This window comes from Malaya genurostris, chromosome 2, assembly GCF_030247185.1.
Source record: "Malaya genurostris strain Urasoe2022 chromosome 2, Malgen_1.1, whole genome shotgun sequence".
Classification (NCBI taxonomy): domain Eukaryota; kingdom Metazoa; phylum Arthropoda; class Insecta; order Diptera; family Culicidae; genus Malaya; species Malaya genurostris.
In genome coordinates this window covers 58,629,213-58,701,301 of record NC_080571.1, presented here as the reverse complement: position 1 = coordinate 58,701,301, position 72,089 = coordinate 58,629,213, and the positions used below count along the sequence as shown (strand labels likewise).

General features: G+C 35.9%; 4 non-coding genes across 4 annotated transcripts; all 4 read left to right on the top strand.

Moving 5' to 3' along the window:
• The first annotated feature begins 42,944 nt into the window (after positions 1–42,944).
• On the top strand, positions 42,945–43,017 carry Trnaa-agc (transfer RNA alanine (anticodon AGC)). Its single transcript has one exon. It is a non-coding gene; the product is annotated as a tRNA-Ala (tRNA).
• Positions 43,018–43,110: 93 nt separating this feature from the next.
• On the top strand, positions 43,111–43,182 carry Trnap-ugg (transfer RNA proline (anticodon UGG)). Its single transcript has one exon. It is a non-coding gene; the product is annotated as a tRNA-Pro (tRNA).
• A 1,133-nt stretch (positions 43,183–44,315) lies between these two features.
• Trnap-ugg (transfer RNA proline (anticodon UGG)) lies at positions 44,316–44,387 on the top strand. Its single transcript has one exon. It is a non-coding gene; the product is annotated as a tRNA-Pro (tRNA).
• A 1,928-nt stretch (positions 44,388–46,315) lies between these two features.
• On the top strand, positions 46,316–46,388 carry Trnaa-agc (transfer RNA alanine (anticodon AGC)). Its single transcript has one exon. It is a non-coding gene; the product is annotated as a tRNA-Ala (tRNA).
• The last annotated feature ends 25,701 nt before the right edge of the window (positions 46,389–72,089 follow it).

Here is a 72,089-nt window from a genome sequence, read left to right as displayed (position 1 = left end):
CTTCAAATCTGAGCTACCCATTTTGTTGGAAGCTGCAAACACTTTGAATTGATTGAAATATCAATTGAGTATCGAAAATTTAATATATTAATTAACAATTAAGGATGTAGAGCCACATGAATAAAACGAAGCAAACTTAACATTCGGTAGTAAATGCTGCATGTAAATTTGCTTTACTGTATAAAGAATTAACTTTACTACACAGACAAAAATATATTATGTTATGATTCCATAGGTGGATGCTCAATTTTAACCGGATCCGACTTCCGGTTCCGATGTTATGTAGTGATGAATATTAAAAAACTTCAAACCACCGATTAAAATGACGATGCCAAGAATGGGAAAATTTAGTTGAGAATATTCTGTGACATTTTTAAAATGATTCATTGAGTTTAGCGGTCGTGTTGTATTTTTTTCAGTCTGAAGAACTGCTGAAAATTGGAACGCTCGGAAATGCATACCTCTACTTGTTCATCGAATATCTCGGCTTTGAAGGCTTGTATCATAAATCTACCGTGACAAAGTCTAGATAATTTAGTTTAGATGCGATTAGTACATAAAAACGTATATGTTATCGCGATAAAAATAAAGTCTTATATTTTTCTGTGAAACAAAGTCAGTTTCAATGCATCCGCCATTTTTTTCGCTTTGGTTTCCTGATAGAATTCGGAAAAAGGAGAGAGAAATAAAATTGGCTCTACAAAGCTGCCAAACACACAGACATTCAATCTTTGTGAAAGTTGAATATTTTTTCATTGTTTATTGGAATCCATGTAATGTCCAACCTATACGATAGATTAATGCGATAAAACTTCTCATCAAAATAATAAACATTATGCTGGCAACCCGGTACAGTTTGCTCATATACGAGAGAGTACAAGCGAAATACGATGCGCAAAGGGAATTGAGCGAGCCACGTGGTCGATTTACAATTCAACACGCGACCCTCTGTCCTCAGACCTTAATGACAATTGAAACTTACATTGGCTGTACCCGTTCCGGAATTATCGGACGTAGTGGTCAAACATTGAAATAATGGAGCCTATACCATTGGACGAAATAAAAAAGATTTTTTAATCAATATTGACAGAATTGATCGTAACATCCTGAGGATGCAATATTCTTCTTACTAAAGATACGATAAGATCTTTCGAAGTTGTACCGTCGAGAGGAATATCGGAATCATACGAGCAATTCCAGAAATTATCAGCAAAGAAAGAGGAAAAAGCTAGGATCGACTTGCTCCGATTTGTACGAAACTTTGTACACGTCTTCAGTATGGCAAACCATCAGTTTTTTTCCCCGAATTGAGAGACCGGAGAACAGTCGAAAGAAATCAATCGGGCAGTCTGAAAAAATATATGATTTTATGATGTTTTGAACTAATTAACACCGTGTGTGGGCTTGGTTGACAAACAAATGATTCATTCTTTCAAGTTTAAGAGCAAAATCAGCAGCTAGAAATTCTATATGGAAGATCTATAATAGAACAGAAACTGGAACAATCGTATCCCCAGCAAGCCGTTCTAGTTTTATTTATTCGACCAGTTCTTCTGTCAAATTTAGAACTGCCGTTCTACTTTTTTGTATAATTGAAACACGAGTGAAACACTGCTGGGGCTGCCAGTTTTTCTTGTTATAAAATCCAGATTTAAATTTTGTAACTGACATAAATTATGCATCTAGAACTAGAACACTCCTGAACATGCCCTAAAGTTTTACATTATTACAAACATTCAAATAGTGTATTATCCAATTGCTACTTATCAGCAAAATAGTGATGAACTCAGTTAGCCATGAGAAAAAGTAAGACAAGATCATTAGAGCAAATTCAGCAGCTGCAAGATTCATATGAGTGGTCTATAATGTAAATGAAACTGAAACAAACATATCCCCAGCAATCCGTTTCAGTTTTATTTATTCGACCAGTTCTACTGTCAAATTTAAAACTGGTATACACTGCCGTTCTATTTTTTCTATATTTGAAACACAGATAAAACGCTGCTGGGTATGCCAGTTTATTTTGTTATAATTTCTAGATTTAAATTTTAAAACTGACATAAATTATGCATCTAGAACTAGAACACTCCTGAATATGCCCTTATTGTCTTGAAACAAACAGGGATCTTCAATTACCAATTATGAATTCAAGACCAATCTCTTCAAATGAACGTTGGTCCAGTGGTCCAACCACTCGTAGTTCGGTTTTTAGTTTTTGACAAACCATAGAAAATAGGATAACGAAACAAAAAGACGTAAATTGATATTCAATGTATGCAAAAAAGTGCTACTGCCTGAACGATTCTGGGTGCTGTCTTAACTTTGTTACTGCACACAACAGAACTTGATAAATCGTAAGGAAAAAAAAACTTCCAGAAAGTAAACTTGTCCTTCGAACTCTGTTAGATTTCTTCCCCTAGAGTACGTTTCGTACTGAAACAAACACAAATACACACACAAACACACAGACAGAGGAACCGGAACACCCGGCCCGGCAACCAATCCAGCCACCATCTGTCAGTGCGACGAACATGTGGACGAGGTTTCGAACTTGTTTGCCTGTTCGCCTGCCTGCCTGCCTTGGTTTGGTTTGGTTTGGTTGCCTGACTACCAAAGGACCCTACGCCAAGAGTTCATTCACACCACGGACGAATCAGCCAAAGACCTCGGCCGGCGGCCCTCTGCCTTGCCTGCTGTCTGTCAGTACATATTTTTGTTTCATGTGCAAGGGCTCTCCTGGATTTTTTTTGCCTTCTCCCGAAAACGGACTCACGCATGCATGGGTATTCCAGCTTGCCAGTTCTCCTTTTCTCCCCTCTTCGGAGCGGTGTCTCCTCTTCGGGAATTTAGTAAGTTCGTGATGGGACGACACTCAACCGTCTCACTCCGTGACACCGTCGCGCAAGCAAATGCACCGACGGAACAAATGAGAAATTATGCTGCGTTTATGCTGGGCTACGATCCCGGTACCGGAGTTTCCCCTTCTCTCGAGAGGAACGGGAATAATACGGCTTATGGGTAGATTTATTAGAGCGCTCTTGGTGGTCGTCGTCGTGTTTATTTGTTCATGTGGCTGTTTCTGACTCGGAAAAAGCCTCCGACACAGGTTTCGCAGACCGAAACGGTCTCGCGGACTAATTTGTTTGGTGCAGGCACAGGTTGCAGCTTCTGTATTTGAAGTTGATTTAGAACGTTAATTGGTGCTAGCGTCTGAATCATCACTGTCGGACAACCATGATTTTATCTCTGTGCTATCGCCGACGTTGTCGTTGTCGTCATCATTATCAGCGTCGTGTTTGCTGTTGAACTTCAACGACGATAAGCTTATCGCGTCATAGATTGTGGCACGTTGAGGCTATTCACCATGGTAATTCATGCAGGCGAACGTGAAAGAATGAGTGAAACAGAAAAAAAAACAGACGTTTGTTAGTTCACTTTGTCAAATTCTTCGGTGTAAGATTGAGGAAACTAAACTATACAAAGAAAAGAAAACTTTCGCCAAAATTCCAAACAATTGCCAAACCGTTTGATATTTGGGCAAACATAAATTCCTACTATGACTCTGCGTCAATTCAAACCCCTACCAGAATTTTATGTCACCGATAGAACCAAACCGACGACACGACCTGCCATTCGTCTATCAAAACTGTATCGTAAATTTAACTACCACTCAGTAACTGGTAATGTCAAAATGAAATCTCCTGAAAAAACTATTCAAACTGGCAACACAAGTTGATGAATTGTTGATTTTGAATAACAGTTACCAAAACCATGGTTACTGCATATTGAAGACTTGAGGAATGTAAACAAAATAAGCTGCCACGGGTGGAAGATCCTTATTTCGCCGCAAAGTTGTCGGTTTCACATAACATTTCAATATCCGTTGATACTTGTTAAGTAATTCAACGTAATCAGGCTTCAGATCAGATCTATGACATGAGTTTTAAAATGTTAGTAAACTGCAAGAGTAATTGAATCCGTCATAATAAATCTTATTATCAATCTGATAATTTAGTACCGAAATATGAATGACAAAGCTGAGTCAATCCGGTATATCAGTACTATTCTACGAGATGCAATCGCACTTCATATGCAGATGCGAATACACTTATAAATAGAATTCATGTTTGTTCTAAAGTATTCATCATATTTATGTATATTCGTCACTTCTGAATTTCTGCCAAGTCATGCAATCCAAGTTTCTAATCAGCGTATATGTAAAACAATACTCCGTCATATTTTGGACATTCGAGAAACTCCTTTACATCGCAAAGCGGGTGTAAAATCTGATGAACATGAAAGACTCTTGAAAAGCACGGGAAAACAGTTTAAGGGAGGGAGTGTAACGTTTAAACTGACGTCTCGAACGAAACAAGTTTCGGCTTACTGGACGTACAGATTGACGTCAGTTTAGACGTTACACTCCTTTGTGTAATAAAAAAGTGTCTTGCAAATAGCATTAACTTTACGTCTGCTCAGCGGATTATGTTGATCCGGGGGTTTGCGTCAGCATAATCTGCTGACGCACTGATAAGTCGAAGACGAAACGTAAACTTAAGAAAATGGCTATGTGCACCTAGCATAAATTTGGGGGTAAAAACAAGCTTTTTCCCTTCAAATTACCTATCTCGACTGGTTTGTTTATTTATTATGGGGCTCCTTGGTAACTAGTTCATAGCAACTTAAACAGTGTTGCTCAAGAAGATTATTTTGATCGTCATCAAGGGGCCGCTATATTTGTGGTAACTGGCGATAAATCGCTCACGAACACTTTTCATTCCGATTTTTCTCCGAAGTGCCTGGTCGTGTCATCGAACAAACCGACGACACGACCGGCCATTCGTCTATCAAAACTGTATCGTAAATTTAACTACCCCTCAGTAACTGGTAATGTCAAAACATAATCCCTTGAAAAAATGTTGAAACTGGCAACACAGATTGATTAATTGTTCATTTTGATTAACAGTTACCATAATCTCCCAAGTAGCATGTTAAGTTGCTGTCCTGTATTTTCTACTGATTGTGCAATTTATCCAGTTAGTTTATATTACTATTCTGATAACTGTTGTGTTATGGAAAAAGCGCAATTTTTCTGTGTTGTGCAACATACTTTCAAGTTCATCCGTTATTACGATTGTGCAACTGATACAAAAATTCATTCCTCTATCCCATCACAAAGGCAGTAATAAAATCAGCGAAAAAACAATTGTGAAACTCGTAAGAACTACTACGTAATGTAAACAAGAAATGGAATGACGTTTACAAAAACTTAATTTCTAATGAATAAGTTTCACGTTTGATTTTCGATACAACTGCTCTTAACGCAAACATGGATCTTGTAAAATAAGCTGCACATGAAAAATGATAATGCTACATATTCTAGAATTGATCTTTTGAGTTTTTGTAATTGAAAAATCGACAACGAACTGCATTTTTATGATGAAACATTTATTCGTACGGCCGAAATTTTCAAGCGCCTTTGAATTAACGTGTTTTAATGATTGTGCACCAATTACTGTGAAAATAACAGTCTATTATTTTTAATGAGAATAATCGGAATGGTGTTTAAAACACGTGTATTCAAACATTCCTTAAATTTTCAGACGATCTTGATCAAACTAATGTGTAATTAAACCTGAAAAATCTCAAAATGAATGTAGCTTGAATATTTTCCAATATGGCATCGATGGTAACAGTGAGTTGGATAGAAAAAGGTTCACCCAACGTAATGACATACATCATCTAAATAACAGGAAACATGTTAACATGTTAATATTTCGGAAAAAATGCTCTACGTTTTGTTTTTTCATCGGTAATATTCTAGTTTAATTAAACAACAATACAGTATAGTCATTCATCTTAGCGAGCCCGACTTTTGTGATACGCACTGTAGGTATTATATTGGTAAGTCCATGTACCGGAGTTGCAAAAACAAGTTCCACAATCGGTAATATATATAACTGTGAGAGTAACTTTGATGAATTAACTTTGCGTTCAATATCTTTAAAAAGTGATGTCAGGTCTGCTTTTTTTACGCGAGATGAATACCGAATACAATTTATCTGATTGATTTTTGTTTTGATTGCGTATGTAATGCTGTATTCCTGTAACTTTCATGATAATATTCTCATGTCGGCAAGTTTTGTGTTCATTTCAAGCAGATAAATCTTGCATAACTTATTTGCAAGTTTTGATTTTTATATCATTGTTTTTCTAAAATTGAAGAAAACTGCACACACTGACCTAAAAATTCAGGAGGCAGCCAAAACTATGCGGACTCAGCAGAAACATATTTTTTACAGCAAGATTATCAATTCTGCTAATCATTTTTGCCTTGCGGATAGCATCATTCATTTCACTAATTTTTTTTTATAAGAGATTTAAAGCAATTTCGACGTATATTGTGTCCGGTACAATTATGACAGCCGTTTGGAAAGTTTTTGATAAGTTAGCTCAATTGTTCTAGTTACTCCCATTTCACATGACGATGTGAAATTTTTTGCAGAACTTTAGTTAAACATAAACAAGTTGGTGATTTACTGCACAATTGTTTTAGATGTACTTAAAGTTGTTCTGCAGTGATTTTTTCGGTACACGGAAAGACCGAAATCAGCATTTTGGCGAAAAAATTAGTTGCTCTGTCACCGAAAAAACGTTAACACCGTAATGACTACTAGCCACTAGATGGCATACGACTACCGAAAAAAATTTCAGTCACGATTATCTTTTCTATATTGGCAGGCATAAATACGATGTTGTATTGGAGAAAAAGACATATGCAAAACATAAACTTCTTTTTGAAAATTTTTCTTCTCAATTGTTGTTTTGTTCATTCGACTTCGCGAAATTGACTATCTCACTGAAAACTTTGAGCATTCGGAAACAAAAACCGAATACGAGTAGTACACCGGACAGCGTAGCCGAGAAGGTTGGAAGATACAAAAAACATCATTTGACATATACAATTAGAGTGCAATATTCGAAACTCACTTCACTGTTCCCCGTAAAAACATTATTACGCACAATCGCTTTAAATGCGCACAAATTCTGAAGAAATACACTTTCCACTAACAGTTTACGTCATTTTTACATATCGGTTTAGAAATTTATATATGGATATATCGTAACACATGCGAAAAACATCTAACCAATTTGCAAGCAGTTTCAACAAGACAGTCCCTTTTAGCTTTTTAATGGATTGTTTTGCTTTGATACTTGTCATGAGCTTTTAGCTAATAAACTTGTTAATAAAACCAATTCCTTCAGTAATGATGGTGATAGATAAATATAAACAAATTTTCTGATTTTAATAACAAAATTTGTTGTCAATGAGAATTTCGTACTGGATTGAAATATTGCTGGTTTGTGTCCAGAATATTCGCCAACTAAACACATTCTCTAAAAATAAGAGTTTTGTTCAGCAAAGTAAATTTTCAATTTTAACTAATTTTATAGTTATTTTGGAAATTTTGTTGTTAAAATCAACTAATTCAAAAACAGTAATACGAATTGGGCGCAGAGCTAATTTCGGTCGTTCCGTGTAGTATTGTGAAACTTAATAGATCTATTTACGATTAAACGAAAACAGTTTTCTGCGGATTTAAAATTTTTAGTTTGAATTGTGGAAATATTTCTAATGATTTGAATTGATATATAGAAATTTACAGTCAGCCCATCGAAAAATTAATTGGGATGAAAATAATGTGAGCTACGAGTGTACTTTCTATTTACAAGGGATAATCGGTGATCGTAAGACGACGCAAAGAACTTTAGGAAACTTGAATGTCGAACAATTGCTGATGGAGAAGCGAAAAGAATTTCTAAAGTATACTTTTAAAACTTATGAGAATAATTCATTATTATTATAAAATCCGTGTATTGCTCTTATTGTCAGAAAAAAACCAAATGAGGGAGAAACATTTTCTTCAAGCAAAAATATGCATAACACAAAAAAAAATATCTGGTAACTTAAAAAAACTTTCTGTTTTCTTTTGTGCATCCGCATCAATATAATACTTTAAGAATTTTATTGAATTTTTTTTTCTTGCGTAACTCTCATCTTGTGATTAAAAGTGTTATCAAAAATATTGGTTTTGTTTTTTGTTTAGATGATGATTAGTACAGTTGCTTTGAGTGCGTAGAAAATAACGTAATGTAAGTTAGTTTTGTTCGCTTTTTATTCATTTGTTTTCTTTTTCATAAAAATATTTATTTTTATGAATCCGTCTCCTGAGCTTTGCCTATGTAATGATTGTTAATGTCCCACTTCAGGAGCACTGTAAAGAATAGAAATGAATCTGAAGAAATGTAGAAATATGCAGTAAACAGGTTGTTCAGGAGAATTTTTGCAGCGTTATGATAGTATGCTTACATACAAAAGAATTAATGCTCTCAAAACACGGAAACAAAATTTAAGCACTCACTTTAATCTTACTGATGATGGATGTAGCATTTCGTTGATTTACATCCTCGAATTGTTCTCAAGAATGCACTGAACTGGCGCAGAGGGAACCAAATTAAAAACCTATGGAACGATTCCACAACTTTCTCAAACTGTTTGTTTATTCATTCTGGGGATCCTTGGTAACTAGTTCATAGCAACTTAAGCAGTGTTGCTCGAGAAGACTATTTTTGTCTTTATCAGTATGACAAAGCAATGCTTGGGAGCAACGTGAAACACGATTTTTTTTATATTGTTTCTAAGTACCAAAAAGACTGTGTGCAGCATCCTTTTTCATGACATTTTGCCTCGGACCGATTTTAGCACGGTTCGTTTTTGGCAACATAATCGTTCGAATATGGCATATGTAAACCAGATGATGGCATCATTTTCGAGTTGAAAGCAATTCCACAATTTTTATTGATTTAAGCTACTTACATTCGGGGAAAACATAACACCCATATACCATTCGAATTAGTTCGTCGAGATCAGCAAATGCGTGTGTGACAAATAATTTCACTCAATTTTCTTGGAGATGACTCAACTGTTTTCTACAAACTCAGATTCATATGAAAATTCGTATGCTCCCAAGCAAGGTTCCTGAAATACATTTGGACTTCTGGTTCCGGAACTACAGGATGATATGTGAAACTAAATTAAAATTTTGTAACTAATTTTTCTCGTAGATGGCTGAACCGATATAAGATTCAAATGAAATCTAAGAACTATCTAAGATTCTAATGAAAAGTCTTGCTTTTTAGTCAGATCTTACTTTTTAGTCAGATCCAACTTCCGGTTTAGGGGATACATGATGATTAGTATAAAAATGTCTATTTCACATAAATTAATCAGGTTTATCGGGTTTGCAGATTTGGATAGTCGATAACCAAATAAATTTATGTCTGTTTTAGCGGTATTCAGTTTTCGATTCGGAAGGTATTCTAAAATTTAGCTACCACTACGATTTCTCAAGGATGTCTACACTGGTTTTCAAACATTTTGAATCAAATGCAAACTATACAGCTCTTCAGGTGAATTTAACTGACTTTGGCTACACCTCGTATTTCAAAACCTATAATTCAAATTGAAGGATTTATGTCCCCGTACTAAATTGATGAATTTTAAGGAGTGTATCGAAAATAAACAATCCACAAATTTTTCTTTCAAATTATGATAAAAAACGATATTTTATTCAAACTAAAAATTGATCCTTTATTGTACGAGTTTAAACTGAATGAAAACATAATGAAAACCGGATGAAATTTAAGTTATTCCTTCACGAATTTTCGAACTTTTGATCGAACGCTCTTCATCAAGTTCCGGACAAGTGCTGCATCGCATTTTTTGGACGCTTGAGCCCAAATTTTTTTGAACTCCTGCATATTCCCAGCTGCCTTACCAGTCCTCTTGAAGACCCTCTTCACGATTGTCCAGTAATGTTCGATGGATCGAAGCTGAGGGAAATTTGGTGGATTGATATTTTTCTCAACGAAATTTATACCCTTTTTCCGCAAGCCAATTGAGAGTGGTTTTGGCATAGTGAGCCGACGCTAAATACGGTCAAAATAGTGGAGGTGTACTATGCTTCTTATACAAAGGCAGTCATCTCTTCTGGAGACACTCAGATTGATAGATTTCTGCATTTATAGTTCCGGTAGTGTAAAAAATGGTTGACTTCAAACCACAGGAACATATTGCTTGCCATACCAGTACCTTTCGACCGAATTTCTCCACTTGAATCGACCTGTTCGCATCGCTCACATCCTCCCCAACGACGACAGTACTTTAATTGTGGAAGGGTTTTTGAGTCCTCCTTTACTGTCTCATTCGTAAATGACCGACACCAGAACAAACGAAGAGTTCTCTGTGACAAGACGAAACCAAACTAACGTCTTCAGGTAGCAACAGCAGAATTTCAATTTTCATTCTTTCATCGATGTATTGAAAATATGTGACGCTCGGCTATAAAAAGTGACTAAAATATGGCAAATCGAAGTAATTACATCCCAGAACTTCTTTGGAAACCAAAACTACTACAAATTCGAGCACCAACAATTAAAACTTATTGTGAAACCTTTTTTCTGTCGTTTTCTAATCTCACAGCTTTGGTTGAATATCGACACTGCATACTATGGGATTTTCACTGAAAACTGCAAATGACTGAAAGGGCAAATGAAAGAAAAAACACAATTTTGAAACTACTGTCCCGCTTATGCCATTGAATGGACATGGATTTCGTTCTCATAGTTTGTAAGCGAAGCTGAGAGTGACAGTAATTTCTTGTCATTTTCGTCTATTTTCCAGTCAATGAAAATGACTTTTATTAGCTCTGATCCGGACACTGCAAAAGACTCGAATACAATTTCCGGGCCCTTGTTGCTAATCGCTTCTTCTGCTCTACACTTTGTTTCGAGATTCCGACACTCGTTTCCTGCTTTTTTCGCCCGCATTGATTTGTTCTTCATGATTAGAGATACTACTTTCTGGTCCAGTTTCGGGTTGAAAGAACCGGGTTTTCTGCCTCTTCCTGGTAGCTCATCCAAAGAATAGTGTTCTCCAAACTTATTAATTATGGTTTTAACACTGGCATGATGAATTCCAAACCGCTTCGCCAATTTTCGCATAGTAATATCCTTCTCTAACCTTAATTCTCAATATGCGACATTTTTTTTTCCTTTTCAATATGCGACATTTTGAAAACGCAGAATTTGAACCGCACAAACAATTAAACAAACGAAAGCTGACAGCCAAACGCACAGCATGCTGTGATCTGAGTATAAAAACCATCACAAATACATGCGTACAACACATATGTATGTGGAAATGTAGAGATGTGCGAAACAGCTCATACCGGTGAGCAACTCCGAAACGATCAGCTCACCAAAGTGAATCGATTCAATGTATGATCTCATCAGCTCATTTAGATTGAAGTGAAGGTTATTTTTGAGCGCCGGTTTTCTTGCACGGTCTTTCCTGAGCCGTTTCTTAATGCTATGCAAACTAACAGCGTATCATGATTATATCACATTTGTAGAATATCTGCAAAAGTGGCATTCCTGAATGTACCTCGGCCTACGAGATTCGATTCCCTGGAACAGCTCAACAGCGAAATGCCCATCGGATACTCTGATGTGGATAGCTTATTTTCGATACACTCCTTACTTTTGAAGGACTACCTCAAATCAGAAAAAGCCAGTATTCGCGTGCATTAATGAAGCGATTGAAGACCGAATGGTTAAAACCAACGGTTTAGGTTTCAATTACTCAATTATCTGTGTTCAAACGTTAACTTATCTCGGAGAAATTTGTGTTAGTTTCATTTTGGTCTTTCAGACCACTACTTCCGGAATCTGAATACGAAACCAGTATTGCCAAAGTAAGTTTGTATGCTCATCTACTAATATGATCTATAAATTTAGAAGATGTTTTCCGGTCTCCGCAAATCGGCTGTGCTACTCTCTATGCAGTGAATTGTCGTTATTAAATATAGGAATGTGAATGTTGAATACTCCATAATGACAGTTCCAGTGAAAAAGTTTAAAGTGTCTGTTAAAAACACCGGTAGAAGGAAAATCGAAAATTAGGTACATATGTATTCTTCAGTAGCATTATTTTTGATGTGGAAGATGTTTCTATATAGGGGTGCAAATCAGAAACTCAAGGAAAAATACACGTAGAAATGTGGTCAGGTTTTAAACACTTACAGCTCAGTCTATTTTGTATCAATTATTAATATTATTTCATCATTTGATTGGAAATATTTCTAAGTTTCGATTTGAATGTATCAAACCACATATTTTCAATTATAAATGATTGAAAGTTTGATTAGTAGCGAGCAGTGTCCTATTTTGTCTGCTTAAAATCTCCGACATACTGGATTTCCCTGCCATAGACGGCGATTTTGAAGGAGTAAGTGATAAATCAAAGGGAAAGCATCGCTCTGATTGGTCAATCGATGAAAAAGCGAAGCTGTTGGAAGCACGCGAATCTATAAATAGAAGCGAAATTATAGCTAACGTTTCAGTCCTACGCGTAGCATGCTAGAGGTAGGTTGTTTCTAAACAGAAAGACAAAAAGCTTTAATTGCTATGCTCTGATCTTGTGTTATGCAAGCTCGGATGAAATTCCATGTTATGTCGTTTCGCCTGAGAAATTGACAACTACCCAGGGTAAATTTTGAGTGCTGAAGATTTATTTCTAATTTATATAAGATTAACTCGATTGATAATGAGAAAAAGTTTATCGCTTCAACCGAAATCGCCGAATGGTTCAGAAACTTGACGCTAAAAAAAAAATAATTGCTTGCATACAAAACTTGAACACAAGCTTGACGAAGAGAAGCTTAAATATCGAAATCCGTATCGCATGTATGTACAAAGATATAATTGCGTACATTTGGGATATTGATTTAATTTCGTCGGCTACAAAACAAACACAAATCTAAACAAACAGAGTCTATGATCTGAGTTCACGTGTTCGGTGTTGGTCTCTAATAAAGATCAATTTAAGCAGACTCTTGTGCAATTGCCGGTTCAAAAATGTGACAATTGATTAAAAATGTCGATCATTAGACATTTTGGTTGCCTTGTTCCACATCAATAGCTCGAACAACCCTGTGGGGCTGACCCTTGTAGTTTTTTTTAAGGGCATCTCCCGAAACGATGGGTACGGACCTGGCTGTAATATTTAGGTGATAATGATTAACATGAAAAAGGCATAGTGTCACCACTAGGTGGACTATTAAAACAGGTTACTCTGTATATTTTGACAAATTTCAACACGAATATAATAAGAATTATTTGCCATTGAAATCGACAAGTTCTAAACTGAAGTGACTGGGTTAGTTGCATTCAAATCTGTCCAACGTATCCTACATTTAAACACGAAACACGAAACACGTAATTCCACGTTTAAAATATCAACAGTTTCACCACAAATACCCAATACCGTACCACTCGATTACAATGTGTTTACAAAGTGGTACAGAAGAGCGATTATTCCTGAAACAATATCCGTCGGGCCTTGAATCTTTAATATGCGAACCACCTGAAATTCCCGCGTTTCCATTCAATTAGGATTACCACCCACATTTAAACCATAGTAACAGGTTAAATACCATCCCCGGAGCCGGCCCTCGTCGAAAGGCTTCCGCGGATATCCTCTGGGATAGCAAACGATAAGCGGAATATATATCACCACTAAACGGCTGCTCAACATAACCTTTCCGCGGCTCTCCGGGTACCGGGCGGACCCAGCGACCTAATCAAACATTGGACTTTGCCTATGCTGACATGGTTCTGCTACCGCGCCGCTCGCGTCACGCGCCACTGCGGAACGATTCAACTGACCTAAACAAAGAGAGCATTCCCGCAGTGCCGTCGGACGGTCCCAGACCCGGACCCGGACCCGGAGCAGAGACCGTATCACGCTATCGATAAAAGGTTGTTTTAGTTATCAATTAGCATCCCCAACGCCAAAGTATCTTCATCCCGATCCACTCCGTTTCATGGCGGCATCGAGGTGATGATCCACTGCTTCAATTGTTTCAGAAAAGTCAATTATCATCTCTTTCGCTCCGTTTCTTGCTGTTATTTTTTCATCAGTAAATGGTTTCGAATGCTCACGTCAGACCAGTGTCCACTGGACACTTCGCTGCTGGCAGGTTAGAGCACACAAATTGGCCGGCCGACTTGAATTACTCACGTAGCATCGTTTCTCTCGGTGATGATAGCACGTGTGGCCTCTTGTGGCATTTGCCTCCGGAATGAAAGGGACGGAGAACGTCGAGTGATCGTAGCGTAGACAAAATGAGGTTAAGAACAATAGACCGAAAGCAAGACATCATCATTATCATCGGCATCAACGCTACAACCGAGGTCTTTCTGGTGAAAGAATAGGGCAGGACACTTGCAGTAGCAAGCAAACCGTCTCTTCGGTCTTGTTGCCATGGTGAGCGAGGCCTACTGCCGTACGCGCCGCACCCGGAACAACACACCATGTGAAGCCTCACGTACAGATGTTATATTCATCATAAGAATCATGGGCAGCAGCAGCACAAAGCGAGTAGCAAACCACATAAAGAGTTATTACATCAAAACATTAAGTACAGTTAGCAATTTTGCTTCCCGGCCTTCCACAAACGGTGTGGACCGGGTGTTTGTTTCTTCTTTGCTTCTGCACGATGACGGTGCCGGTGGATCAGCCACTCACAAAACCCCTACCCCCCACCCGGCCCGTCCTGGACTAGAAGGTAGGGTGCGCGGGTACGGTCGTATGTACGAATGGAGGGCAGCTTGACTGACCTTTGATCCGTTCGCAATCAATCCACGGTGCCGAAGATTTCCGTAAATGCACTGTAACACCACTTGAATCCAAGTTAATCGTGGACCAAGAACAGAAATAATCTGATGATAAATATTAGCACAGCAGTACATCAATTTGCCTGAGTTGAGGTTCGTGAAAATCTGTTGAGGCATTTCCCGATTTTCGCGAATATAATTAATTAAAGACGTCAAAATTCAAGATTGTTCAAATATGTGCTAGAAAATTTGATGAAAATTCACAAAATATTTTTATCTCCATGATGCCATTATAAGCATTACTAAATAAAATTAAAAAAAAACCTAGTGGTGTAATGATGCCTTTCTCATATAAAATACTGTGGTATTCTATTCAAAATGTTTCTCTTCGATTTTTTAAAGAAACCAAGGGATTGTTTGTGCATCAACTAGTTTATAACATGGAAAATGAAACAGTTCTCTGCTCGGTTAGGCCATCCATTAGAAAACGAATTGGGTTCACTATTATCCCAAGTAGCAAATGTAACTTATTGAAATTTCAAGATGTTCTACAATTGTTTTAGAATTGTTTTTTATGTTGGATAAGTTCAGAAAGATTTTCAAATATATTAAAATCTTTTGTGCAACTTTTCACTGTTAAGTTTTACAATACTACGCAAAAAATCACTTTAGAACAATTTAAGGTACATCTGAAACAATTGTGTAGCAAATCACCAACTTGTCCACGTTGCACTAGTAGTTATAGAAGCTCTGCCCAAATTTTCATATCGTCATGTAAAAAACGAAGTAACTAACACAATTGTTCAACTTATCAAAGCTTTTCCAAATAGCTGTTATAATTGTATCGGACTCAATATATGCCGAAATGGCTATATATCTCTTGTGAAGAAAATAATAGTGATATTATGCTCTCCGCAAGGCAAAAACTGATAAGCCGAATTGAAAACCTCGTAGTAAAAACTATTTTGCTGCCGAGTCCACATTGTCTTGACTGCATCATGAAATTTTAGGTCAGTGTGTGCAGTTTTCTTCATTTTTAGAAGAACAATTCGAGACTTACAAATAAGTTGTACCAGGTTTATCTGCTTGAAATGAACGTTAAACTTGCCGACATAAGAATATTATCATAAAAGTTTCAGAAATACATCATTACATACGCAATGAAAACAAAAATCAAATCAGATAAATTGTATTCGGTTGAGGTTGAGTTGAGTTTATCATAGTTACTCTCATATTTATATATTACCGCTCGAGCAACTTGTTTTTTCAACTATAGTACATGGGCTCACCAAAATAATACCTACAGTGCGTATCACAAATGTCGGGTTCACTAAGATGAATGACTAACCTGTATTGTTGTTTAAGTCAACTGGTTTGATAAAAATAAAAACAAAAATTTCTTTTTTCAACATTTACATGTTTATATTTCCTTTTATTTAGATAAAATAAATCATTACGTTGGGTGAACCATTTTCTTTTCAACACACTGTTACCCTCGATGCCATATTGGAAAATATTGAAGAAAAATTCATTTCAAGATTTTCCAGAATAATTGAAACATCAATATGATTAAAATCGTCTGAAAAGGTTTATGAATGTTTGCTAACTTTCTTATACATATTTTAAACACTCTCCCGATCATATTCATTGAAAAGAATAGATTGTTATTTTCATAGAAATTGATGTGCAATCATCAAAACACGTACATTCGAAGGCGCTTGAAATTTCAGGCATACAAAGACATGTTTCACCATAAAAATGCAGTTCGTTGTCGATTTTCTATTTACTAAAACATAAAAGATCAATTCTACAATATGTAGTATAACCATTTATTTATGTGCAGAACATTTTTAAAGTTCCATGTTTGTGTTACAAGCAGTTGTTTTGAAAATCAAATGTGAAACTTATTCATTAGAGATTATGTTTGCTATGTTTTTATAAACATCAATTCAATTCTTGTTAATATTACGTAGTAGTTTCCATGAGTTTCACAATTGTTTTTTCGCTGATTTAATTGCAGCATTGGTAATGGGATCGATGCATGAGTTTTTGCATCAGTTGCACAATAATTGTGAAAAAATGTTCGTAACAACGGAAGAACTTAAAAATATGTTGCACAACAAAGAAAAATTGCGCTTTTTCCATAACACAAAAGTTACTAGAATAGTAATATAAACTAATTTGAAAAATTGCACAATCAGTAGAAAAATACAGGACAGCAACTTAACGTGCTACTTGGGATATGTATTTCCAGCACCAGAATCTGAGAACCGGTATAATCGAAGTCGGTTCGTACGGCCACCAACATGACGTACAAATTCTACTAGTTTTTATTTAAATTTTTAAGATTTTATACGATTTTTCCATGGTGCTCTAAAGACGATTTAAATTTTTGTTGTATCCGAAAATATGCATTCTTTTTTGGTAGGACCATAAGACCTTTTATTTGACCCTAAGATTGGGAATAACGGTTTTGAGTTCAGTTTAGAATTTTTTTTATGGTTTTTGTTTCGCCGAGAGTGAGAGTTTGTGGAAACCATCGCTGAGAAAAGTGAGTGAAATCCATTTTGGAATATATGACCATTATTTCCGGTACTTCCGGAAGTGGAGACCGAGAACCAGGATAGCCGGAATCGGATTGTTTAGTGGCCTACTGATAATGGCTATCGATTTGTGTAGTTTTGAGACCAGTTTAAAAAGTTGTTTACGTTTTTTTGTTTCGCCGGTTTAAGTGACGGTGTACAATATTGAACACACTTTACCCTATAACTCCGGAACCGGAAATCGGATCCGGATGAAATTCAGGAATTCCTGATGCGGGTGAGCTAACAAGAAGGATGGTTACGGCTTGTGACGCTACAGTGCCGCGAAAACTTGAGCCAAAGAATAGACGACGTGCAGCTTACTGGTATAACAAGACGCTCAGCACGCTACGCGCTGCTTGTCTCAGAGCTAGGAGGCGGTTTCAGAGAGCAAGATTGGAGCCAGGCAGAGAGGAGCGTTTGGTGGCGTTTCGGGAAGCTACGGCTGCTTTTAGGCGCAAGATTAAGCGTAGCAAATCGAATTGCTACAAGGAACTGTGCCGAGAAGCAGATGCTAATCCCTGGGGTGATGCGTACAGAGTCGTGATGGCAAAAATCAACGGGCCGTCGATGCTTGCTGAAATGTGTCCGGACAAGCTGAATTGTGATAATTGTGGAAGGTTTCGAAGCACGACCAGACTTCATGGCCGCCAACACCGTATGGCGAGGAAGAAGCACAAGCAAACGTCGAGGATCGACAAGTGTCCAATGACGAACTTGGAGCAATTCCAGGAATGAGTAGACGAAAAAGTGACAAAATAAGAAAAGACATTCTCCGATTTGGATGAAACTTTGCACATGGCTTCAGTATGGCAAACCATAAGTTTTGAACCGATTGAGAGGTCAATCCGACTCACGACTGATTTTTGAAAAGGGCCTTTTTTGCATTTCACAAAAATTGCCTTTTTCAAATCGTTGTAACTCGGAAACCGTTAATTGTACAAAAATGGTGTTCAGGAAGAAGTTGTAGGGAATCGATTGGGCACTCTAAGAGAAATATACACTGAAAAAATTTTTGATTTTTTTTCTCAATAATTACAAAATAATCCGAAAAAGTTAAATAAAAACAAAATCAGGGTTTCAATTTTTTTTTGATAATTTTTATTTTAAAGCTGTTTCAGGTTAAAGGTAATAAATTTGTTCATGATATCCTTACTTCTAAAAGTAGCTGTTCTTGAGATACTTGGATATTTAATTATAACACCATTTGTTTACATTTCCATGAATCGTTTATTTGTTTGCTATATCTACAATTATTACATTACCATCGTATGACTTTCCTTATAAGCCCGCCTACGACAGCGATCACAAATGCTTAACGTGGTATTCGATTTAAGCTTGCACTTATGAGCTTCTAATTTACCAACTATGGTTTCTGTTAATTGGAAAAATTTTCCGGAACACACAAAACCAGGAAAAGGTTTACAACACTTTGGGAAAACCATATTGTAGTATTGTAACTGTTTCGAAAGAGATTTGTTATAAACTGATATCTGTTCTTTTTTTTTACATTAAATATTTATTGTTTCTCCTTGGTTACATTTCTGTATGATGTTACATGTCAAGTGATGTAGTAATGTTATTTTTCATCTTTTAATTTACGGTAATTTACATTAAATTTAATTTCTTTTTAACAGTTTAACTGAACTGATATCTGTTCTACGATGCATAGCTATTTATATGTGAATCAGGTAGAATTTAGGTAAGCAATTCGCCGGTACGTACGTTGGTTGTAAACAGTAGATAGTCAACTCGCACACCTCGTTGATTCTACATGTGTTTATTCGTTTTGACGTAGTTACGTTAGTTCTACTGTTTAAACGATTATCTTTCAACGAGAACTTGAACTTGCTTCATATATCCGAAACTTTTTGCGTTAGACCTATCTTCGGCAAAGTTTTTTCTCGTTAGAAGTTCTAAAACTTTGTAGAAAACATCGTTTTTCTATCTCTTAAGGGAAAAAACTTGTTGAAATGAACTTTTATCATAGTAGACTTTGCACATTTTGTATTGTGATCAAATCACGAGGAATACTTTTGTGAATGAGTTTAGCAGCTAGAGAATTAAGTTCACTTTTTTGTCGATTGAAACCACTGTGCGGTGGCATCTCATCAGATTTGTGTAACAGTACAATACTAATCTTAAACTCAATATAATTTAAATAGTTTGTGAATGTCATTTTCAACATGAATTATTTGGTACTTCAGGGTGTACCAGTTTCAATACAATACTTAGACAGGGTTACCAAATATACGGATTTTTCAGTATTCTACTGATTTTCGAGTGCATTGGTAAAATTAACTGAATTTCATACGGATATTGCAAAAAAATACTGTTCATTTTGTACAGATTTTTAAAAAAGTCTGGTTTTTTCGCCAAACAGATTCCGACCGACAAATTTCAATTGGTTAAGTTCAACGTTTACACCACTGCAGTGCACTGTAGAATTTTCAAAAAATCGGAAATTTTGTTTTCATTGTAAAAGGTTATGTATGATCTTAAAAATAATATTCCAAAAGATGAAAAGCGGGAAAAATTTCTAGACATCTCATTTTCCAGTTTTACCACGAGACTCCGACTATTATACTCCGAGCGCCTTTTGTGTTCACGCGCGTCATCCTTCTCTGCAGATGCAAAACAGGCTAGAATCGACTTAAAGGCCTTAAGGAAGGCCCAACAAAAGAAGGATATCGACAACGAAGAGCGTTTATCTCAGAACCACGTTTTTTGAGCTGGCCGGAAACATAAGTCAAGTAAATCTTGACCAATCGTTTCAAAAATTTTACAGAATATTCTCGATAGTTATCGCCACAGAGGTACGTAGGGGTGTTTGAAAATTGTGAATATTTTTTTATGAACAATTTTGTGATGAAAAAATGCGGTTTCATTTTCAAAGGGCTGCCATTTTACAGAAAATCAATTAACTAAAAAAACCCTACGTACCTCTATGCACACTGTAATATGATATTAGAAAATGTTTTGTTTTTTGTTCTAGATCGAAAATTGCGGGAGCTGAATTTTCGGCCGTCAAAATGCAGCACTTTCGCGGAAATGCCGCCATTTTGTTTTTCAATTTTTAAAACTGATCATATTTTAGTATTAATATATACATACTCCATTTTATGGATCCTTCTCTTTTTTTCTACAGTGGTGCAACCCCTTAAATAATTAAAAACCTACGCAAGTTGTATTCAGTTGAACTACAGTCCTTCGCCATATTATTAGATCCATGCTGAAAAATTAAGATTTCCCTGAAATATTGAAGTTACTTCTAACGATAAGAAAATAGTTTTAAAATCTCGATGCATCATGCAACTGTTTGAAACGTTCATCAACATTTTTAGAAATCATAAAAGTCGTCCTTCCTGACTGGCCGAGAGAGTCTTCAGACATGTATCCTATAAATAATGTTTGGGAGTTTATGAAGTGTGATGTTTCTTAGCATGCTCTTACACCCAAGCAGGATCTGATTCGTGTACGTAATGAAACTTTGGAAAATAACGGAGGGACATGAAAAAAGATTATTGCTTTAAAAATATGCATTGAGTAGATGTCAACACATATTGTAAGGGTTTTCAAAGACTACCAATAAACCATCTTGGAATTCAGAACTACCTCAAACATCGTTTTCCGACATCTACACATCAAACCAGTTCCGAAAATACCCATATTGTAGTAATTTCCATGAAATATAGATGAGCCGGAAATGATTTTCATTGTATGCAAAAACTTTTTTTTCCGAAGTAGGTTCGTCGTTCCCTCAGTTCGCTTTCACATCTCATCCAAATCAGTCGATAAAACAAAACCGCTTACGTTCGGGACAGAAGAAACCAAGTACAGTATTGTGTAGTGAACAATAGAACGACCTCGAAATGAGTGAACCAAACGAACAAAAGCTACTGCCGACACGAAAGAATACAATTGTTGTTGACTTCAGGCAGTTCAAAATTCGACCATCGATACGGGAACTTGCAGGTTTGCTTAAGGAACAAATGCATCTTGACATTAAACGTGTACGTGTAAAGTACAACATTCCAATATATATGGAAGATAGTGCTATAGAAGTACGTGTGCATGATCTTCCCTCAAGCGTCATCGATCCTTATATTTGCAAAACTATGTCCCAATACGGAGAGATTCTCTCTATGACAATCAGATGGCCTGAATAAAGATATCTTTTAAAAAAAACCTTCTGGTGTGATAATGCCTTTCTCTTCTTTCATAACAGTCTCATGAAAATATACTCCATACTTTTATTATATAATTTCAAATACTAATTTTGACACCAATTGATTCAGATTGATTCAAGTAGTTCACAAAAGGATGCTTCAGTGTTTATGTCACACAGTCAGCTTAATTTTTCCAAACTAGTGCTTGACATTTGCGTTGCCTATTTGTATGAGAAGAGTGATGCTAATCTAAAATCAAAAAAAAAATCCTTCTTAGTCCACTTAGTGGAATTTTCATATATCTTGAAAAATCACCATAGGGGAGAGGTACATGAAATTTTCGAAATCGAAAAAATAATGTTGATGCCAAAAGGCTTAGAATTGCATGAAACGTCGAGATTTAGTACCATCTTGAAAAAAAATTTTTTGAAAAAATCGACTTTTTGGGACTATTAAATTTTTTCTAAGTCCCAGAAAGTTGATTTTTAAACAAAAAAATTTTTTTTAAGATGACACTAAATCTCTACTGGTGCTTTTTCAAGATCGAAAATGTTCAAACCTTTACCGCAGCACCTCTTACGCATGTCCGATTTAGCTCAAATTTTGCACGAGGATATTTTTCGAGGTGCTTAAACTTTTGAGCGCTAGCGCTTTACGAAATTAGAAGTGATCCCAAAATATTGGCACCCTTATATGTATAAGAGCGGTAAAAATCAACGCTTTTTGTCGGTTACGTCACTTATATCATCATATATCCGGAACCAAAAGTCACAGCCATTTGATCTTTGAACTTGATCAATGGTCCGACAGTAGCTTTCAAACGAGCCCAAGCTTGTTAAAATCGGTTTAGCCATCTCTGAGAAAATTGAGCGCGTTCAAATATCTTCGAAAAGTGCACACACACACAGACATTTTCCGATCTCGTCGAACTGAGTCGAATGGTATATAACACTATGGGTCTCCGAGGCACCGTTCAAAAGTCAGTTTTTCCAGCATTTCTAATACCTTTCTATAGAGAAAGGCAAAAAGTAGGTTCGAAAAAAATGTTTACGTAATTTGGGATTTTGTTCGTAAAAAGAGGTAACGTGAAAAAGTTCACGTAAACGGAGGTTTGGGTGTATACATTTTTGTTTGCCATTATTCTTAAAAAAGAGATTTCTTTCAAACTAATTTTCAAGGTCATTTCTTAAATTAATTTTATTTCGTTTTTTATCCATTTTCAAATAGGTCAATGCTTTCAATAACTTTCAACAATTTGCGTGGGACGATCGAATTTTTCACATGCCACGATCAAGCTCCTGGTATATACATTTTTAGTATATTCAATGAATAGGTGTTCCATCTGTCCGGTCAAGATAGAGATTTTGTATCAAATTTTTTTTTTGTAAAAAACGTATTATGTAATATTAAGGAAAAAAAAACCTGTTTTAATCCACCTAGTGGTGTAATGATGCCTTTCTCATGTACAGATAATATTGTGGTATTCTATTCAAAAATTTTCTTTTCGATTTTTGAAAGAAACCAAGTGATTGTTTATGCATAACATACAGAATAAAACAGTGCTTTGATTGCGTTGGCCATCCTTAAGAGAACGACACTTCCGGCAACGGAACCCGAGAACCGGTATAATCGAAGTCGGTTCGTACGGCCACCAACTAACATGACACACAAACTCTTCTAGTACGCACCCTATAACTCAGGATTCGGAAGTCGGATCCGGACGAAATTCAGGAATTCCGTATGGGACCGGAAGACCTTTCATTTGAATCTAAGTTTGTGGAAATCGGTCAAACCATCGCTGAGAAAAGTGAGTGATATCCATTTTGGTATATATGACCACTATTTCCGGAACCGGATACCGAGAACCAGGATAGCCGGAATCGGTTTGATTAGTTGCCTACTGATAATGACTATCGGTTTGTGTAGTTTTGAGACCAGTTTAGAAATTTCTTTACGTTTTTTGTTTCGCCGGTTTAAGTGACGGTGTACAATATTGAACACACTTTACCCTATAATTCCGGAACCGGAAGTCGGATCCGGATGAAATTAAGGAATTCCGTATGGGAGCACGAGACCTTTCATTTGAATCCTAGTTTGTCAAAATCGGTTCACCCATCTCCGAGAAAACCTAGTGAGATTATTTGACACATACAAACACACACACACACACACACACACACACACACACACACACACACACACACACACACACACACACACACACACACACACACACACACACACACAGACATTGCTCAGCTCGATGAACTGAGTCGAATGGTATATGACACTTGGCCCTCCGGGCCAATTTTCACTGGTCGGTTTTTCAAGTTATGGCATAACCTTTCTATATGAGAAAGGCAAAAAACGCGTTATCTATTCCAAAATGGATCTCACTCACTTTTCTCAGCGATGGCTTGGCCGGTTTTCACAAACTTATGTTCAAATGAAAGGTCTTGTGGTCTTGTGGATCTAACATCCGGTTCCAGAATTACAGGGTGAAGATTGCTGATATACAGGGTGATTTTTTAAGAGCTTGAGAACTTTTTTAAACAATAAAACGCATAAAATTTGCAAAATCTCATCGGTTCTTTATTTTAAACGTTAGATTGGTACATGACATTTACTTTTTGAAGATAATTTCATTTAAATGTTGACCGCGGCTGCGTCTTAGGTGGTCCATTCGGAAAGTCCAATTTTGGGCAACTTTTTCGAGCATTTCGGCCGGAATAGCCCGAATTTCTTCGGAAATGTTGTCTTCCAAAGCTGGAATAGTTACTGGCTTATTTCTGTAGACTTTAGACTTGACGTAGCCCCACAAAAAATAGTCTAAAGGCGTCAAATCGCATGATCTTGGTGGCCAACTTACCGGTCCATTTCTTGAGATGAATTGTTCTCCGAAGTTTTCCCTCAAAATGGCCATAGAATCGCGAGCTGTGTGGCATGTAGCGCCATCTTGTTGAAACCACATGTCTACCAAGTTCAGTTCTTCCATTTTTGGCAACAAAAAGTTTGTTAGCATCGAACGATAGCGATCGCCATTCACTGTAACGTTGCGTCCAACAGCATCTTTGAAAAAATACGGTCCAATGATTCCACCAGCGTACAAACCACACCAAACAGTGCATTTTTCGGGATGCATGGGCAGTTCTTGAACGGCTTCTGGTTGCTCTTCACTCCAAATGCGGCAATTTTGCTTATTTACGTAGCCATTCAACCAGAAATGAGCCTCATCGCTGAACAAAATTTGTCGATAAAAAAGCGGACTTTCCGAATGGACCACCTAAGACGCAGCCGCGGTCAACATTTAAATGAAATTATCTTCAAAAAGTAAATGTCATGTACCAATCTAACGTTTAAAATAAAGAACCGATGAGATTTTGCAAATTTTATGCGTTTTATTGTTTAAAAAAGTTCTCAAGCTCTTAAAAAATCACCCTGTATTTATACCATCACTGAAAGCGGCGAAGTAAAAACGTGAAAAAAAATCTAAACTCGCCCCAAAACTATTCCAATCGGTAGTCTTTGTCAGTAGATGACCAAGCAAATTAATTTGACTTTCCTGGTTTCCGGTTTGCGATTAACGCCCAACGATTATAGCCATAGACTCAGAAATGGATCCCAGTCCTTTTTTTCTAACCGACTCCGATCCCGATCCCTGATTCCCGGATTATGTCTGACAGTTTAAGCTATACAGCTTTACTGTTTCTGAAATTTTGACTTTGGATGCCACAGCGACCATTTTAATGCTCAATTTTGATGAAAATAGCTTCACACGAATTGGCTTTATTTGCTTGAAACCTCATTAGCAAGCCTTAGTTCAACATCATCTTTCAATACGTAGAACTCAAGTCGATAATGGAATTTCCAGAAATTTGTTCCCTTTATGATTTTTTCTTAAGTCCATTAAACTAATTCCAAAGCCACTCCGGTAGATGAAATCGTCGAATTATCACACTACAAAAATATGTACTTACTCCAATCGGTTATCAAACCACCGGAGATGCTGCTTACCGGCGGTTTACCCTTCATTCCAGAGTGGTTTCAGAGCTTTATCAAATTAGATATGCTGAAGCTTGTTTCGTCAGGCAGGCGAAGAAGTGCGAGTTGTGTGCCTTAGCAATTATCTTCTTCCGCCGCCTTCTTCGGTCCGCCGGTGTAAATTTTATACCACGAGAAAATCTAATAGCTTTTGTTGATAGCTTGCCCTCTGCTGGCGCTTCTGGTCGACCTAATGACGATGATGGTGATGCTGATGACGATGGTGTGATTCCGATGACGGTGACGGTGGTAAAACCATCAGCGCTTGCAAACGGTAGGAAAATAACTTATGAAAAAGTATTCGCGGTTACGGGAAATGGGGAGGCTATAGTGGATCTACCTGTTGGCTCAGAGGTTCATCAAAACTCCTGCATATGCGGAAGGCAGAGAACAAGAGAACGTGGAGCCTGACGGGAGCCAACTGACGGCAGTGACTGGAATAACGGTTCGAAGCTCTGACCATGAGCGAGCCAGGTGCAGGAGGTCGGGTGGAGTGCAAAATAAAAATGAAAGAAGTTTTTGCCCGAATTAATGGTGTTCGCGCATACATGTGCGAAAATAAGGTTGATCGAAGAGCCATCGTTCAAATTTGGCCTGGGCATGGACGGGGCTACGAGATGAATTAATCGATAAAACGAACATGGGGTTATGAGGACGATGGGAGGACACCAGCTGAGACAGCTGCAGCAGGGATGTAGGAAGGGACTGATGGATTCATATCGTCGCCGTTTGTCTGTTGGAATTACCTAGAATAATTCTTAGTCCATTTACTAAATTGAATCACTTGCCAGAAAAACGATCCATAATCACGCAGAACATAATTCATAAGCCAGCTCTTTCGTCGGACAAACGTCGGGAAAAAACGGAGGAAGATATAGAAAAACCGAAACGACAGTCCAACGACCAACGGAATCGAATTCAAGCAGCACTGCACTAGAGCCCTAGGTCCGGTAGACCGGGAAACAACATAATCAAGATTTATGAATCTAAGCAATCGCCGGGGAGTGAAACGCCGGGATGAAACGAAAAACTTGCTCCTCGGAATACAAAATATATGGGGTGTTTGTGTGCAATCGGCAAACGGCTACTGCGAGTGTTGGTAAACCAGGAGAGGAAATATTTCGCATGAAAAAAGTATCCCTTTGTTCGTATCGCGATGTGTATGGGGTTGAATAGCGCTATGACGAAAAAAAAGTAGGCTTTGCTAATATGTTCACTGTTTGAGCAAGGAACGTTCCCAACTTCAACCTGAGACCTGTTGGGGAAAAAATAGCGCGGAATTTCAAGCACTTTGTGGTAAGTTATTTGTATATTAGATAGTCAGGTAGACAGTCTAGCGCAATCCAGGCTATTTCAGTTCCACATCATTGGTTCTGTCTAGTGCAGATCCTGGATGGTTTCATCGAAGTACCGTATTTTAAAATAGAATTCCCACCGATCAACAGTGGTTCGAATCCATAAAAACGTGGACATAAATCAGTAGCTGCCAAACCTTTCTTTTGATGCATATAGCTGCTTTTAAGAAATTATTTACAAATATATACCGCGTAATTTGATTCTATCCCTAATTGTTCATGGCCTACTTTGACAAAAAATGTAACCATTACATTTTTTTTCTGAAGAGATAGAATTTTTTTTTCTTCTCTAAAGTTTTAGAACTATTGAAAATAATTTACTTTGTCAAATATACCAAAAGTCTAGGTCGCACCGTTTCGGATATACAAAGCGTTTTTATGGCAACCCCCTTAAAATCAGTTTTTTATTCATAACTTGTTTCGAGTTATTTTTTTATGCATACTTTCTTTGGAATAATTGAAGAAAATAAAAAAAATCCCTTATTTTTGTTGAAGATAGTGCATAGGTTTGTTGTTTCCTGGCAAAGTTTTACAACATTTTACCTATTTTTGCCTATGATAAAACCTTACACCGAAGCGAAATATGCAACTTTATGCAGCGGATTTTTACAAAATTGATAGGAAAAGATATACCCAATACTATAAAAAAATCTAAGTGGAACTCGATGGAACTTTTTTAGGCCTTTTCAAAGTTAGTGTTAGTTATTGAATTATGACAACTCCCTTAAAAAATAGTTTTCTACAGGGTCCGGCACTCGAAGTGTAACCTATTAAAAAGGCCATAAATTCAGTTTGGAAAATTACTTTTACTTAATTCAAAGTACAAAATGTGTAAAAATAATACAAAACTCAGAATCAATTCACTTTTGCTCGATATGACCACCTTTTGCCTTGACTTGATGACTTGAGAGAGCGAAGGAGTTGCTTCGTTTGGCCGAATGTGACTTGCAGGTATTTTGGCCCACTCGCGGACAATAACTTTTTTCAGCGCCTCGAGACTGGTGTATCTTTTAGTTCGGACTTTGCTCTCCAAAATGGCCCAAAGAGAATAATCCATTGGATTCGCATCTGGTGAATTCGAGAGCCATTGTGTGGACGTGATGAAGTTCGGAACGTTGTTTTTCAGCCATTCTTGGTTCACTCGAGCTTTGTGAGACGGTGCCGAGTCCTGCTGAAACGTCCATGGTCTGCCACCGAAATGTTTGTCTGCCCACGGCTTCAAAGCAACCTCCAGAATACTTTCCCGATAATATGTCGCATTTACCTTGACGCCAGGCTCGATGAAAACGATTGGAGAGCGCCCATCTGCGGTTACAGCGGCCCAAACCATTATCTGTTGCGGGTGCTGCCTCCTGGTGGCCAATCGATGACTCAAATTCTCGTATGAACGGTCGGTCAAGTAAACCCTATCATTTTGAGAGTTTACGAATTGCTCAATTGGAAAAATTTTCTCGTCAGAAAATACAATGTTCGGAAATTGACCGCTTTCGGCCAAACGAAGCAAGCGAAGGACTCTCTCAAGTCATCAAGTCAAGGCAAAAGGTGGTCATATCGAGCAAAAGTGAATTGATTCTGAATTTTGTATTATTTTTACACATTTTGTACTTTGAATTAAGTAAAAGTAATTTTCCAAACTGAATTTATGGCCTTTTTAATTGGTTACACTTCGAGTGCCGGACCCTGTAATCATAACTTGGATACTTTGTTTGAAATAGTTGTAGAAAATATAAAATCCCATAATTTTGTAGAAGGTGACGCATAGGTTTATTCTTTTCTGGAAAAGTTATACATCATTTTACCTATTTTCACCTAGGAAACCTTGTACTGAAGCGAAATATGCAACTTAATGCAGCAAACTTTTACAATACTTATAGTAAAATATATTCCTAATCCAATTTATTTTCCAATGAGAATATCCTGAGTACTATTCGTGTGATTCATTTTCACTATGGTCATGTTGAAACCATGAATGATTAAGAAACGGAGGGCGTCGCGCGTCTGCTATTTCTGTAACTCACTTTTGCAGTTAGCGTAGAGATGGGCAATTCGCTTCTGAGCTATTCCAGTGAATCGAATCTTTAAAGTGAGCTGATAGCTCACAGCTCTTTTTAAAAGAACCGCAACTCACCAGTTCACCGCACTGGTATGCAGGGATGCCAGGTTCACAGATTAATCTCTGTTTCACAGATATTCAACCTTTTTGCACAGATTAAAAAAATTGCACAGATTTTCACAGATTACTGAAAATGGTCACAGATTTATACAGATTCTGAAATCGATCACAGATTTTTGAAATTGATCACAGTTTAGTACCAAAAATTATAGAGCGGTAGGAACCTTTTTTCTGCTTACCAAAATGATTCCGATCATCTATTATGGAAACGGGAAAATGTGCACAGATTTTGCCCAGACAGGTTTTTGGTTTGATCACAGATTTTTGAAAAAAATGACCTGGCATCCCTGCTGGTAAGGTGGAAACAAGCTACGAGCTGAAGCGAGAGTTATAAATGAGAAGAAATGTTTGCATGAGCTCTTTTCAGTTCTTCAAAATGTGTATCTATCCTTCTTTAACAGATTGAATGAGACATTATCAATAAGAAATCTTACCTTTCACTCAGCAGGCTAAGGTACATTCAGGGATGCCACTTTTGCAGATATTCTCAAATATGACATAATAATAATTTGCAGACAAGTTCAATGATTTCGATCATGCATATGAAAGAAAAACGGAGTAAGAAAAACGGTGCAAAAAAACGGCGCTCAAAACAAACCTTCAGTTCAATTTAAATGAGCTGATGAGCTGATACATTGAATCGATTCCCTTTAGTGAGCTGATCGGTTCAGAGCTGCTAACCGGTATGATCTGCTTCGCACATCTCTGAGTGAGTGTCGCACGATCAATATATCATCTTGAAAAACGAGTTGCTTTGCGATAACTCAATTTATTTACACGTTTAAAAATGAAATCTCTTCGTAAAGGTTTGTACTTTTACAATACTTTCTCATATTTTGTTTGGAAAACATTTTTACCATTTTTTTTAGTATGTGTTAAACTTTTGATAATTTTTCGGATTTTCAATATTTAAAACTAACTTTGAAAAGGCCTAAAAAATTGCATCAAGTTCCACTTATGGCGTTTTCGTTTTTAATTTGCACTACACCGGTGCAGTGCTACACTGAGGCATGAATAAACGAACAAAAATGACGAAAACATAAACAGTAACCATTGACTACAATTAACGATTCCATTGCACAGAGCTACACCAAACTTTTGATGAGTGCTACACCAGTGGTATCGGTGCAGAAACAGTGTAGCACTGGTGTAGTGCAATTGGTAAAAACGAACGGTTTAGGTGCAGCTTTCGCTACACCGGTGTAGTGCAATTTAAAAACGAAAACGACATTAGATTTTTTCTAATATTGTTAATTGTCAAAAAGTAAAAAAAAACAAAAATCACAACAATTTGCTTAAGTTGCGCGCGCAAGCATGAGCTTGCTTGTTTATGCGTGTTTTCGCGCACTTTGTAGTAGATACTTAGGTAATAGAGAGAGATTCTACGTTGATAAATCCAAAAAACTGTTTTTAAAATAAAGTAAATATATCTCAAAAAATAATTTTTTTTAAATTATTTATATCTTCAGCAAAAATACTTCAAATGTTTTTCTCTTCAAAATAAGATAGAAAACAAAAAAATATTTTTATTCGAAATTGGTACTACCCCCTCAACAAAAATTAAGGTGCCACTTTCAAAAGAAGCGTAATATAATCTTGTAAAACTTCTTCGAAGAAACGTTAGCTCTTAAAAATCAGAGAAATCAGTATAGACTTTTGACCGTCTTTTTCCAGTTTTGGACCACTGTGCGATCGCCGAAATTTCAAAGGTTCAAATGAAAGGTTGCACATTGATTTCATGATGTTTCCTATCGATTAACTACTACAAGTTTCTTAGGAATCGACAAAAAAATGATGTTTTTGTGGTAATCGGATGGAACAATGTTCAGTAAACATGGCGAGTGGAGCAGAACTTCCCATTTCAGAGTCCGGAAATAAGTTTTAAGATTTTTTTAGGGCTCTTGCATTTAGATGAAGCGAAATTACTTAGTCGTGACAATCCTTATATTGTATGGCTTTTGGGCGTTTTCTGACTGTCGAACTTCAACCGGTGTGAATAAGTCGAGAAGTGTTTGACACGGGTCTTCATCGAGTAACGTCACTAAATCTTAATTTTCGAACTATTTGGTGTTTTTGGTTATTTAAAACTTTAAGTTTGCTCAGCTAGAACACATTCACCATACATTTCCGCTAAAATACAATGACTTTCCGCTGCAATTTTCTTCATGTTGAAGTAATGAAGTAACACTCCCCGTAAAACGGTTATACAGACACAAACATCGATATGTCTGGTACTGCACAACAAATGATACGTACACAATAACAAAATGTTATATAAGGAGATGATACACTATGTTAAAAGCTTTTAGGAGAATATACACTTTTGTATACGCGAATGAGAATAGCTGACTAACGCCATCTTTCGTAAAATCCTTCGACCAGTATGGCGTCTAAGATCTAATCATAATTTTCACGCTGTATTCTTGCTAAATCTGGATAGTTTTATCCTTGATCCCTTGATTAGAAACATTTTAAGCACACTTCACCCTTTAAATACATTCCCACACTGAAATGAATTTCTCACTTATATTCATCAGATTTGTTACATGAATCGTACGCAGAATATAATTTTTAGAGGTTATATGAAAACTTATAATCTTTATTTAAAGTGTACGTTAAATCTAAATAGACGTTACCATAATGAAAGTTATAAGAATATTCCATATAATGTATATTGAAATCCGGTGAAAACTAACTCGTTACATAATTTATATTCATTGGATGTGTCTTATGAATCGTACGCAGATGGTATCTCACAAAAGACATGTGACAACTTACGACCTTTAATGGAACTCTACATAAAATCTAAATGATGTTCAATAAATTCATGATAATTGATAAAAATACCCTATACAAGTTATGCGAAAAGTCGATTAAACTTAAGCCAATATAATTTTATTATTCATTACATTTTTCTATTAATCGCATGCTGATTATGTTTAATAAAAGTCATGTGAAAACTTATAATTTTCATTGGAAGCGTACATCAAATCTGCAACAAGGAAGAAAACGAGACAGCTGAAGAAAATAACAAGAAATAATATTTTAACTTAGACATATAATGGAGTTTGTTTTTACAAAAGAATAGTTGTGAATCGTACTACTTGAAACTGAAGAAAGAGTTGTGTCCTCGATATTCATCGACTGCTGCAGACAGTTTTTTAGGAAGTTTTGTTATTTGAAATAGCTGACCAGACAGCTCATTCAACTTCTTTCAAGGATACGCCTCCGGTACGTTTCATTACTCTGTCTGTCTAGTATGAGGATTTAAATTTTTCATTTTTAGTTTCTGGATCCCACGTCTCCTCCGCAAATATCAGGAGGTGCTCCCTTACGGAACTGATTACTAGTATAACTCGAATCCTCGATAAAAGGAGTAGTTTCCGATTATCAGCTTTTCGGAGTGCATCTGATTCGTCTGGTGACAGTAAATATCCAATGAAATCAGCCAGTCCCAAAGAAGTAAGTGTAATTAAAATTTAAAAATAATATTTTATTATGAAACTTTTAATATAACAGTTTTTGATAAGACAATTATTATTATTGTTGTTTTTGATTCCCTTAAGCACCATAATCCGAGTTTTTTTTATTTGGATCTTACATTTGATCTATAGCTATGGTAACTGCTATATAGAACTGGGATGACCTCCATTAAAAGTTATATATAAATTTTATAAAATTAGTCATATGGTATAGATAAATCTATCTATATTCAGTCGAAATGAACATAATATGTGCTTCATAAATTGTTTCAATGTATGTTGTGTGGATATCTAGTAATGGTTATAGGGCGTGCCAATAAATTTGACTCAGACTGGAAATTTCATTCGTTATATGAAAATTTTGTAAAAATAACGTTACGAAGAGTTTTATGTTTCATAAGATTATCTTATATTTTTGACATGATGTTCAATACACTTTGTAGCTATCATTGGAAATGCTAATAGTGAAAAATGATTAGAATATCATATAATATGAAAATGAAAATTTAGCCGACGACACGACCAGGCACTCCGAAGGAAAATCGAATTAAAAAGTGCCCGTGAGCAATTTACCGCCAGTTACCACAAATATAGCGACCCCTTGTAAATGATAAAAATGAAATTCTTAAGCAACACTGTTCTGGTTGCTACAAAATAGTTACCAAGGTACCCTAAAAATATAAATAAACAAATAAATTTAAAAAGTTCGTCTGAATTCCTATATCGCTAGATTGCTTCTGGGAAGTTTTAAAAATTATTTAAAATATTATTCGCAACAGATTTACAATATCAGTTTGACCAGAAGATGGGTAACAATATATGCTTTAGAAGAGGTGTGTATTATAAATTTATTCGTTGAAATATACAGATGACTCAAAAAAGATCTTGTCATATCAAAAATACATCTTCACTAAGAATTCGTATCAAATTCGAGTGTCGTGATCTCAATGGCTGAATTCGGATGTCTTTAACATTTTTTTATTTCCATTGCTTTCTGTTTAATCGAACTTGTTCAACAGAATTGATGGACCTCAGAGATAGTCTTTTCTCAAGAGAAGAATTCGGCAAGCTAACTTATTTTTCATCTCCTTTTTTTTTAAAGATTCGATTAATAAGGCTCACTGCCTTAATTTAATCTTTTTTCGATTTTCCTATCCACTCACTTGAATTTTCAAGCATAGGTGCATAAGCAGACGATTTTGAAACCTTTTAAACAAAAATTGTTAAATGGAATATGAGCAAATCAATTTTATGAAACCCATAATATTAATATATTTGTAATTTCGTCTTCTTCCTTTGCGACATACGATAAAACCGTTGTGAAATACTCGTTGATTCGTTTTGTTTCATTCACATTTTTCAATTGAACAACAAACGTAACCAAGCGTATTGTTATTCTAAAATCAACAGTTTATCAACCTGGGTTGCCAGTTTCAAACATATTTCCCAGGATCTCATTTTGACATTACGAGTTACTGAGGGGTAGTTAAATTTACGATACAGTTTTAAAAGTGAGTGGCAGGTCGTGTCGTCGATTTAGCTCAGTGCAGGTATTTCTGAGTTGCAAAAAGGGTCTGAAATTGTAAAAAATTGACTTTGATCGTCACATCCTATCAATAATGCCTCAGACTCCCGTGGTTAAAAATATTCTTAAGAAAGCATTGTTTCATCGTAATCGTACAAGATGTTCAATCTGATAAAGTTTACCTGATAACGAAAGGTTATTCATCATCATAGCGATATTCATATTATCATGTAACGATTTAGTTAAAAGTAATGGTGTTGTAAATTTATTTCCCTCATCATGGACCATTCACATCCGATTAATTTGACCTTGTTTGGGATACTTATAATCCCTTCTGATGTTAAAGTAGAATCTGTACTTATCAAGGAGTATCGTTCCTCGTAGAATCAATTGTTCATTTAAATCCCCTTTTTAGTGAAAGTTACTACAGCTTTCCACCTGTTCTCGAGTCACATTGAAAAACCTACAAACAGTAAGACTGCTAATATTTTTAATTGAAAAACATTTTTTGCTTCGTCAAAAAATAATTTTAAATCGAAGTTCGAAGCACTTTGCACCAGAACTCCCCTCCCTTCTAGATGATACGAACTACACCTCTTAAAACACGGACTTTCTGGTAACCTATGATCAGGAAGAAGTACTTTTGCCAAGTTTGATGGTGAAATTTTGAGTTTTTTCGGATTTATGTTGGCTCTAATAGCTGCACTTAGCAACAGCCCCGTACCCAGGATTTCGTTTCGGGAGGGGCCCAGATAAAAAATCAAACATCTAACTGATGGTTATTTATAAATCTAACTATCGGTGCGCCTTTAATGCCCCTTGGTTCTTGGAAGCGTGAGTGCAAATTAATAAGTATGTAGCAATCACAAAGAGTTTCCGAATCGGCATAGAAAAAAATTGCATTTTAACTAAATACCTAGTCTAAAGACTGTCCCAGAAAGTATAGACGCACTTTGATTTCGCTGTAAATAATTCACAAGTGTTAGATATTCAAATTTTATTCGATATACTGATAATATTAGACTACAACAACAGAATATTATTCTCAACATTTGCTACTTAGCCATTATAGACTAGCTGGCGCACCTTCTTGCGAACGTTCCTCATTAAATTCCGTACAGACTTCTTGGCGACAAGTGTCAATTTTTCCAATCTTTTTCGAACTGTTGAATGATTTCGGCTGCCGAGACATGTTTCCTAAGATGTGCCTTCGTTAATGCCCAAAATTCCTCAATTGGTCGAAGTTGTGGCCAATTTGGTGGATTCATTTCTTTTGGGACGAAAGTTACATCTTTGGTAGTATACCATTCTACCGTTGATTTCGAGCAGTGGCAGGAAGCAAGATCTTGCCAGAAGACAACAGGATCCTTGTGGCTTCAAATCATGGGTAGAAGTCGTTTTTCTAAACATTCCTTGATGTATTTTTCGACTTCAATCGATGTCTCGGACTGGTTTAACACTTGCCCTTCTCGCACCGTATAATATTGTGGTCCCGGCAAAGATTTCTAATCGAGTTTCATGTAGGTTTCGTAAGCCAAGATTATGCAGTTCAAATTTCCAGCAAGAATCGTATTGTACAGCTTTCGAACCCTCGGCCTGATCGATGCTTCTTGTTCCGGACTACGTTTTGGTTGTTTCTACTTCTTATAGGTTTGAATATTCAAACGTAACGAACATTTGACTTCGAAGTGCCCATTTTTTTGGCCACATCCCGAACTGAAACCTCCTTCTTTTACTCGAACGCCATCAGTATACGTTTATCCAACTGAGGGTTAGCAGGACCTTTTTTTCGACCCGTTTTCGGTTTATCCTCAAAGCTGTTATCCTCACCGAACTTCCTGATTCCATTTCGCACGGCTTTTTCACTTACTCCTTCCATTTTTGCTACCTTTCTCAGTGACAGTCCCCGTTCTGTGCACCATTTGTACACAATTTTTCGACGTTGTTCTGCTGAAAGTCCACGCATTTCGAAACAAACTAATGGAAACGAATAAACAACTGCACAAGTGGTTAGAGAAGAGTGTAAACAACAGAACGCAGCCAAAAAAATTGACAGATTCTGAACCATTGCGAAATGGCAGCGGTTTTTGGTTGCGTCCATACTTTCGGGGACAGTCTTTAAATTGAAATTCAAAGCAAGAAAATTTCAATTTTTTTATTCTGAAGCTTTGAGTTCTAAAATGTACGAATGCTCATATTGATTTGGGTTTGGAGTTTTCGTGTTTTCAATCCTTCTACACAGAGAACAGACAGCTAGTACAAACTTTTTCAAAACAGCTATGTAAAGCATAAAAATTAAAATCCGTTCAAAATCACCGTTGCGCACGACTTTGCTCAAACGAAAGATCCCATAAGAGATTACTGGGCTTCTAGAACCGCCTCTGCAGGAGAATTGCTACTTGTTGATGGCTTCGAAATTCTTGAGCTTTTGAGTTTCGAGCTCTTGAAGTTTGAAGTTCTAAAGATCTTGACCTTTCGAGATCTCGAACACCCGTGCTCTCGAGTTCTCTAGTTCGTAAGTTCTGAAGCATTAAAGAGCCTCAGGTTTGGGATTTTCTATTTTACGAATTTACGAGTTCAAACTCTCAAGTTCTGGCGATTTCGGGTTCTAAAATTCCTAAACTTTCGAGATGAGATCTTGAGCTCAAGCTCTCGAGTTTTCAAGAAGTTCTCGCGATCATGAGTTCTCTTGCTTGTGACTACTTTAATTATCAAAGCTTAAATCATGAAATGATCGATTTCTCAAGTTATAGGGTTTTCGTGTTTCCAAGTCTTCCTCTCGACCTCTCCAACTCCCACGTTCTCGAATTCTTGAGTTCTCTAGTATTAGAGTTGTCAAGTATTGGGGTTTTCGAGTTAAAGTTATCAAGTTCTGATGGTTCCGAGTTCTCTAATTTTTGAGCACTCGCGTTGTTGAGATCTTGTGCTGTCGGTTTCTCCAGATCTTGAGTTCTCAAATTTTTGTTTTTGATTTTGGGTTTCGAGTATGAATGATTTCAAGCTATTAAATTATCATGTTTTCGAATCTTTGAACTCTTGAGGTGTGGAGTTCAAAAATTGCTACTGTTTTCTAGCTATTGAGTTCCCAAGTAACAATTTTTGTTACGCTAGCTTGTTTGTGACTAGTTTGCAACCAGATATTTGAGTGATTGTTACTAACATCTAACCACTTGCATGACTCAAAAAGCGCAGTTTCTACTAGTTGTTAAATCGGCTAAAAATATGTTGTCGTTACGTTGTAATGCCATACTGAAATAACTTATCTTTTCATAACTTGAAAATAGCTTGTTTCCAAGTAAACTAGTTAAAACTTAGTTACCATCGACATTATAAACATTGAATGAATCCGGAATGCTTTTCTATCATCAATAAAAAAGGAGAAGAGTACTTTAAGTCACAAACTTGATACAAGGTACAAATTTCACAACGATCCAAAAATTGTCGAGCAGAATTCAATTTTACTTAACTGTTTTTCATGCGCCTTCAATCAAAATCTGTTTATAAAGATATAAAAAATAAACAACAAAATAACCCTATGTTCAGAATGCTCAAAACTATTCCAAGTAGAGTGATTTCTCATCATTTTAAATTCATATATCATGAGAACTATAATATTTATCTATTTATTTATTTATTTATTTATTTATTTCAAAGGTTGTTTTGTTTGCATTTTAGTTATCATAACGTTGGGAAAACTTACCGATAACTATCTGAATTAATGAGGAAATTATATGTTATAATCTTATAATATCTAAGTTATTGCTATATCAATTCACAGTAACGATTCACATATACGTTAATGTATTTAGAATGGTTTCTCAACGGAAAATAAACCTTTTTTCAACTAGTAGCTAAAAACATAGCTATGATCAAAGATATGTTAGAATCAAGTAACGATAACTTACAAATGATAGTGAGTTTAATGTTTACGTTATAAAGAAACACTGCGGTCACCTTGTTTTAACCAGTATAACATAAAAAACATATTCGTGCTCTTGATACAACATAGTTTAGACATTGTCGTATCAGAACTAGTTGCGGATTGCTACTTGGGTTTTTATATTTCATACTTCTCAAGTTTTGGGTCATCCGAATTCTCGAGATCTAAGGTTTTCGAGTTCTAAGTTTCCAAAGCTCTCGAGGATTCAACCTTTCGAGTTCTCAAATTCCCATGTTCTTGAGTTCTCTAATTTTCAAATTCTAAAATATTAGTGTTCTCAAGCTTTGGGGTTTTCGGTTTTACAGGTTTTAGAGTTACAGTGGTATCCAATAGCATGGGGCTTTCGGTGTTATCAGTCAACGAATCGAAAACGAAAAGCCATTGAAGAATAATATTCATCTATTTTGCAGAGTTTGTTGGTTGATGGAAGCACAGCGATTATCGTAACGTGGTAATTGAAGACGTGAGAAAAGCCTTCGAAGCCTAGAAGAGCAAACAGGACGAAACACTTTCGTACCCTTTCGATCCGAACAATGTGAGTATTCTGAAACGGGATCTAAATTGGAACTTACAATACTGCGTGGTAAACTTTCTAGAGAAAATATACACCGTTGCAGTGTTGAGTATTACGTTTGATAAGTCCTAAAACTGCGTAAGTTTTCGCAACAACAAAAACAAACTGGATGCCGTTCCGATCACACAGGTATAAGACCAACTCAATGTCAAATTGTCGAGCAAAACAATGCACAAGGCTTACGATGATGCAATATACTTTGAAATCATCTACATGCGTTACTTCAAATGACGACAATTCACTACATAGATCATTTAAGAATGGCATGAAAAGGAGTAGTCTGAGGTGACTCCCTTGTCTCGACTCGTGAAGTGAGGAACAGAAACAGACTTGTTAACGTGCATTAAAAACTATTCCGATTTGAATATCATATCAGTTGATGGAAACAAAAACTTACCCTGGCGATTCCCGATTTCATGTTCCGGAAGCAGCAGTCGATAACTCCAAATTAATTTCTTTGAATGGCATAAGCTTTTGGAACCGGTGGGAAAGCAATTGGAACCGTGAATCGTTGCTTGCCTCAGAAGTTCACTCGCGTTTACCTTGTTTAGTCCTGAGTAAGAATGAGCGCTACCTAGCGACAGGATATCTTTTTTCATCTACAGAATGAAGCTCAAATTTTGTGTATATTGCGCTAAGTACTACTCCTTGTGGAATCTGCTATCTCGCGCACCTACGCTTTCCAGCCATTCAGCACCATTTCGTGTTGTTCTGAAATTGCCCTTTGTAAATGCATCGAAGACGAGCTTCATCGACCTCCACGAAAATCTTGAATCCACTATTTTACGGTGTAATCGAAAGGATCATTAGCACCATAATGTTATTCTAACTTTTGTATATATAATACGTTACCAATGCCATTGATGAAAGTGTCCGAATTCGGGAGAGGCCAAGGCTCCATGATTATCCTTATGACCAGCTCTGAGTTGTGAAGAAAGTATCTGTGCTTGTCAAAAAGTATAGATTTGTGACATGTGCCAAGCTTGATGGCGAACATGTTTCGTAGTTATGCTGAGACCCTCTCCTTCTAATCTAAATCACTCCCCCCTCCCCCTTTTTTGTCAACAAATAATATAAATTTCATTATAAACAACTCTATAGAGGCACTTGCTACAAACTCCACTCTTTTGTTTATCTCTGCAATGAATATCTTACATAAAGACTGTCCCAGAAAGTATGGACGCACTTTGATTTCGCTGTAAATAATTCACAAGTGTTAGATATGCAAATTTTATTCGATATACTGATAATATTAGACTACAACAACAGAATATTATTCTCAACATTTGCTACTTAGCCATTATAGACTAGCTGGCGCACCTTCTTGCGAACGTTCCTAATTAAATTCCGTACAGACTTCTTGGCGACAAGTTTTGACACTTTTTTCCAATCTTTTTCGAACTGTAGAATGGTTTCGGCTGCCGAGACATGTTTCCTAAGATGTGCCTTCGTTAATGCCCAAAATTCCTCAATTGGTCGAAGTTGTGGGAAATTTGGTGGATTCCTGTCTTTTGGGACGAAAATGACATTTTTGGTAGTATAGCATTCTACCGTTGATTTCAAGTAGTGGCAAGAAGCAAGATCTTGCCAGAAAACAACAGGATCCATGTGGCTTCGAATCATGGGTAGAAGTCGTTTTTGTAAACATTCCTTGATGTATATTTCGCTGTTCATTGAAGCAGTGGTGATGAAGGGTTTCGAAATCTTACCGCAGCTACAAATTGCTTGCCAGACCATAGCTTTCTTACCAAATTTTTCGACTTCAATCGATGTCTCGGACTGGTTTAACACTTGCCTTTCTCGCACCGTATAATATTGTGGTCCCGGCAAGGATTTGTAATCGAGTTTTACGTAGGTTTCGTCGTCCATGATTATGCCGTTCAAATTTCCAGCAAGAATCCTATTGTACAGCTTTCGAACCCTCGGCCTGTTCGATGCTTCTTGTTTCGGACTACATTTTGGTTGTTTCTGCTTCTTATAGGTTCGAAGATTCAAACGTTCTTTAGCACGAAGAACATTTGACTTCGAAGTGCCCACTTTTTGGCCACATCCCGAACTGAAACCACCTTCTTTTACTCGAACGCCTTCAGTATACGTTTATCCAACTGAGGGTTAGCAGGACCTTTTTTTCGACCCGTTTTCGGTTTATCCTCAAAGGTGTTATCCTTGCCGAACTTCCTGATTGCATTTCGAAGGGATTTTTCACTTACTCCTTCCATTTTTGCTATCTTTCTCAGTGACAGTCCCCGTTCTGTGCACCATTTGTACACAATTTTTCGACGTTGTTCTGCTGAAAGTCCTTGCATTTCGAAACAAACTAATGAAAACGAATAAACAACTGCACAAGTGGTTAGAGAAGAGTGTAAACAACAGGATGCAGCCAAAAAAATTGACAGATTCAGAACCATTGCGAAATGGCAGCGGTTTTTGGTTGCGTCCATACTTTCTGGGACAGTCTTTATAGTCAAGAAAAATATAAAAATACCCATATGACACTCTCTGAATTGTAGAAAGTACCTGTTATGGAGACACTTGTTATCCTTTCACGCGTATAAATATCCTTACGGCCATCTCTTGGCGGTAATAAATATCTGTGCCAGTCGAAAAATAAATATCTGTATTTGCCTCAAATTCCTCCTGTTGGCAATCACTTGCTACACCTCCCCCTTAAAATATCCTTATATCAACCTGTGAACAGCAAGAACTACATGATTTTCTGCGAACATAAATAAAATGTTCAGCCGACCAAAAAAGAAACACAAACACAAAATCACTCCCTTCTAATCAGTTTCCTTTCACCATACATTTAATTTTCTGCCAGACACTAGCTTTCGTTAGCGAAAATTTCAAAAAGTAAATTTCTAAGAGCAAATTGAGCAGTTAAAAGTTTTATATGGAAGAATAGAAAATATAGACGACCAGTTCTGTCAAATTTCAAATTGGTCTACGATGCCGTTCTATTTTTTGTATATTTGAAACACGAGTAAAACACTTCTGGGGCTGCCAGTTTTTCTTGTTATAAAATCCAGATTTAAATTTTGTAACTGACATAAATAATGCATCTAGAACTAGAACACTCCTGAACATGCCCTAAAGTTTTACATTATTACAAACATTCAAATAGTGTATTATCCAATTGCTACTTATCAGCAAAATAGTGATGAACTCAGTTAGCCATGAGAAAAAGTAAGACAAGATCATTAGAACAAATTCAGCAGCTGCAAGATTCATATGAGTGGTCTATAATGTAAATGAAACTGAAACAAACGTATCTCCAGCAATCCGTTTTAGTTTTATTTATTCGACCAGTTCTACTGTCAAATTCAAAACTGGTATACACTGCCGTTCTATTTTTTCTATATTTGAAACACAGATAAAACGCTGCTGGGGATGCCAGTTTATTTTGTTATAATTTCTAGATTTAAATTTTAAAACTGACATAAATAATGCATCTAGAACTAGAACACTTCTGAACATGCCCTAACGATAGCAAAAAAATTACCCTCCGACGAACCAGACTACTGCGATTATTTTCCTTTCCATGTGATGAAATGTGCAGGCGAAACCAAATGTGATTTTGGTTGTATTCATAATGTCTAAAAAAATGTCAAGAAAACCTAACACTTTCAATAACTAAACATTGAAACCGATTATAAAATATTTGAACGATCTTTAAAACGAACTTTCACTAATCTGGAACCCTTCGCATGAAGAAATTCTGCCGATTTAACTAACCTGTTCGATTAAGTTAAACGTTGCTTTTCGTCAAAATTCACCTACAGATATGCACACAAACACACATACGCATACACGGAACAGTGAGCTGTGGACTCCTGGGGATTTCCTCAGGGAAAAAAAAACAATTCCATTAGCCTATCACATGCCGGAATGTATTTTTATCTACCAATTTGCCTTGGCAGTGACAGGGATTTTCCCATCTCCTGCTACACGTCGTGTGGATCTGTTGGGAATATGTTTGCACACTCCGGATGACTCGTACGGTGATACCACGCAAAATGTCCATCGAGTCCTTTCACAGCCGGCGAAGGTTGCACATGCAAAAGCACCCACATTCGGTGAAGCATGAAATCCTACTGCATGAACTTTAACTACTGAAGTCATGAAGAAATCATAAATCATTACCACAAAATGATAATCTGAAATATTACTGCTGTTGTTGTTGTTTCAGGAAATGCTTAATTTTGGATTGTAATTAACACAATTATCTAAAGCGCGAATGATTAGAGTTTGCATAACATATGGTTTCCAGCCATGAATAGGAATGTGCTTGCTGCTATGCTTTTGATGTGTATGTAATACACGTACGAAAACATATCAGCTATGAAACACCTCAACATCGTCATGGGGATGTAGCTCAGATGGTAGAGCGCTCGCTTAGCATGTGAGAGGTACGGGGATCGATGCCCCGCATCTCCAAAAGGTTCTTTTTGCTAAGTTCGCACTTGTGTACAGTTAGTGTGAATCGATTCCTTTTCATCAAATAATATATGAATTTTGCGACCAACAAGAGGCTCAATGGTCTAGGGGTATGATTCTCGCTTTGGGTGCGAGAGGTCCCGGGTTCAAATCCCGGTTGAGCCCGAATCGGTTTTTTGCCCTCACCTCCTCATCTTAACCAACGCTCAATTGTCAAATCTTTTACATTCACATTAGGTACGTGAAAATATATTAACATATAGACATTCATTTGTTTGTTTTTGCAGTTTGATAAATAATGAGCCATTCTTTTTCCTATACGATTGCTACATATAGCATCAATTCTTTTCCAAACACAACACACAGCAGGAAAGTATGCTGCACACTGCTTCATGTACGATGCCCTTCAGCTGTTGGCATGGAGATAATAACGTCACAGCAGCTCTCGGCGGTAATAAAAATAGACCATGAATGGAATGCGAATGATGCTGCCTATCCTGTTTTAATGCGTAGGAAGAATGTACAACTGAAATCAATTTTCCACGAGTGTTTGTTTAACTAGAAATAATCGAGTATTTTATAACATGCAATGAAATTTCACCGAGGTGTTTTTTCACTGAACTATACACCAGCATAAGTGTGTGTGTGCGGGTGTATGCGAGTGTGTATCACAGCCATGAAAACGTTTTCTGTTTGCCTTCATTAATACTTCAGCACCCATTCCGCTTCGTTGACACATAAATGCCGTTTTGGAACAAAAAAAAAGCGCTCACGCCGTATCCTTCTTCTGACTCCGTTTCGAAACTTATTGAACATTCAATTGATATTCCAATTTCGTTGAATCAATAAATAGTTATCGCATTGATAACTCGAACTGCACCTATTTCGGACTCATTAGGCTGCACCGTGTGTCGTGGAATTGGGTACCTTTAATTGATGCAGCTTCCAGGATCATCAAACGGTTCACAATTCCTATATGCTATGATCGCACTGCTTCATGTGTTAAATTTTGTACATATCCGATTTAATGGTTATGAAAAGCTTGTCAACGCTTTCTTAATGAACCAAAATTTATTTACGCGTCAAGCTTTTTTGTTTGTGAAGGAAATAAAGCTTGCAGTTTAATGTCGGGAAGTTTATTTGACCAGTACCTAGTAGAAACTGAGAGTATCAAAAGATCCAAACAAGTGGGTTCTTTTCATGGTTCATTTAAAAATGTCATTATGTATTGCAACGAAAACACATCATAGTATGTCATGAGCGCAATCTAATGTATCTTTAACAGCAGCACGACGTGCGGCTCAATGGTCTAGGGGTATGATTCTCGCTTTGGGTGCGAGAGGTCCCGGGTTCAAATCCCGGTTGAGCCCGGTATATTTTTTGCTGCACCCCTCGACCATTACACTCGGGCTTACCGGTGCCGTCTGTCCACCTCTCCTATGCCGCCAGCCTATAAAAGCTTGTCGAATCGAATCAAAGTGAACTTGAGCAGCTATGCTCCGGTTGAAAATCTAGTTTTCATTTGCATTTCGTTTTACCACAGTGTTGTGTTGGAAACATTAATCAAATATTTACCAAAGAGAATATTATATTGGCCTTTGTTTACGTTTCGCCCTTGAATCATTAAAGTCAAAACAGGTAAAATTGAAAGGTTAATAATTGCAGCTTGGAAGTTCCAAGTTAACCGATAAGCAAACATAATGTTGACATAACATTACTACACACTTAAATTTTTTAGCTGAGTCTCGGCAAAAAAATGCCGAGATTCGCACAGCCGAGTAATCAGCAATCATCTCGGCAAAAATAAAATTACTGAGCGTCTCGGCACCCTAAAATTTGACAAACGTCAAATATTGCCGAAATCGTCAGCATAAGATTTACTGTTTGCTCAGTGAAACGTTCACTGAATATTCGGCAATCCAATAAAACGAAAAAATGAAAAAATAAATTACCGAATCATCAGTAATTAAAAATCTAGTCAATTAAATTTGTTTGTAATTTCTCAACATTATAAACACGCCATTCAGGATCAAAAATTTATTTTATTAACACTTAAAGGAGGCTTACAAATTTGTTGCCAGTAGTGCTTAAAGCCTCTACCTGAAAACATGTAGCATAACAAAAAGCGGCGTTTCCAGATGCGACCACCTTGAGTCGAGCTGGAAATATGAAAATAAAAATATATATTGATTTTTGGCTTACAAAAATGTTCAATATTTAATGATGCATTTATGGTATTGTTTAAAAAATAAACTTACTTTGATCTATTGAATTATTCCATGCATTGGGTTATTTTTTCGCTTATCCCCCAAAGTTTTGTCTCGAGGACGCTTTGAGCCCCGTGTTGGGTGTTTTTCCCTTATAATCGCGAGTGCTCTGATAAAGTCGCTTTTTATAAAGCGAAACATGTCACAATATTTATTCAATATTTTTACTTGCAAGTGGTTCCACGCTTCTTCGAAGATTATTTATTTTTTCACTCGAGAATTTCATTAGAAAATAATCGCACAATGCGAAGCAAAAATGTAACGCGGCAATAAATGACAGCTGTCGTGCTGAATCTCGGCAACAGCTAGCGCATATTCCGAAATCTCGGCAAACGTCTCTGCTGATGTCGGCATATCTGTTGTTTACTGATAAATTCAGCAAGCAATTATGCCAAATTTCGGCAAAGTGAAGCATTTTACCGAAATATCAGTGAATGCATTTAACGAAGTTCAAAAACATGCGTATTGATTACTGAGCAATCAGCAAATTTACGTGTTGCTGATCAGTTTCGGCATTTTACTATGCCGAGCTCAAGAAATGGTTTTAAGTGTGTACCTACTTTAGGATTGTTTTGGAAATACATATGATATTTCTTCTTCATCGAGAACTTGACCTATTATGAGTGGTGCTAATAATTGATGAATTAACTACTGAAGCCCAAGGTGTTCAATTTCAATCATCAAAATTCAGTGAATGTAATTTACTCGGGTAGGAAATGGTAGCTCTTCGTGGTATCAGCGAACTGAATGACATTTAGTTTATTTACGTTTTCCAGCAAATAACACAGCGACATTTAAAATACGACGAATTCTTACGATTGCACACACCTATCTCGACGCTATCATAGTGTATTTTCTTTAGTCTGAGCATGGTAACATGTTAACAAGTGGAATATCTATTTCGTCGTCATTAGCCGTCATATAACCTACCTGTTTATATAGCCGAAGAATCAAAACTAGTCCCCGATGCACATCTTTTACATGTTCAATCGTACAGTTCAGCTATGTCATTTTCCAACATTAGCCATCAAGGGGATGTAGCTCAGATGGTAGAGCGCTCGCTTAGCATGTGAGAGGTACGGGGATCGATGCCCCGCATCTCCAAACGACTTTTTTTGTTCGTTTCGTTTTCCTGTAAAGTAATATAAGACAAACGTTTCGGAATACGAGAAAACATTTTATTGTTTTTCTTATTGCACAGTCTACACCAAATCGAACTACACAGTAGAAAAGTGTGCTGAATCAACAGTGTGATTATAACAGCAACTGCTCTGTACTGACCGAATTCTGACGTATATAAACGACAGCACAATAAAGGTAATGGCTCCCTATTTCACCTCATTTGTAAGGACGTAACCTTAAAAACCTGATTTAGCCACTAAAATCACTATGGATTTTTCACATTTCTGCTTAATTCGCCTTGCTCCACATTGCGAATTGATTCACATTCCGTGTAAATCAAGATAATGTTCAGAATATTAACTAAAAACACTTATGATGTGTTGAAAACTCTGCTCATAGTTTCATCTCAAATGATATTTATTCATCCTATCGTTGGTCCTTTATCCATCCTATTAATTAGCAATGACGATAGCAATCAAAAAATAAAACATTGCACTATTAGAGAAAATTCAGCTGCTGCATGATTCGTATGGATGGTCTAAAATATAACTAAAACTGAAACAAACATATCCCCTCATATTTATTCGAACAGATCTACTCTCAAATTTAAAACTGGTATACGCTGCCGTTCTATTGTTTTCAGTATTTGAAACACAGATAAAACGCTGCTGGGGCTGCGAGATTATTTTGTTATAATGCCTACATTTAAATTTCAAAACATAAATTATGCATCTAGAACTAGAACACTCCTGAACATGCCCTTACACTCTCAGGTTCAAAATGTCAGAATTCTTCTTAAAAAGGGCCTAATGTCAACTACCAGACAATACACGATATTTTTAGAACCAGTTTTGAATCATTTCAACTTTTTGGTCGTTTTCGTTACCTTTCGTTGTAAGTTTTAAATTTTACTGTGCAGTTAAAGTTAAAGTGGTGGTAAAGTTAAAAAAAATAAAAAATGACATGTTATTTTTTAGGCATCAACCCTTCTAAAAACGAAATGCAGAGCCAGAGATGTCTCTTATACAGAGTTATCTGTGTTGTATATATTTTTGCGTTCGCATACTGACTCATAATCAGAGTACAGATTTCTTAAATTTAATACTAATTTGCACAGGTTCATAAAAAGTGAGAAGTAAAATATTAGACTTTTCTCTCTGAGTATCTATTACACGCTGAGAAATTGAGCATGTTTAAAATAACAAAACAGTTAGTAGTTTTTTAAATTTGATTTATATTCATTTCAAGCTGGAATATGATTGTTACAAACCAATTTCTCCCTTCAACAAAAACAATGACCTCTGTTTGATTTGAATCAAAATTTTGCCAATAAACTTATAAAACCGATACACTGCAGAAGGATGTAAATAGCACTCCGAAATACGTATCTGTATTATAACGTTTGATACACTTTCGGAAAAATAGTGACTGTGAAAATAGTGACTTTGTGAGAGTGTAATGACGTGATATAGTGGAATTCAACAGTACAACAACAGTACCATTAATGAGAATATTCTACTAACAGCTCAAACAGAAATTTAGCAAAACCAAACGAAATATATATTTGTTCAGACTAAGTTTACGGTTAAAATAAACTAACTATTTATTGCATGTCAACCAAAGTTGAGTTAATGGTATCGGCAATGTCCTTGTTGACTCAATCCTGCTATACCTTTATATGAAGAAAATACTTGGTTCAATTAATCTATGATCATATTTATGTAATGATACAACTAAGTTTACTATTTAAATGGACCATATTAGTTTTATTTTTCATATAAACCAGAGCATTTTTTTCTCCCGCGCATAAACCAAAGCATTCTTTCATTTCCCAGGAGGTTTTCAACAATTCAAGTGTACGTATTGATAATTAGGAATCTTTTAGAAATTTGTATATCATTACATAACACATTTTTTTTACATAAATTATTTGATTCGGGATCTTTATTTTGGCCTGACAGATGGAACATCGAACCGAATTGTGGTATGAGAATTGACCATTTAGCAACGGCAATGACGAAACGTCCTTAAAAATTCAAATTGAAAATAATTGTTTTGTCAGGAATCTTAAAACGAATACAAATATAATTAAAAGTAGTATCAAAAACTACCTTGTAAATTGTTAGTTTGAGAAAAATCATTTTATTCTTAAAAACAAACAAAAATGTATGATTGCAACAAACAAAAGCGTTAGTTGAAATAGCTAAATTTAAGGTAATTTATTTCAACTAAAATGTTTGTGAATTTAAAGCGCAACAATTCTTAACTTTATCTAAAGTTTGATTATTAATAACAAATTTTTCAAATTGAATTCACTGTAAAATTGTTTGTCGAGAAATTGACAGGAACGCACAAGTAAAATATTTGTTGTTTTTATCAAAATGTTGTTCGAAACAAACTAACCCACTGAGTAAAATTGATTATAATTGGGTCTAACATTTTCTAAAAATCATTTATTATTTTCTTTATATTTTCTTATAGTAAAACATTTGAAGAATTTTCTGCGAAATTTTCAAGCCCGAAACTGTGAAAGTTATGGACTTTTATTTATGGCTATCTCATTCTACGAAGAACCCGCCTGATGGTTTGTTTGAGAAGGGCGTGTCAGACTCATTTCAAACCTTCAGAAGGAAACAAGTTTCCTTCAAGTGACTTGGGCTGGCTATCCACAATCCCTCGTCCAGTCATCAATTCGTCCGATGCCCTGATGCTTGATAAATACAATGAAACATAGTGTAATGAAATTAATATAACATAAAATGATATAATAGATTACAAAATAATATAATATAACATAATATAATATAATATGTTTTAATTTAATATAATATAATACAATGTTATATAATATAATATAATATATTATAAAACAATATATAAAATAACAGTTAATATAGAGTGTCAGTTATGCTCTTCTATCTTCGCAATACTGCAGGAAGTAGAATATTTCTCTTCTAATAACAATAATATCCACATCTATAAAAATAATATATGTTATTATTATTGATGAAAAATTAATACTAAAAACAATAAATATAATAATGAAAATAATAACAATTAAATACTAAATAACATAGTACAATGAAATATATAATAAATAATAGAATGAATAAAATAAAATGTTGCGATATGCTATGATATTATATTACTTGAATTTATATGTCATTTCTCATCCTCTCATTCTGCCATCAACGCATTCCCTCGACCAATTGTCACCACAGACACACGTGTAGACATGAAACAGGAACCAGTGAGGATCAAGCTCACCTTGTGACGACCTTGATAGTAAGTTAAAAGATTACTTTAAAAATGATAACTTATAAGGAAAACAAATTTATATTTTGCGCAGAGGTACGTAGTACTACTCATAATGAACCCTATAATATAATATAATATGATACAACATAATGCAATACAATATAACATAATATAATAGAATACAATATAATATAATATAATATAATAAAATATAATATAATATGCAATGCAATGCAGTATAATACCATACAACATAGTATATCATAACATGAAATAGTGTAAGACGATAATATATGAAACAATATGCTATGATACAATATAACAGTTAATGTCGCAGTGTAAGTTACGCTCTTCTAATAATAATAATAATAATAGATGATGTAATAAACAACAGAATTATATGTTGTAATATACTATGATAAACATTGCACTTTAGGATGGGCTTCAACCTACAAGCCATTTCGCACCCTCTCATTCTGCTACTAACGCAGAAGGCGATAGCACCCAGTCGACGCTGTTCTATTGACCAAATGTCATCATAGACGCTCGGGGAGGCATGAGATAGGGACTTGTGAGGACTTAGTTATCTCACCATTTGACGACCTACATTCTTGAAATGTTTCGTTATGATAAATTATAAAAGAAAAAATATGATTTTTTGAAAATGTTAGACCCTACCGGCTCCATAGAGTAATTAATTGGACGTGCAGGAGGTTTATTTATTTATTTATTTGTCGTCAATCAAAAGTAGACCATAAGGATAATTACAATAATCGTCTTAAATTAGTAAACTATTCTAAATAGATCACTAAATAATGTATAATTTATTATGAGTTAAATAATAATAATTGGCTTACCGAATAGAACTGAAATATTGCTTTAGTTTGTTTTTTGACATAGTGAGATCGACTGCTTCTGAATGCTTGTACAGCCATCAATTGATTTATTGGCCCATTTTTTGCATAGTTTGTTCGCTGGTGGTTTGTAATAAAAATATTTCGATTTCTTAAAGGCCGAGATGGTATGTAAAAATTTAGTTTGGACAGGAGTTGACTGGAATCTACGCGATTCGAGACAATGTCATTTACAAATGAGACCATTGAAAATTCTCTGCGTTCTTTTAATGTTTGAATACTGATCAGCATACAGCGAGCTTTATAGGATGGAAGAGGAAGTCTTGTCCAACCTAATTTACGAAGTGCAAATAACAAAAATTGTTTTTGAACTGATTCAATTCGATCTTCCCATGTGATTAAGCAAGGTGACCAAACTAAGCTACAGTATTCTAGTACGGACCGAACATAGGCAATGTATAATGTTTTAATTGTATACGGATCGTGAAAACAGTAACAAAATCGTTTTATGAATCCTAGCATGTTATTGGCTCTGTTTATGATTGTATTATAATGGTCAACAAAAGTAATTTTACAATCTAGTATTAGTCCTAAGTCCCTAATTCTTTCGCATTTTTGAACTGTTTGACTTCCAAGAGTAAGTATCAAGTCAGGCGTATTTCGTTTTTTACTGAATGTTATTCTACTGCATTTTTTCACATTTAGTTGAAGAAGACTTTTGTTACACCATGTATAAAAAGAAAGAATTTCTTCTTGATAAACCTTGGCATCCTCACTTTTCTCTATTTCTAAAAATAGTTTTATATCGTCTGCGTATATTAGAATTTTTATTTTTTTTAAAAGAAAGGAAATGTCGTTAACAAACAAGATAAATAAAAGAGGACCTAAATGAGATCCCTGGGGGACCCCGGAACTGACGTGAATGGGGCTCGACTTTTTACCCTTAAATTTTACAATTTGTTGACGATTTGTTAGATAAGATTCCAACCAATTAAGAAGACCTGGGCTGACATTATGCATCTCGAATCGAGTTGCTCGAAACGATTATTTTTGAAGTCGATTCACCTGAACTGAGGCATTACGTATCGCTTTCGACCTCGTGATCGAGATCCTAACAATGTGGTACTAGATTTCGACTGACGCTGCTCGAACTGTCATAACCAGAGATGCCATTTATACAGATTTATCTGTATTATACAGATTTTTACATGCGCATACAGATTTAATACAGAGTACAAATTTCTTACAGATTTCTTAAATTTAATACAGATTTATACAGATTCCACCAAAAGTATTAAGGAAAAAATTAAACTATCTATTAGTATTCGAGCTATCTATTAGTATTTGATTGCAATGACGAGATAAACGTTCAGGAATCAACGTACAAATCACTTTCTAAAATATATATTTTTAGTGCAGATATTTAATGAAGAACACTGAAATCCATTTATATTAAAATTTGTAACTAAATTGAACTTAAAAGTAAGACAAGTCTTGGCATCATGAAACATTATTGCCAGACTGACAGTTGTGTTACCTGACTCGACGTTGCATATTGGGTTTTGGAAATCCATCTCAACTTATGAAGTGAACATTTTCAAATTAGACAAGTATATGGCACCATAATTCAATTGTTGTTGATAAGAAAAAATTATAAAATTTCGTCGATGAATATAATATAAGATATGAAATTTAATCTACTACTCTATAACCATAATCTATTGGAATAACACCTTTTAACATAATTGTATTGTAGAAATTTCATATTAGCGAATACAGATAAATACAGATATTTTATACGAATCAATACAGATTTTCTATGAAAATATCTGGCATCTCTGGTCATAACATACATAGGTAAACAAACCTATATACATTCTAATCATGAGCAAAATTAAACTGAATTATTGTTCGAGTATTTTCGATTACATTTATTTAGTTCAAGTACTGAACAGCAGCAAACTGTTTGTAATACTGCTGTTTTAAGTTGCCGCACGAAATTAACATGAACACATTTCTGAAATTTAAATCAAGAAGCAGATTCGTTTCCACTCCATTTGAAAACGTAAAGAATTTTTTCAAGCGGGTTCTTGTACACAATTTATCGATGAACTTTTGAAATTATAATAAAAAAAATTCTGTATTTCTCATGATTTGTTTCAAGTCTAATACAATTTACGTCATCCATATGTGTAGTTTTAATCAAAGGCTTTTAGGTTTTGCAGCTTTCTTTGTAGTATTTTATCATATTTATTAGGAGATATTGCTTTAGCTAATATACCTGGAGCAACCCATTCTTTGTAGTCTTCATAATCTATTTAGGTACTATTGAAGAGTCAAATACAGGCTAATAGCACGAGATTGTGATGCTTTTGGCATATTCTAAATACTTTCAAGGTGTTTGGACAAATTTTTCAATTTACTTGTGTTAGATATATGGGTAAAAACATTATTTGCTCATTGTTATCGAGCGAATAAGCTTTTTCCTACAATCCGTTTGAGCGACGTTTTCATTCCACAGGATTCAGAAATTTTATTACAAACTACAGTTACTGGGCATAGGTTAGTTTCGACTTACTTTTGTTATTTTAGGTAAACACCACGCAGCTTTCAATTAATATGCTTTCTAAACAGTTCGACTTGTGCATAATATGCCAAACACACAAAATATATATAACGATATACAAAACAATGCATTAAAATAAAGATGATCAATACTAATATGTTTATGAAAATCTAAAATGTTATCGATAACTACCTATATAAAAAAGAAACGTATTCGAAAACTCATAGTCGATAGTAATAAGGCTTTCGACCATTTCTTATCGAGTTCAGTCGTTTACGAGCTCGATTGTTTTGGTTCCTTAATGCCAAAACTTCTCGATAATCTAATACTTCTTCGAGTGAAGTCGAACGAAGCTTGATGATCGACTTCGAATCGAGAACCATAATACGAAACGTGGTCGATTCGATAAAATTTCAGTCGAATCGAGATACATAATGCCACCCCTGGTAAGATTCCCAATTTCTGTAATTTGGACATAAGCATGGGTATGTCAACACGATCGAATGCTTTGCTGAAATCTGTATAAAGAGCTTCAATGTAATTTCCCTTGTCCATAGCGGTCAGGGTATAGTGGACGAATTCAAGCAAATTAGTAGTAGTGGAACGTCCTTTGAAAAATCCATGTTGCATGTGAGTAATTCTATTTTTTATTTGACTAAACAGTTTGTCATTAACGATCGCTTTAAAGAGCTTCGGAATGCAAGAAAGAATAGCAATCCCGCGATAGTTGCATATGTCTGCTTTTTTCCAATTTTTGAAATTTGGTATAAGGAAAGAGTTTTTCCACGTATCTGGAAAAACTCCAGACTGAAGCGAATTATTAAAAAGCCAGCACAAAGGGGTTGCAAGATCTAATGCTAATTTTTTCATAAATATGGGTGGAATCCCATCAGGTCCGGCATTTTTTGAGACATCCAATTTGTTTAGGGCATCTATTATGTCTAGCACTTCGATTTGATTTACATTAATATCTTCAGTAAACTCTGGAAAGAAATTAAAATATTCACGATCGCGGTCATCTTCAGAAAACTTCGAATAGATTTGTTGAAAAAATTTAGCGAAAAGATTACAAATTTCTTGTGAGTTATTACCAATGTTTTCCTGTAAATACATTCTTGACGGAAAGTTTTCTGATTTCAATTTGTTTCTAACATAACTAAAGAATTTTTTTGGGCAAGACTTTATTTCCTGTTCAGTTTTTGAGTTATACTCTTTGAATGCAGTATCAATTGCTAAACTTAGTTGGTCACAGATGTGTATGTAATTCGATCAATTGTCACTATTATTTTCTCTTTTGTACTTTTTGTGAGCTTTTTGTTTTCGATTTCTTAGGTTTCTAATATGCTCGTTATACCAAACAGGATACTTTGAATTATTTTGTCGCCTAATTTTCTTTAATGGGACATGTTCATTTATTATGTCGTACAGCCGTGCGTAGAAAATATCGACTGAAATTTCGACATTTCCTTCGTTTCTAAGCAGTTCTTGCCAATCTATTTCTCGTAGCTTACGACTAATACTATCATAATTTGCTGAGTGGTAATCGAAAATCTCCTCATACTCGTAGTCGTCGGGTCTATTAATCTGATGTATAAATATTGAGAATTCGATTGCTGTATGAAAAGCTTCATTTTTCCACAATGGAGTTGGTGATTCTATTACACAAAAATCATCGTGAATATTAGTAAATAAAAAATCTAAATAACAGTTTTGCTGATTTTTTATATGATTAATTTGATTAAGACCTAAACCGGATATTTTTTCGAATAAGTAATGAAGTTTTTCATTCTCCCCAACGAGAGGTAGTAAAATGCTATCATTTTCAGCGTCTGGAATAAAGTCGATGTTGCGCTGATGCAAGTCTCCATATATATGAACTTTAACTTCCGATGGAAGCTTAGTCAAGATTTCATCAGCAACATGCAGAAACTTTTCATATGTGGCTTTTTAGGGCATTGTTAGGAGGAAAATATACTGAAACAAAAATATGTGTTTCACCTGCTAAATGAATTCTTACCCATACGTGTTCAAATTCTTCAAATTTCGTAGTGGTTATCATTTCGGCGTCAAATTCTGCTAAAACAGCAATAAGAACACCTCCCCCCGATTTTTTATCAGATGTATGGAGCTCACGATCGTTTCTAAAAACGTTGTAAATGTTTCCGAAGACTTCCGTGCTGTTAACGCTATCATCCCAACTAGTTTCGGTTGCTAGCATAATTCCATACGAACACCCTAAAATATTTTTATGGATTTCATTAATCTTAAGTGCGCTCTTCATACGGTTAAAATTTTGACAATATGCTACGATTTCTGTCGACGACGCTAGATGAGGAGATCTTATTGAACATGATTGTTGACTTATGATAATATTGTCATTATTCTCTTCTTGCGTCAAAATTACCGAAAACACGAATGTTGAGCACGACACGCCACGCACATATCAGTTGACGAACATTCAGCAGACTTTTGATTCGGCATCGTTAGTTGCAGGTTGTGCTCTCGATAAGGATTAATCGTCGGTCCTCTTTGAAAATTAATTGTAGGTCTGTAATTTGTTGGTGGTCCCGAAAATCGATCCTTAGCTGCAGCAAGAAGTATTCTATCAGGTGGAAGATTATTTCGGCTGTTGTTGTAGTTGTTGTTATTATAGTTATTGCAATTATTATTCATGTTGTGACTAATAATGTTATTACAATGTCGTTTTGTAGATGAATGATGCGTTGAAAGAATATTGGATCTGTTATTGTAATTTTTTGTTGAATTTCGCTTTTTGCGCCTTCTTGACTTGTCAGCCAAGACACTCCGTCGTACTCACTCCAATCAGCTTTCCATACCTTTTTGGTGCCTAATAAACGCCATCCAGAATAGTCGGGTTTTTTACAGTTCAATTCGTCTTCCAAACTGGGGCATGAGTCAGGTGTCGATGATGATGATACAGCAATTTGGATTCCAGCAATATTTGTTGATAAAGACTTCAACTCCTCTAGAATGTTCAACTCGACCATAGAATTCGGATTGTTAGGTAAACAGGTTGCTGTGTCAAGTGATAGCTGGCTGAGTTGACTTATTTCGTTACTCAGGTCTCGCAAATTTGTAGAAAATTCTGACGTCACGGTTTGCAGTGTCGAGAACACACTTTCCTTTGTCGACTTTAAAGCTGTATCTAGCAGTGCAGTCATGTGATTTTTAATACTTGTCACACTTCCCGGCAAACTGCTATTTTTATTTAGTGCGATCAGCTCATTTTTTATGGTAGTGAGTAAGACTTCTAGTCCGTCAATCGTCTCATGTATTACAGTTGGCTTCTCCTGTTGAAAAGCAAACTTATGCAGCACTTCCGTGTTGGCCTGAAGTTGCTTCTCCAGCAGTTTTTGTTGTTCAACAAGGCTGCTATAATGCATCTTTACTTGTAGTAATTCTTGACATACCTCGCTACATGGCAGCACATAAGAATTAATATCTGCTTTTTTGTCTCTCTTCCTGAGAGAACCGCGCTGAATGGTAACACCGATGCAAGCCGCGTGAAATTTTCGAGGGCAGCCAACGCATGTCCACATGATTGTTTCGACGGAGGTATCCAGTGCACAAATTTCACAACTCATGTTGATTACACAACTAAAAACAGTTAAAATAAACAATAAATAATATTTCGCGCGCGGCACTGGGAGCGAATGAAAAACACGTCCGAACTTGACGACGACTAAAATGAAAAAATTGTTTCCATTGATTTTATATACAAAAACCTTTAAACGCGTTTTCCTCGAAAGCAGGTTTGGAAAGTCCGTGTCCATCGTCATTCAAAAACTAAATTTTACACACACTTTCCACATATAAAAAACTGACCCCAACGTTTTCCTTTTCGTTGCTTGTTACTTTGGGGAGGTTTAACAGCTACAAAATGGCGGATTTTTTCGTGAGAAATCGTAGTTTTCACTTTGAACAACCACCAAAAATTAAAAAAAGAAACGTTGGGGTCTAGAAAAACTTCTACTCTAACCATGCTGCGATCGTTTGTTCACTTCTGATTAGTCTGCGCTAAGATACAGTGGACAGCGCAAATCATGACTTTTAAGAAGCGTTCTCAAAAATACATCTTCACCGACTTATTTCTCAATATTTTTCCATGAAAAAATTACAAAATGTTGTACGAATGATGCTTTTTATCATGCAAAACAGTCGAATTTATTGTGTTGAACGATAATTCTGGAAAAAATTCGCAAAAATGATGATTTTTTTCATCGTTTAGAACCATTTTAACACATTTCACAGTTTCGTTCAGCTACGTTGTAACCCAAGTAACAATTTTTGTTATGCTAGCTTATTTGTGACTAGTCTGCAACCAGAAGTTTGAGCTATTGTTACTAACATCTAACCACTTGCGTGACTCAAAAAGCGCAGTTTCTACTAGTTTCTATGTCGGCTAAAAATAAGTTGTCGTTACGTTGTAATGCCATACTGAAATAACTTATTTTTCCATATTTTGAGAATAACTTGTTTTCAAGTTTTTTATCGACATTATAAACATTGAATGTCCATAATGTTTTTCTATCAACAATGAAAAGACAGTATAGTATTTGAAATTACAAATTTAATACAAGGTACAAATTTCACAACGATTTCAAAACTATCGAGCGGAATTCAATTTTAATTAACTGTTTTTTTATGCGCCTTCAATCAAAATCTGTTTATGAAGATATCAACAATAAACAATAAAAAAAAACTCATATTCAGAATGCTCAAAATTAATCCAAGTAGAGTGATTTCTCATTATTTTAAATTCATATATCATGATAATTGTAATATCACAATCGATGTTCAATCTCTATATTGTAATCTTCGAGTTTATAATAGTGCATAGAACAAAAACGACTATTCTGCCTATTCGTCGGAAAGTAGTTTTGAAAAAATAAAAGTAATATCCTGGTTTCATTTATGTTTTATACACTTCTTGCGACTTCATAGTGTGATGGCCATATTCAAGCCAACAAATGTTTTTTAGGTTGCATTTCAGTTATCATTACATTGGGAAAACCTACCGATAACTATCTGAATCAATTCAGAAATTGTATGTTATAATCTTATAATATCTAAGTTATTGTTACATCAATTCACCGTTACGATTTACATATACGCTTACGTATTTATAATGGTTTCGCAACCTTTTTTCAACTAGTAGCTAAAACCATAGCTGTGATTAAAGATATGTTAGAATCAAGTAGCGATAACTTACAAATGATAGCTGGTTCAATGTTTATGTTATAAAGAAACACTGCCGTCACCTTGTTTTAACCAGCGTAACATAAAAAACATGTTTGTGCTCTTGTTTCAACATAGTTGGACTAAGTGGTATCAGAATTAGTTACGGGTTGCTAATGTTGGAGTCAAACAAACTTATTTTTAATGATAGCTAGAAGCATAGTTGTTATTAAAGATATGTTTGGATTAAGTAACGATAGCTTATAATTTATAAATAATTCAATATGACAAAAAGATGTGGTGACTTGAGACCTAAATAACTATTTCATAACTGTTATGAATAAACATTGCTGTCACCTTGTTTTAACCAGTATAACATGAATAACATATTCGTGCTCTTGTTGCAACATAGTTTGGACGTAGTCGCATCAGAACTAGTTGCGGATTGCTACTTGGGAAGATACTATTCATGCTCAAAATAATGAGGTGAAGGGATGAGATGGAAATAGAAGCTCCGATGAAACAGGGAGCCGTTACCCTATATTCTCGGTTGATTTTTCAAATGGCCGTATGAGCAAGTGACAGTGTCTCTTTGTTCAATTTCTCTTTCGACTATTGTGACGTGATTTTATTTTTTTCTAGGATTTTAAAATGCTGTCTGAAAGTTGCAAGTTTTGGGTTATCATTTTATACAGAGTTGAGTGATAATCGTGAAAACCGCTTGGTAATTAATAGAAGAGCAAGTAAACAGAGAGAAACTGTCACTGGCTCTTACGGCCTTTTGAAAAATCTTTCGAGATATGGTTCTGTTTGTTCTTAGATTAAATTAAATTAAATTCATAAGCAGGTTTACCAGTTATGCAGATATTCAAGGAAGCTCTAAAGAAAAATAATGTTTTTCATTGAATTTCTCATTTTTTTTTCGGCAACCATGTTTGTGCTAAAGGTTAAGAAACAGTGTCAAAAGTCCAGCTTTGGAAACAACCTGCAATATATTCATATCTAACTTTTGATATCGGTTAGGTTAGGATTAAGGAACAATACACTTTGCAAGCGTATGAGTAAGGTCAACAAAATGTTCGTAAAAACAAACATCAAAACCTTTTCAATTTGTAGATTTTATTAGTTTATCGACATGCACACATTTAATAACCGCATAATTTGACCAAAAAAAAAACACACAACTTTGAAAATTCGCATAAAAAGTCGCACCGCTCACTGTAACCCGCCTCACCCCGACTTGCCTTTTTTCCTGTGTTGCGAATACAAGGTCCTTGTGTTTCAGTACGAGGTTTAAAGTTAAGCTCAGATTAGGTTAATAGGAACGATAATTTTACTCCATTAGAAGCATAGTATCTGGTTTTTTATAAGTATCCTAATCTGACATTTATCGCTAACTCACACAAGCTGATGTCCAACATGGGTTCGTTTTTTTTATGTACCTATGTCCCTCGTCGTAAACGAAAAGCGGATAGGAATTCATATTTGTAAATTCCATTACTATACTAATTATGCAAAGCATCCACACTAGGATTCGTTGACACGTGGAAAGATGCAAGCTGATTAAAAGTTGATCCAGCAAATTCTGCTTCTGGATGTTCGCCAATAGCAACGAGCTCATTATAATTTAGTGACACTCCGCTAAAAATTTCGCATTCTCCGTGTACAACAGCTTGGCTTTAAATTTACCAGGAACGGCAGGGAAGGCTACATTAGTAATAAAGACTACTGGCCAAGTCAATTATATTATGCCTGCTTTGGCAGTTGTTCGCCGGTTTGGTGCCAAATTGGAATAACAAATTTTTGCGAAGATCTATATATTTTGATTTTATATTTTTCATTCAATAATAAAATGAGTAACGTTTCAAGAGCATTCTAAATCAATTGTGTTTTGAATGTCCATCTTAGGAATATTTTTTTTCAATTCTAGAATTGTGCCCTAACTGTAAATTAGGTTTTGGTGACTCCTAAGTCCTTCACGAACAATTCACGCTTAAAAATATTTTGCGAAAGATTGTAGTCATATATCTAATTATTGGGTGCCTGTGGGAAAATGATATGCCGGAACATTTAGAGGCGTTTTTTACTATTCTGTGTCGGAGTGACACCATTCCGCGAATGTATCCAATTGAGCTTGCAAAAAGAGTTGAAAGTCATCCGCAAACGATAATTCAATTACAGTTAGAATTCAATATAGATATATGTTACAGCTTTAGCTTAATTATTGAATTTAATGAATGAAATACGGAACGACTTGAATAAGATGTTGATAGCATTAAGTTTCATTTTCATACTACCGGCCTTTATTACCAGTGTGAAGTGGAAATGTAATGGAGTGAACGTATCCCAATTGGGTTTCACACGATGACATCAAACGAACGGTACATGCAGTCCATCTTTGACGTTTATTGGTTTTTTTGTGTACCATGGAATACTGTGGAATGAGATAGAATATTGTAGAATAGAATAAAATAATACAGAATGAACATGTGAGCATACCACTGATAGCTGTCAAACGATGTTCATCCTATTCATTTTGTGAGGTTGTGTCGTTTTCATGTGAGACCTGATGGGTGAGATGATATGTGAGTGAAGTGTAAGAGGAAGTGTATGCCAGAATGGTAATAAAGGCCACCGTTTCAGCTCAGGACTAACGATCGACCAATAGTAGAGATAAAAATAGGGTAACGGTACCCTCATTTATCTCAGCTCCATTAGTCATCTCATATACGAAAACCATTAATTAGAGTGAGATCTGTTGTCTGTGTTTCGGTGCTAAAAATGCTATTATAACAGTTCGGCTGAAAAGTTCGTATCGTTTAATAGATACACACATTTTTTTGCCAAAATTCGTTTTTATTCTTCAACATAATTGCCATCAGAGGCGATACAGCGATTATAGCGATCTTCCAACTTTTCGATACCATTTTTGTAGTACGATTTGTCCTTTGCCTCAAAATAGGCCTCAGTTTCAGCGATTACCTCTTCATTGCTTCTAAATTTTTCACCAGCGAGCATTCTCTTGAGGTCTGAGAACAGGAAAAAGTCACTGGGGGCCAAATCTGGAGAATACGGTGGATGAGGGAGCAATTCGAAGCCCAATTCGTTCAATTTCAGCATGGTTTTCATCGACTTGTGACACGGTGCATTGTCTTGATGAAACAAAACTTTTTTCTTCTTCAAATGAGGCCGTTTTTTTAAAATTTCGTCCTTCAAACGCTCTAATAACGCTATATAATAGTCACTGTTGATGGTTTTTCCCTTTTCAAGGTAGTCGATGAAAATTATACCATGCGAATCCCAAAATACAGACGCCATAACCTTACCGGCCGATTGTTGAGTCTTTCCACGCTTTGGGTTCGGTTCATCGCGTGCAGTCCACTCAGCTGACTGTCGATTGGACTCCGGAGTGAAGTGATGGAGCCATGTTTCGTCCATTGTTATATATCGACGAAAAAAATCGGTTTTATTTCGATATAACAGCTCCAAGCACTGCTCAGAATCATCAATTCGTTGTTGTTTTTGATCGATTGTGAGCTCACGCGTCACCCATTTTGCACAAAGCTTTCTCATATCCAAATTTTCGTGAATAATATGTCCAACACGTTCCTTTGATATCTTTAGGGTGTCAGCTATCTCGATCAACTTCACTTTACGGTCATCTAAAATCATTTTGTGGATTTTTTTCACGTTTTCATCGGTAACAGCCTCTTTTGGACGTCCACTGCGTTCATCGTCTTCGGTGCTCATATGACCAGTACGAAATTTTGCAAACCACTTACGAATTGTTGCTTCGCCCGGTGCAGAGTCTGGATAACACTCATCAAGCCATTTTTTGGTATCGGCGGCACTTTTTTTCATCAAAAAGTAGTGTTTCATCAACACACGAAATTCCTTTTTTTCCATTTTTTTCACAATAACAAAAGTAGCTTCACTCAAAATGCAATATCTCACAAACTAATAATCAGACAGATGTCAAATTTATACACGTATCTTTTGAAGGTTGGTACTAACTGAAAATGGTATGGATTTAATTCTAGTGGCGCCCTCTCATAGAAACGATACGAACTTTTCAGCCGATCTGTTACAACCATTATTAGTGCTTACTGGTTTCCTGGGTTCCCAAGATACATTCTGGGCTATGAAACATTGTTGCAAAAAATTCTATTCAAACAAAGATTTGATGCAGTTTTGATTACCAAATGGAGAAATCACTTAACTATTACTGGCTGGGAGGATTTGTGAGTTTCTCTAACAATCTTACCAGCAAACACTAACAAAATTAATAGAAATCGTATCCATTCTTCACATTAAACTTTTGTCTTAACTTTCCATTTGGAATACTGTGAGTCCTACACAAACTGTTTGATCTCAAATGTTTTTTTTCTCTCGCACAAGAAGTAAATCACTATAAGATTTCTTACCAAGTTTTGTAAGAGAATGAGTCACATAAATATTTAAACATATGGTTATCGTTGTATGTATTTTTGAGTATCTGTCAATTACTGTTTGTTCAAGCAAACACCATGCAGTTAATTATGTTTTGAAGTGCGATAATTGTTAAATAAAAATCTTCACCCATTAGTCGTTTCCATTACAACGCCATAGTTATCCAATGTTTGTAGAATTTGTGAATCTAAATTAATGGTGGTTAAGTACTTTTGTATGATTGAATAAATGTGGAATAAGTTGCAAAAAACTAATTGGTTGTATGAAACTGTCAGTTTTTCCTGTCTCAGTAATATATACAAACTTTTAGAAAAGCATCTAAGCAAAATACATAGTTTTGTCCAGATATGCCATAACATTCCTAATGTAGAACCTTCCTTTGGGAATGAAATGAAAAAAGCTTTCCGTAAAATGAAAGTAACGAAATATGAAAACTGGAACACTAGTTATTAATTTGCAACCTTTTCTAATCCGGGGAAATCGTTCTGCCAACTTAACTACAGTTGATGTGATGAAACACAACTCAGAAGAAGGTAGAACAGAACTAGATATATGATTTGACTGTTTACGGCCGAAATGGATCAAATTTTAGTCCTTTCCTATAGTTCTTTCCCCTGTAATCAATACCGCACGTAAACCCTTATCAAGCCTATCTTTGATTATCCGGCAGAATTGATGTGCGATTTTGTTGAGTCTCTATCACCGTCTTTTTTTCATAGCTAATGTTTTTTCGATAGGATCTTGAATTGATATATTATTTTAACCATGTCGGATTGGGAAGACTACTATAGTGAAGTGACGCAAAAATGCTACGCCGATTGACATAAGTTTATTTAGTATTTTTTTCATGAGTGGGCAGAGGAAAGAATAATATATAAAAAATGGGCGTTCTAATAAAAAAGTTTGGGAACATCGAAACGGCGGCCATGAAATTTTTCCTAATGCAAATTACATTTCACCGAAGAAGTAATAAATCAAATAGCCCACAACAAATGTATCATAAGTGTACTTGAAAAACATAAAATTTGCTCTGAGAGAAACTGACACCTAATGAAAACCCGTTTATAGAAGCTATAAAAACTATTATATTACTTGCCAAAGAGTTACTAATTATAGTTTTCAAAAAACTAGTAGTGCATCAATTACAAACCAATTAACCCCCCCCCCTTAATTTCTACAGAGGCAAAAAAAGATCACGTCATAATAATTTAAAGAAAATGTAAACGAAGAGAATTTAATATGGAGAATTGTAAATCTGAATTTTCAACAATTTTGTCACGTAACTATATTTCCTTTAGCATCATAGTATAGCATCATACGTTACGATACAAATATTTTTCGCATTGTGACTTGACTTATGATACTATACTGTTTATTTAAGTATTTAAGGGTGACGGGACCATCTTAGAAAAAAACGTTTAACGGTGGTCGTTCGTTGGTCCAATAAACGTCCAATCAATCGTTCAACGGGAGGCCAACGCGGGACCTTCGGGACCGATTTTGAAACAGACCGTTGAACCGAATGCCATTTTTTCGTTCAACAAACCCGGCAGACAGAGGTTCATTGTTGAGTCATTTTTAATATGAAAAGTTGGAGCCCCGTTGGACTAGTTTTACTGGAGATTTTCTGAAGTTTTTTCCACTTATTTTTTTTAAACTAACACTACATACCTGCACAATACTTCTACTTCATGTAGAATAACAACAAATTTTCTTTCTATATGAAGGTAACACCTGGATTTCCGAACCACTTCAAACATCGTTTTCCGTCATCTACTCATCAATCCCGTAAGGGTTTTTAAGGAATATCGACAAACTGGAAGTCGCTATCTTGGATTTCCGAACCACTTCAAACATCGTTTTCTGTCAACTACTCATCAATCCTGTTCCGAAAATGTCCACATTGTAAGGGGTTTTAAGCAATATCGATAAACCGGAAGTCGCCATCTTGGATTTCCGAACCACTTCAAACATCGTGTTCCGTCATCTACTCATCAATCCCGTTCCAAAAATACTAACATTGTAAGGGCATATTCAGGAGTGTTCTAGTTCTAGATGCATAATTTATGTCAGTTTTAAAATTTAAATCTAGAAATTATAACAAAATAAACTGGCAGCCCCAGCAGTGTTTTATCTGTGTTTCAAATATAGAAAAAATAGAACGACAATGTATACCAGTTTTAAATTTGACAGTAGAACTGGTCGAATAAATAAAACTAAAACGGATTGCTGGGGATACGTTTGTTTCAGTTTCATTTACATTATAGACCACCCATATGAATCTTGCAGCTGCTGAATTTGCTCTAAAGCACTCCAAAATACCTCTTATACCCTTATATCTAAACTAAGCCTACTGTTCTTTCTGCTTCTAGAGTAGTGATGCCAGATTGGAAGATTGAATTGAAGGAAGCGATTTTGTTCGAGAAACAATCGAATAAATAGCACCATTTAATAGTATTTTAAATCATATAGTTCTCAACACCATTATGGAATCAACAATTTGTGTAATTGGATGTTGATGATGCAATTTAAAAAAAGATAGAATAAGAAACAGCTCAGAGGTACGCTGCAATGTTCTGTCCAGCAATTTTATGTGCTATCTATTGTATGTCATTCTACTACTGGATTGAAATATAGATAACTTCTGACCAAAGCAAAACCTAGGACGGAGCGGAGCCCGCAACATCAAATACAAATTAAAATGGTAGGTGAATTCCAGCTCGTAAAAGTCCCCGTCCGGTCTACGATGGACTACAAAGATCCCGAATTAATTATCACAATTTTGGAGAATCGTGTCAGATAATACCCTAAAGTACGTTCATTTAGTGTAATCTATTTATTGGAAACAGTTTCCCCCTGCCAAGAAGCTTCCGCGTTCCCTGCTGCTTTGTTGTTTGTCATACCGTCGTTGTCCTTGTCGTCATCGTCGTCGTCGTCGTCCGTCCGTCCTGAGAATGTGAGAAAGGCGCCGCGATGCGAAGGATGAAAATCAATAATTCCGACACCCCACACACAGCGTAATGTCGTGTTAGGACAGCACTTCTCTCTCTCTCTCTCTCTCTCTCTCTCTCTCTCTATCTTTTTCTCTCGTACAGTGATCCCGAACCGAACCGGTATGGAAGGCAAATGACATGCAGGGGGAAGCGAAAGACAACCCATCGGAAGTTGAATGTGTGTGGGAAAAGGTTGTGTAGCCGAGAACTTAATAAAAGTAGCGTCGGAAGGTTGGCCTTTTGCCGCGTGTTTTTTTTTCGCCTTCTACTTTTGCTGATCCTTTTTCCCCCCGTGAAAAGCCACTGTGTAGGACGGAAAACCATTCATTGGCAGTTCATGTCCTCATCAATTGTTTCGCCCGGATGATTCCGGCTGGAACCGGAGGCGGCACACACCGGCCTGCATGGGGAAGTAAAATACTGAAAGGTGATCCAAAAACAGAAGTCTGCATTTCTTCACCGCTGCTGAGGGGTTACAATCAAAGGTGACTGAATTAAGCAGAACTGTGGCCGGCCGATTCGTCGACAAATTAATGTGATGTCTCTTTGGAAAAGGTCAGCTCGACATCTTCAGTTCGGCAACGGAGGTTACTATCTTGGATTTTGAAATGACTTAAAATTTCATTCACCCGTTTCTAGATATTGTTAGGGGCTTCAAAGACTATTGATACACCGAAATAGAGACCCTGAGTTTGAAACAGAGAATTTCATAACAATTTAATTGCCAGAGAAATTAAGAACATGTCTTTTCCGATTGCTGGTATGACGAACTCTCAGCGAGCAATGAGTCTTCAATCATTCCGCGAAAGCATTCAATTGAGCTTGCAAAAAGCATGTGTCATCTTGATAATTTATCAGATGATAAAGTTCGAAATCATCACCGAATGATAGTTTGAAACTTTGCACAATGAAGTTGAGATCGTTGAGATAGAGTAAAAATATAAACGGTCCCAAATGACTTCCTTGATGCACTCCAGAGCTAACACTAAATGGAGTTGCCATCCTGTTTCCTATTTGCACAGACATCTCTCGACCAGTTAAAACTAAATCTGTCGAGTTTAGCTATTGCTATTTGATGATGTATTTTATCAAACGTCTCCGAGAAAGTTGTGTAAATTGAGTCGACCTGTAGACGCGATTGTAGAGATAGGATGATAAACGAAGGATACTTTGCAATTGTGAAGTTATTCCACGATACACCCAAACATCCATTTACGTAATAATCGGGGGTTCGTAAATCGAATCATGACGTAAAAAAAGGTTACGTTATTTGGAATTTTCTACGTAAAAAAAGTTTTCCTTATGTAAGTATATGTATTATTGGGTATGCATAAAATAATGAATAATTTTAGATCGAAAATCATCAGTATTTTCAGGAAATGGATGTTCTAAGTCGTTTCAAAATCCAAAATAGCATTTATTGCAAGCCATCCGAATAGGGGTATTTCCGGAACGGATTTGATAAGCACATGTCGGAAAACGATGTTTGAGGTGGTTCTGAATTCCTGGAGTAGAGAAGAGTAGAGAAGAGTTGAGAAGAATAGAGAAGAGTAGAGAACAGTAGAGAAGAGTAGAGAAGAGTAGAGAAGAGTAGAGAAGAGTAGAGAAGAGTAGAGAAGAGTAGAGAAGAGTAGAGAAGAGTAGAGAAGAGTAGAGAAGAGTAGAGAAGAGTAGAGAAGAGTAGAGAAGAGTAGAGAAGAGTAGAGAAGAGTAGAGAAGAGTAGAGAAGAATAGAGAAGAGTAGAGAAGAGTAGAGAAGAGTAGAGAAGAGTAGAGAAGAGTAGAGAAGAGTTGAGAAGAATAGAGAAGAGTAGAGAACAGTAGAGAAGAGTAGAGAAGAGTAGAGAAGAGTAGAGAAGAGTAGAGAAGAGTAGAGAAGAGTAGAGAAGAGTAGAGAAGAGTAGAGAAGAGTAGAGAAGAGTAGAGAAGAGTAGAGAAGAGTAGAGAAGAGTAGAGAAGAGTAGAGAAGAGTAGAGAAGAGTAGAGAAGAGTAGAGAAGAGTAGAAAAGAGTAGAATAGAGTAGAGTAGAGTTCCTTTACATTATGGGGATTTTTGGAACGGGTTTAATGAGTAGATGTAGGAAAACGATGTTTGAGGTCGTTCCAAAATCCAAAATGGCGGCTTCCGGTTTGTTGCTATTCCTAGAAACCCCTTACAACTTGTGTCGATATTACTCGAATTGCTCGAATACCTTCACAACATGCATATTTTCGGAACGGTTTTCATGCGTAGGCGCTTACAATTTTGAAACAGTAGCGCAATATCTAAATTACTGCCAGATTTGGTAAAAAATAGTAAAATACCAATAAAATCAGTTCAAAATTATCAAGATACTTTAAGCTAGTTGTCAAAACTCGTCAAATCATTAAACAGTTTCTTGAATGAAACGAAATCCTGGATATAAAGAACTGAAGTAGTTCTTCAAACGTCGTTACCTCTACATCTAGTTATCGTAACCGTTCTGAAAATGCCCATATTGCAAAGGATTACAAGGATTATCAATAAACCGGAAGTCGCCATTTTGAATTTCCAAAATACTTATATTGTATTAATTTCCATGGAATATAAATGAGCCGGAAGTAATTTTCATTGTTTGCAAAAAACCTCTTTTTACGAAAAAGGTTCGTAAAAAAAAAAGATTATTTGGGATTTGTTTCGCAAAAAGAGTTGCATAAAACAGAGGTAACGTAACAAAAGTGTTCATAAACGGCGCTTTAGTTGTAATTAGTTTTGTCGGATTTGTAACATTTCTGAAACACTGGGAAGATATAAGAATTGTTCCAAGATTATGTTGAAAAGTATTGAAAGTATTGAATAGAGAGTAGAGAGTAGTGAGTAGAGAGTAGAGAGTAGAGAGTAGAGAGTAGAGAGTAGAGAGTAGAGAGTAGAGAGTAGAGAGTAGAGAGTAGAGAGTAGAGAGTAGAGAGTAGAGAGTAGAGAGTAGAGAGTAGAGAGTAGAGAGTAGAGAGTAGAGAGTAGAGAGTAGAGAGTAGAAAGTAGAGAGTAGAGAGTAGAGAGTAGAGAGTAGAGAGTAGAGAGTAGAGAGTAGAGAGTAGAGAGTAGAGAGTAGAGAGTAGAGAGTAGAGAGTAGAGAGTAGAGAGTAGAGAGTAGAGAGCAGACAGTAGAGAGTAGAGAGTAGAGAGTAGAGAGTAGAGAGTAGAGAGTAGAGAGTAGAGAGTAGAGAGTAGAGAGAAGAGAGTAGAGAGTAGAGAGTAGAGAGTAGAGAGTAGAGAGTAGAGAGTAGAGAGTAGAGAGTAGACAGTAGAGAGTAGAGAGTAGAGAGTAGAGAGTAGAGAGTAGAGAGTAGAGAATAGAGAGTAGAGAGTAGAGAGTAGAGAGTAGAGAGTAGAGTAGAGAGTGAAGATCAGAGAATAGAGAGTAGAGAATAGAGAGTGGAAAGTGAAGAGTAGAGAGAAGAGATTATATAGTAGAGATTAGATAGATCAAAGATTAGACAGTATAGGGAATAGAGAGTATATTGTTAGGAGTAGAGAGCAAAATAGAATATATTTTCATCGAGTAGAATAAAATAGAGTAATGGAAGTATTTGAAAATGGTTGAAAAATTGTTCAAAAAGTAAATATTATATAATAAAAAAATAATGAAAGCGATTGAATGGTAGATACAATGATACGGTTGAAACAATGAAAATGTACAAGTAATGGAAATATGAAAATCGTAGAAAAAGATAACGTTTTGATATAATGATGTTTTTGATGTGGAACACACCTTTATTAGGGGTGCAAATCAGAAACTCAAGAAAAACTACACGTAGAAATGTGGTCAGGTTTTAAACACTTACAGCTCAGTCCATTTTGTATCAATTATTAATATCATGTCACCATTTGATTGGAAATATTTCTACGTATTGATTTGAATGTTCATAGCCATGTATTTTGAATTGTATATCATTGAAATGTTGATTAATAGCTAGCAGTGTCCTATTTTGTTTGCAAAAAATCTCCAGCATACCGGATTTCCCTGCCATAGTCGACGGTTTTGAAGGAGTAAGCGATATATCAAAGGGAAAGCTTCGCTCTGATTGGTCAATAGATGCAAAAGCGAAGCTGTTGGAAGCACGCGAATCTATAAATAGAAGCGAAATTAAAGCTAACGTTTCATCCAAAAACATGAAGGCCCCCGGTTTCGACAACACATTCAACATTGAGCTGAAACATTTGAGTATTCGCTCATTTGTCTTCTTAGCTAAAATTTTTAACAGGTGCTGGGAGCTTGGTTACTTCCCTTCAAAGTGGAAGTTAGCTAAAGTTATCCCAGTTTTGAAACCGGGGAAAGATCCTTACTTTTCCAAGAGCTATCGGCCCATCAGCTTACTCTCTGCCATATCCAAGCTGTTTGAAAAGTCAATACAAAGGCGAATTCTTGATTTCGCAGATGAACAGGATATATTTCTGGAAGAATAGTTTGGGTTCCGGAAAGGAAGATCCACCATCCACCAACTCACAAGGGTTAACAACGTCATCCAGCAAAACAAATCAGTGTCCAAAACGACTGCCATGGCAATATTGGATATTGAAAAGGCATTCGATAATGTGTGGTACGATGGACTGGTGTTCAAACTGCATCGGTATAATTTTCCCATGTATCTTATTAAAATTATCAAAAATTATCTTGCAGATAGAGCATTCCAGATCTCTCTGAATAATGCACTTTCAGAAAGATTTACTATTCCTGCTGGTGTACCCCAGGAAAGTATCCTAGGTCCCATTCTATACAACATTTTTACATCAGACATCCCACCTCTTCCGGGTGGTGGTGTTCTGTCACAATTTGCTGATGATACTGCCATTCTTTACAAAGGTCGTGTCATTAATGCTCTGAAAAATAAACTACAGACAGGTCTGGACGCTTTAACGGAATATTTTACAAGCTGGAAAATTGTGATCAATGCAGCAAAAACTCAGGTCATCTTGTTTCCACATTCAAGATCTCCAAAACTTGTTCCATCAGACGAATGCAGAATACGATTCGGTGATGAGGTCATTCAATGGTCCGATGAAGTTATCTATCTAGGACTCACCTTTGACAGACATCTGATATTCAGGTCACATGTTGACAAAATCGTTCAAAAATGTAGCATACTCATCAGGTCTCTGTATCCGCTGATTTGTAGAACATCTAAACTGTGCCTGAAGAATCAGATGGCTGTCTATAAACAAATCATCTACCTCGCAATTGAATACGCAGTCCCTGTTTGGCGGGGCTGTGCACGAACACAGAAACTTAGGCTTCAGCGCATTCAAAGTAAGATCCTAAAGATGATTCTAAATCTACCCCCTTGGACAAGGACTAGTGAAGTACATGAGATGGCCTCACTGGATATACTAGAACAAAAATTCGAACAATACTGCACGAAATTTGAAGAGAGGTGCTCAATCTCTGAAGTACAAATAATTCAAAATTTGTACGTATTAGGTTAGGGATAGTTATAAGTAGGTAGACATTTTATAAATAATTAAAATAAATATTATGATTAAACATTAGTATGTAAAACAATAGTTACTCTTTATTATTAATAACGAATCGTATGAACTACAAAGATGAAAGGCCAAAGGGTCAAAACACTTGTACTGTAAAATGTTGATGTAATACACAAAAAAAGATTAATAAACAGATATTTCTGCAAAAAAAAGGATTAATAAACAGATATTTATGCATGAAGCTAACGTTTCAGTCCTATTCCTAGCATGCTAGAGGTAGGTTGTTGCTAGACAGCAAGACAAAAACGTGCCATAAAACGATTTGAAGCTTTAAGGTGAAATGTAGCGTCATAAAATGCGCGCAAAATTTTATCCGCTTCAGTTGAACGAACCGTCGCACAAAGCATACCAAGAAAAACGGACACATAGAAACAGGAACTTTTTTCAATGATTGAACGCAGTGGGCTTACCTCTCGTTATGTTGGGTTGTAAACAAGACTGGATTTTTTAATCCTTCACACTTTGAATATATGCTAATTCAATCGTTATTGTTAGTGATTACTCTTACACTAGAGCTATAAATCATGAGTAATTATGAATGACTAACATGAGGTTATTTGTATATGTATTGACCAACTTGCTAACCATGTATATGCCTGTTATTTTTCAGTGTTTATCACATTGTTTGTATCACGATAATACTTGGTTTGTATTTCATTCAGTAGCTTGTCAATGATGAAGTTATAGTTTTGCTATAAAAATTGCTATAATCTAAAATAATACCTGTTATACGATATCACACAGCCAGGCTTTATTGCTTCAGCAACATCAATGCATTGAACTCAACAGAATTGGGCATTATTAGCATTATAAATGACAGTTACTTTGAAAATAAACGATTTCTTACAATACTCATTTTAT